The sequence below is a fragment of the Hippoglossus stenolepis genome, chromosome 3 (genome assembly GCF_022539355.2).
Source record: "Hippoglossus stenolepis isolate QCI-W04-F060 chromosome 3, HSTE1.2, whole genome shotgun sequence".
Lineage (NCBI taxonomy): Eukaryota > Metazoa > Chordata > Actinopteri > Pleuronectiformes > Pleuronectidae > Hippoglossus > Hippoglossus stenolepis.
The window spans coordinates 2271975-2326150 of NC_061485.1; the positions used below are offsets into that span (position 1 = coordinate 2271975).

The following is a 54176-nucleotide window of genomic DNA, read 5'->3' on the forward strand; positions in this document are numbered from 1 at the left end:
GGTACTAGATGTCAATCATAATGTGGTGTCACACCTGGTGTTAACATCCGCCTGCTGATCACACAGCACATGAAGTAACTCGAGTGTTGGTTTCATTCCAGAGCTTATGAGGCTCATTTAAACATCATGAAAACTAACATTGTAATGCCCAGTCCCAGGAGACGCCACAGTCAGACTCAGTGTTAAAGTGAACATCTGATTCAGGATCCCACAATCGGCCCATTATTAACTAAATACATGATCCTAAGTTTGTCATCGACATCATAATATCACAATAAAACATGAACTGTGAACCTGTCTGCGTTCATGGGTATGAACTGGACTTTGAACTGGGTGGTTTCATGTGTGAACTGGTCTAACACGGAGGAGGAGCCTGAGAACAGGAAGTGTCAGACTCCATTTCACCTGGATGAGCAGAAGGAAGAAAAGTGAGCAGGTGAGTGAACACAACTTTCTGAAAGTTTTACTGTCACACTCTCACACCTCGCTGTTAACATCCGTCTGCTGATCACACCACTCTAAGTTTGTCAGTTCTTGCCACCTGGTGACAGACGTGGTTTCATGTGATCGATCCCCAGAGACAGATGTGAACAGCAGCTGTGGAACAAAAGAGCTCAAAGGACTAATTAACAGAGTTAACTCACAGTTTCACTTTTATCTTCATCACATCTGTTCATCAAGTGTTTAATAACAGAACGTGCTTCTCACAATCATAATGCTACAGCAGTGGTCACTAACCAGTGGAGAGTCTTCACTGTGGATCCCAGCAAAGCTCTGACTCACTGGCTGAGGTGTGAGGAACATCGACCTGCAGAGCCAGGCACACACACACACACACACACACACACACACACACATATAACTTTATACTGGTTTTGTGTGAGTTTTAAAGTGAATATAAAGTTGAAGAGCTTGTGTTTGACCTTCATTTGGGCACAGCTATAGAACTGGGGTGGAGATACAGAGTGCTGCTTCAAGTTGCTACTGATGTGCTCTCAGTGTTACTGTCTATAAAGTTCTGTAATTCATTTCCAGCTTCCTTATGACGTGAATACATACGAGATGTTGAGTTTCCTCTTAGTGGCAGGGGGGGTTGAAGGACACATGAACTTTTACAAGCTTGTATTGATTCACTTTAATGTAGCGATTGGTCTGAGGTAGATTAGGAAATGATCAAGTTGCAAAAATGCTTTTTATTCAACGCTTGTTTATGGCTATGCAGGTTTATTGCGGATTACAATGACATAAAACCAATATTATATGAAATTAGTATCCAAATAATGGAGGCTTCCTGAGGTCACCTGTAGAGAGAGCGAGAGAGAGAGAGAGAGAGAGAGAGACTCCCTTCCTGAGGTTTCTGATGATCACTGTATTTCCTTGTATATAAGAAGACCTGTGTACTCAAATAAATACTCAGTACTACAAACTATGAAGCCCCAAGGATCTATTTCACAATAAAAACATTTAAAAATTGAAGTCGCATAGAAACGCTGGAGTGCTTTTATTTTGGAAATGGGTAGGCTACAGGAAGTGTTGGCAACATTTGTGTTTGCAGACGCTTTCAACAGATAAACATTGAAACTGGTGAGAAAGATCATTTCACTGTGTTCTGCTGTAAACTGAGCGCAGGGACGAGAAGGAAATAGACCAGACCTGGAACATCTAGAAGAGCAGCGTGGCCTGAACCACAACTGAGCCGCAGCTGTCCGGTGTAACATGGACGAGGACATTTCAGAGCAAGTTGGACCCTCACACACAAAGTAAGAGACCTGCTCCAAACATGTGAACCTCCAAACTGAACTCCTCGAGAATGAACCAGTGAATGATGTGTTCTGAATAAAAACATGTTTGTGTTTGCAGAGGTCAGGACTACACAGACTGAGAGCAGAGTCTCCAGGGTCCAGCTGTGTGTCTCTGAAGAGTGACTGGTCCATGGATCCTCCTCTAAACTTCAGTAATGAAACCTGGACCCTCACACACAGAGTAAGAGACTGTTTCTACTGTGACCTGCTCTGAAGAGGATTTAGTTTCCTCTAGTGTGGCTCCTGCATTAGGACACAGCTTCATTGAAGTTGGTAACTAATCTCAGAATCACTCAAAGAGCCCAGACCTCCACCAAGAACCAACACGCTCCTTATGAAACCACTTGAGATTCACTAGAGACCTACTCTTGATTTGGATCTGCACCAAATTCCACACACTGGTAAACATCAGTCCTCTGAGCATGTTTCAGAAAGAGGACCTGATCTGTCTACAGACCACAACCTTCCACTCTCAAGTTTACTGGTAATCTCTCGTTTTTTATAATCCCACTAACGAACCAACCAACACACAACATACTGGGTGAAAATAAAACTCCTTGACAGAAGTAATGATAACCTGTGACTGTGACATGAGTTATCAGGAAATGTCTTCTACAGAGAGAGGAGGAGGACAGCGTTTCTGAGGAGGAGCAGTCGCCCTGCTGTGCTTCGTGTCAGGACGCCCTAGCTGATCCAGTCTCCACCGGCCGTGGACACTGGCCCTGCAGACAGTGCATCACCTCATACTGGACCAGTCTGGTTCTTCAGGAGACTCCTCCTGTCCCCAGTGTGGACAAAGATCCAGAACAGGAGCTGGAGCCTGGGACAGCAGGTCAGAGCAGCACTGGTGCATATGTGTCTGCTGATGTCTTCTACTTCTGACAACAGCACATGTGGTTTTATTTTTGTTCCTTCATACAGCATCAACATTTAACATCGTTATAAAAGGGACAAAGCAGTGCTTTTATTTCGTAGTTTTTCTTGTATCTGATGAAACAATCAGCAGATTCTCAGATTCTCTGTCTCTGACATTGTTTCTGTCTTCAGCAGATCGTGGTCTGCAGAGGTTTAGATGAACATAAGCCTGTGTGAGGAGTGAGAGATGTGAACATGTGACTGAAGGAACTGATGACACAGGAAGTAGAAACCTCTCAACAGGATCTACACTGAGCTCTACATCACAGAGGACAGAGTGAAGAGGTTAATACTCACATGAGGTGGGAGGCTTGAGACGGCTTTCCAAGACGAAGATCCTCCACACGCTCCCATCAAGTGCCACGACATCTTAAAGCTCAACTGACCAGCAGAGCAGCATCAGAGCCGTCCTGACCAACGGCGCGCTGGTGTTGGAAAACCTTCTCGGTGCAGAAGTTCACTTGACTGGGCAGAGGCTTTAGAAACCAAGATGTGGGTCTGCTGACTGTGCTTTCTGCTCAGGAGCTGAACCTGTGAAGGACCAGCAGCACAGTCTTCTCACGCTGCCCGTGTTTTCATCTCAGCTACAGAAGCTCACGCAGAGACGCTGTCTGTAAACCTTTGTCTATCTTTTTTTGACGGCCTGAGGAAGCAGACTTCCTCTGACTTCAACCACAGGGAGCTTGAAGTTCACAAGCCAGCATGAGGCCATCAGTCAACGTGCTGCTGACAAACCCTCATCCGGGGAAGATTCTCTCGGCTCTCAGCCTGGATAACTCCAGACCTGCAAGCGCCAATCAGATCCCTCCCTGCACGTGCTGACAGGGTCACAGAAGTACGAGGCTTCACTGACGCCCAGAAGGAGGAGTACTGTGAGAGATTCAGTGATGAAGAGCTGTGCAGCAGAATCATCTCACACATCAAGACGCTCCAGGAGCCTCCCACATCATGTGTCAAATCTCAGTTTCACATCAGTGCTATGCCCTGGAGCACATATACACTACAGACCAGTTGTAGAGGACAGAGCTGCTCCAAGACTCTGACTCAATCTGTACTATACTTCTGCTGGTTCAGACAAAGAGGAAATAACAAGTACGGTTTGCACAAGGAGATTTGCTCCACAGCAGCTGGGACGGATAGCTTTCTTGACAGGGACGCTTCTTCTGAAGCTGGGAGGCTGGCGTTAAACATCTGGAGGAAGGAAACATCATATTCTACCAAGAAGACTGATGTGTGTGGTCTTAGTGTCCTAGAGGCCTCCCGTGTACTCAGGAGTTTGTACTGAGATCTTCAGAGAGAGTGGGTGTGGATCTTCCAGAAATTGAAGTCACTGCTTTGTTCATCTGAGTGTTCAGGAGTTTTGGCTGCAGCCCATATGTGTTCCCGGCTGTTACACCCGGTAGGAACAGAAAAGAATCAACAACTTCTGGGAACATATGGGGACACAGACAGTACCTTCTCCCTGGATGACCTCTCAAGAGAACCATGGAGAAATCCCTCACCAGTACAAATGGTCACCTGGACCCGTTTGTTCGCCTCCTCCACGGCTCCTGGCCCGAGTCCACCAGAGAGTCTTAGGAGGCCTGTTGGGTCGGACAGGAACAATCCAGATCATCCAGAGAGTCTTAGGAGACCTGCTGGGTCAGACAAGGAACAATCCAGAGATCATCCAGAGAGTCATCAACAACCTGGAAGAAGATGAAGAGGATGACATTTCTCCTGACAGGAAGTATCAACATCTTCCACTGTCTGACTGAGATGAACGACCACCCAGTTCATCAGCAGATGCAACAGTTCCCGACGCCAGAGGAACAAATCAGCGAAATCCCCTGAGATCCACTGCTCAGCCTCTGGCCTACATGCCGCAGTGGATGGCCAGAGAGAGGTTTCGGATGAGTTGACCTGAAGAAGTTCAACACATCAGACCAGGCCGATGAGACTGATCCCAGCCGTGAGAACTTGAGGAAGGCTCGGTGAGTCCAGACACACTGAACAGACACATGCTCAATCAGTGGAGATGAGTCGTCTTTCACCCACTAGTGTTAAATGATTCCCATTGTTTGGGGTATGGTGTTGAAAATAATACCTCATAGTGCAGCCTGTGTGTGTGTGTGTGTGTGTGTGTGTGTGTGTGTGTGTGTGTGTGTGTGTGTGTGTGTGTGTGTGTGTGTGTGTGTGTGTGTGTGTGTGTGTGTGTGTGTGTGTGTGTGTGTGTGTGTGTGTGTGTGTGTGTAATCACATACATATGACATATACCTCATTGTTCTCTATGCACAGATGAGAACAACTAGATCAGATGTGAGAGGAAATCCAATGTGCATCATATATATATATAAGATATGAGCAAACAGCTTGTATGACAGTGGAGGAGATGATCAGTGAATAAGTGTTTTGGATGAGAATCACTGACGGTTCCTTTAAACTGAAGAAGCAGGAATATAGTTTATTCTTCTTTCTTGTCAAACTAGAATTCTGCACCCTGCGCTTGTATCGCCACCAATTAACCAGTGCAGTGTCCGTCTCCTCCAGGTTCCTGACATGTTGATTCTCATACACAGGAGGTCACTGTAACCTTGACCTTGACCACTGAAATCTAATCAGTTTCTCTCTTTGAGTCAAAATGTGAAGAAATCCCCAAAGACAGACTTGAGACATCAGGGTTCAGAGCGTTAACATGAATGTGGACTCTGACCTTTGACCTTTGACCACCTGAATCTAATGAGTTCCTCTGTTAGTCTGAAATGTAGCTTTTTGACCAAATCTGAAAGGATTCTCTTGAGGAGTTTTAACAAAAAGGACTTACCAGGTGAGGGCCAATGATCACGTTTTTGTATGAATGTTGTGTTTTCTGATTTACTTCCCTCACAGATTTGATATTTTCTTTAATTACAGACTGGTGGTTGTGGGAATTCTCAGAGACTCAGTGTAGTCGTGGCCTCAGTTTCCAAGTCAGACTCCTCACATCTGAGAGAACTGGAATCTGAGTGGACAACGAGCCGGTAAGGACTCAGGAGTGAAGCTGCTGTGTTCTGACTGAGAGTCCAAACTGTCGACTGAGACTCTGAGGTCCTTAAATCCTTCTTCACTTTTCAGACTTTCTTCTTATTGGGCCACATTTATTTAAATTGTCTCAGTTCTGCTCTGCTCACTGTCCCCAGTCATCTGTCCTCACCCAGCCTGTCAGTCACGTCCACCTCATCAACTCCATCTCACCTGCACTCACCTGCCCTGATCACTAAGAAAGTGTCAGTAAATAACATGGACTGAGGTCACACCGCCTTCCTCCCAGGTTTTCGGGGAATAAAGACACGTCTTATTGAAACACTCTTGGACAGTTGATATATAGAAACAAACAGGAAGTGACTGTCAGCAGCCATCCCGACTTTAAACAGTGTTTGATTACACAAACCTGCTCAGTGACCAACACACAGAGAAGAAGCTGATGAATGAAACAATGGTCCAAACATGTCTGATCTGATATTTATCTTCAGGTCACAGACTGGACTGAGGCTGGGCAGCATGTCAAGAGTCTGTGCTGATGATGACGATCCACAACAACAGGAGCCACATTCAAATATTCATATTTCTTTATCCAGGTTGTGGAGCTGCAGACTGTCAGAGACTGGGGCTGTTCTTCTCTGGCTTCAGCTCTGGAGGTCAAACCCTCTCATCTGACAGAACTGAATATGAGTAACAACGAGCTGCAGGACTCAGGAGTGAAGGAGCTGTGTGGTTTTCACAGAGTCCAACCTGTCCACTGAGACTTGAGGTCAGTTCATCTACTGACTTTTGTGATCTCATACCTTATAAAACACCATTTATACAGAAATTGATCTCATTTAATTCTAATTTAACATAATTCCTCTTCTGGCATAATAAGAATCCATTCATATTCATTAATTTGTGACATTTTTAAATATTCAGCTACTTGTTAAAACACTGAGTTTAGTTCTGGATTTCCTAAACTGATCTGCAGTGACAGAGACCGGTCCAAATAATCTATTTGTACTGAATCAGGACTCGTTTTTAGTCCAACATGTCTACTCTCATATTTATCTTCCATGTTATGAGTCTGTGCTGACATGAATGTGTCTTTTTATTTTCAAGTATTAAGGAACTTCAGTCGAATTTACAGTTAAGTTTTATTCTTTATCCAGGTTGAAGTGCTGCAGACTGTCAGATCAGCTGTTCTTCTCTGCCAGTTTGAGGTCAAACCTCTCATCTGAGAAAACCGGGATCTGAGAGGAAACGACCTGGCTGACCCAGGAGTGAAGGAGCTGCTTGATCTAAAAGCAGAGTTCAGGGGTTGTCGACTGGGAATTTCAGGTCAGTAGATGGTTGGAGCTGGGTCCACGCTGCTTTCATCAGTATTTTACTAAACACAGCCAGTATCACAGATCCAGGCCTGTGCCACGTGCTGGTGATCGGATATCAGTTAACTTCAGGTTTGATGCCAGGTCCACAAGCTCGCCCACTTTTTAACGAGGTAAATCACCATGTAACTTGGATGAACGGCTAACCTGCTCCAGGTTAAGCCGGAGATTTAACCATATTGAAGCCTGCCCACTGACCACAGTGACTCTCCACTGCTGTGTGGTGCACACTCTCCAAAGGGACGGATAAGGAAGTTAAATCAACGCCTGGGTTGGTTCTAAGATCTCTAACTCACCAGAACATCCAATCTCTCCAGACGCTATGTCACCAAAACACCAGAGATGCACTCTTGCTAGTCAGCTTCCCTGAAGATAGGTCCATGTTTTTATTGAGGAGTGATGTCAGAGGTGTTCACTACAGTGTGTCCTCAGAGACAGTGAGACAGTGTGTGTCCTCAGAGACAGTGTGTGTCCTCAGAGACAGTGTGAGACAGTGTGTGTCTCAGAGACAGTGTGTGTCCTCAGAGACAGTGAGACAGTGTGTGTCTCAGAGCTGCAGACAGTGTGGGCCGCTTGTGAGCTGTGTGTGTGTGTCCTCAGGACAGGTCTCAGAGACAGGAGTCAGTGTGTGTCTCAGAGTCAGTGAGGCCGGTGTAGTCTCAGAGACAGTGTGTGTCTCAGAGACAGTGAGACAGTGTGTCTCAGAGTCAGTGAGACAGTGTGTGCTCGCCAGAGTCAGTGTGTGTCCTCAGGGACAGGGGTCCTCAGAGTCAGTGAGCTGTGGTGTGTGTTCAGAGACAGTGTGTGTCCTCAGAGTCAGTGTGTGTCCTCAGATTCAGTGAGAGACAGTGTGTGTCCTCAGAGACAGGTAACTCTCAGAGTCAGTGAGACAGTGTGTGTCTCAGAGAGTCAGTGAGATACTGTGGTGTCTCAGGGACAGGTGGAAGTCCAGAGTCAGTGTGGGTGTCCTCAGGGACAGTGGTTCAGAGTCAGTGAGTCAGTGTGTGTCTCAGAGACAGTGGCCCCAGAGCTGTGTGTCTCAGAGTCAGAGACAGTGTGTCTCAGACAGTGTGTGTCTCAGAGACAGTGAGACAGTGTGTGTCCTCAGAGTCAGTGTGTGTCTCAGAGTCAGTGAGACAGTGTGTGTCGTCAGAGTCAGTGTGTGTCCTCAGGGACAGTGTGTCCTCAGAGTCAGTGAGTCAGTGTGTGTTCTCAGAGACAGTGTGTGTCCTCAGAGTCAGTGTGTGTCCTCAGATTCAGTGAGACAGTGTGTGTCCTCAGAGACAGTGTGTGTCCTCAGAGTCAGTGAGACAGTGTGTGTCCTCAGAGTCAGTGAGACAATGTGTCCTAGGAGGTGTGTGTCCTCAGAGCTGTGCAGGTCCTCAGGGACAGTGTGTGTCTCAGAGTCAGTGAGTCAGTGTGTGTCCTCAGAGACAGTGTGTGTCCTCAGAGTCAGTGTGTGTCCTCAGAGTCAGTGAGACAGTGTGTGTCCTCAGAGACAGTGTGTGTCCTCAGAGACAGTGAGACAGTGTGTGTCCTCAGAGTCAGTGAGACAGTGTGTGTCCTCAGAGTCAGTGAGACAGTGTGTGTCCTCACCATGGTAACCAGGAGCTCTTTATACAGACCAGAACCCTCTGCTGAGGTCCATCTGTCTCATCTGGTCCCAGTTTGTCAGAAGCAGATGTTCATCAACACACAGTGAAACATGTCTTCACCTGTAACAGCAGTAAATCCACTCTCAGGTGTCCACTCTGCACTTTGACATGCAGAGGAAACACACTTAGCTCTTAGCGTGTCTTATTCCAAATACGTGAACATGAAGCGTAGAGGAAGCTGCCCACTCTCTGAACAGGACTGAAGTCCCGCTGCTCTTTTCATTGATGTAACACTGACTCTGCTGCTGATAATGAGACTCTGCAAACACTTGATACTCTTCAAACAGGCTAAGAGGTGGAGATTTATAGCGTGGAGTGTGAAGAGGACAGTGTGTGGACGGAGGCTGAGCTGTGTCCTGAGTGATCCAGGAGGCTGAAGCAGCAGCAGCTTGTGTGTAGTCTCCAATCTACACAACTCCTAATCTGCATGTGTTTGTGAGATAGCTGAGCACCTGGAGAAAACACGGGAGAATACAGACTCCACACAGGAAGACCCCATCTGAACCGGATTCAAACCAGCAACCTTCTTGCCTGATTGCGTTTATTCACATGAAGAACAAGTTATTGAAACACATGCTGGGTGAATATATAAACCTCTATAAAGAGTCACATACAGTGTATTTAAGTTTGTCTTTATTATTGTCCCCCGTTGTCCCTCAGTATGTCTCCATGTGTGTATAACCACATTCTGTGTATATGTTTGTTTATTGTTGGGCCATGGTTTTGTGTGAAACCACACTTCGGCCTACATGTGCCATCAAACCCTGAAGCCGCATGTTCCCCCAGGACTCCGTCTCCCAGGGGCCATTAAAAACCAGAGCAAGGAACTCAGTCTCCCAGCAGGCAACAACTTCACAGAGGGGTGGAAACCCTGTGGACACAGGTTTCAACTCCCATTGGTCACTCTGACCCTAGCTATGACCTGTGAGGTCACTGGGCCAATATAAGCCAGGCCCCAGCTTCTTGCTCGATCTCTCTCTCTCTTGCTAAAAACTCCTCTAAGGAAGAAGGCTGTTGAGCCTCTTCTGCTCCTCTTTTCTTACGATCCTTCCACAGTGGAGGGAAGTACATGTGTTTTCCAGCTCACATCTTCTCTTCTCATCCAACTCTTCTCGAGAGGAGCACAAAGGTGCAGCTTCCAGCTCATCTCACCAAGGAAACCTCCGCCTCCAAGCTCTACCAACGCCCCAGCAGCGACCGGCTGTCCTGCTGGCAAACTTCAGCAACTGAACTGAACTCAACCAAACCAGCAAGACGGCATTAATAAACTGCTAACTGCACAGCAACTCGCTTCCACGGACTGGTAACACAACTGGCTTAATAATTATACTAGGCTAGCAAGACTGCTTATTCGATTCTGTGTGAGGTTTATGTCGATTTGTGTGTTGTGGAGGTTTGGGTACAAGTTATTGAGAAAGTAATGTTAGTCTGTTATGCCTTTCACAGTCTCTTCGTTGCATCCAATCTATAACTTCTGTTTTGGCACACACAGACACACGCATAACTCCTCACCTCATTATCTCCCACAGGTCGTAAACATTCCAATAGGGTGGGGGAAGGGTGTTATCTCTTTGGCCAGCCACCATCTTGAAAGCATCGCTGACTACACAGCATTATTGTTTTTGGTTACTGTATACACATACCTATCTTTGTTTAGCAATTGACCGTTAGTAATTTGTGTTTTTATACTTTATTATATTCATAATAAATGTTTTTCTTTCACAAAATGTTTTTCCATTAATGCGTATAAGTGACTCGCCAACTCACTGTCAAGAACCCTATATCTTTCAGTAACTTAGCTAACTATCTATATGGTAATTTTGGTTATAGTTATTAATTTAATTGTTAATCAGAGTTCCAAATTTGTAGTTAGAACCTTTATGATAATTTAATCAATAAATTGGCCATTCTCACTTCCTTTGAAGGGCAGGCCCCGAGGTAACTTGTGAACCACCTTTAAAGTTATTATTTAATATTAATAATTAAATATTAATATTTAATATTTTTATCTTGATAACCAAATTTATTGAATGCCGAAAGGCACACCATTTTATGGTATCACGTTTGATGCATCATGGCACAACATTATGATCTTAAAGTTCCTGGATTCACGTCACAAATTGATTTAGTTCAACACAAAGTTAAACACATTGAAATCACTTTGAGTTTAAAATCAGAGTTTTGTCTTTGACACAAAAGATCAAAATCCCTGACTAAAAATGGGACGTTACTTCTGCATCAGCTGCAGAGCGGTGGTTGTCACTTTTGACCTACAGGTGGCGCTGTAGTATAACAGCAGCACATCCTGTGTCAAAGCCTTTATATTCAGTCTATGAGTCAAACACATGGATCATTTCCTCGTGACAACTAGATATCGAGAAGAAAAAATGATTCCCAGAGAGAAAAGTCCTGTTTCTACTTGGTTCTGGGTGCTTTAATGCTCACACAAACATCCTTCCACCCGCACTTCACTGGAATCATGACTCTGCTTTTCTTTCCTTGCAAACAAAAACAGGTGGAAACATCTCGCCCTTTGGTGCAGGTAAAAGAACAAAATCACCAGTTTGACATCATGGAAACAACCAGAAGAAAAGTGAATGAGACATTTATGCATGAAGAAGAGTCAAGAAGAGCACAGCATCTTTAAATCTCAGAGGAAACTTTGTACTATATCACAGAAAACAAGGATTTTATACAAACGTTCTGTGCTCTAACACTGCAATGTGATTGCCGTGTGTGTAAAACCATAATAACTAATTAATCTCAAACCAATTGTAAACCAGGTTGTAATTTAAGAAATGAAATGCCAGTGTATTCAGATGCATAAGCTCTGTGTGTTGAAATCTGCGATACTCTGAGTTCCCGTAGCAGGAGGGAAGAAGCGGTGACTACATAATACTCTGTTCCCAATATAGAGATGGATCAAAGGAGCTAAAGAATGGAAAAAGACTGAAGTTTGTTGTCCCAGAATTAAATCTAAATATAAAGGAAAGAACAGCAGATCACAGTATATCCAGTTGAGATGTTGGCACAGTAATGGCATCACAGTGATAGAGCAAAACGAGATGAATCAGCATTGAGACCAGTATGTAGTCATCCCACACAGCAGAGCAGATACACTGTATGAAACACACCAGACACTATTCAGACGAGCATCACACACAAACAGAAGTCCGGTCTGTGGATCCCAGCTCATCACTACACGAGGGCAATGAAATGGACAAAACAATCTTCAAACAGGAGAGAGTCATAGAGGAAGCTTTCAGTGAGGCCCAAGCTAAAGCAGGAATTAGAAGTAATATCATGACTCACTGGAAAAAACCATGAGGGAGGAAAAGGATCAATGATATGAAACAAAAAACAAAAAGTGGGATGAATGAAAACAATGATTAAAACAGCAGAGAGCAAACAGTCATATCAAGGTGAAGATGAGGACTCACAGGATTAAACACAATAATCATTTAATATCATCCATCAGTGTGAATGTGTCTAGGGAAGAAAGTAATATCAGGAATATAAAGAGAAAGAGAAAAGCCACAGAAGCAGCTGAGGGAAATAAAGAACTAAAGAATCTGGTTCAGTATTGAGGAAGGCAATATAAAGTCGAGTTTTGAAGAACTGGATCAATGAGGAGGATTTAAGTTGAAGGGAGCTTATCACCTTCATGTATTTCCGCAGACCAACACTCAGCACAGTAGGGGCGCTAATGCACCTTAGCCTCAGGTGCCACCCTCCATGACAGCAGAAGAAGATCCCGGAGCAGTGGTCCCATACACCTGCAGCACGTGAAGCTCATCACCAGCTGATTGGAGGAACTCAGGGGAGGAGCTACACGTCACTACAGCAATAGCGTTTTAACAGAGACTTTCTATTTGAACCAGTTTCACACATGAAGCGAATTGAACGTGTTTCACACTGACTCACAGATTCCTTCCTGCTCAGAGCCGCTCTCTGAGTCGGTCACTTAGCTCTCTCCTAAGAAGTAGCATCGGCGTTGACTCCATTGGTCCAGAGTGTTGTTGCTTTGTCAGCTCAATAACGGAGCTGTTCTAATTCTTCATATCTTATTAATAACCAGTAACGGCTTCATTGTGTTTGTGTCTATCAGCATGCTAATACATATGTGGGCTGAACCAGTGGTATAAAGTAATTAAAGATGCACTGAGTAAAGTACAGATATCTTACCTGAAAGTGACTCCGTAAAAGTTAAAGTCACTCTGTAAGAAATGACTTGAGCCAAAGCCCTGAAAGTCGCTCATATTAAATGGCTTAAGTATCAAAAGTATCTGGTGTTTGAAATGTAATTAAGTATCAAAAGTACAAGTACAAGTACCAAAATTAAAAATGCAAAGTGCTTTTTATAGTCTGTACAGACAATAAAACCAACCCAAAATGTTCTCTAGGCTTTATCAACTGACTGAAAATTATAACAAAAATATATATACTGTATAATTTTACACATTTTTACCCTTGTGATGCTGAGTCTCGGGCCGTATTGGACGAGTGCATCTGAACTTCTGGGGACAAATAAGCAGGAGAAAGAGGTTAACATTTATAATTTATATTTAGTTTTTTAACCACGTCTTCTTCTATCTCAGCCTCACTGTTTGACTTTCATGAGCCACAATGTGAGGAATTCATCTGCATGGATTTTACACAATATTTTGAAAGGCACATGTGAGAATGCAAATGTAATGAATGTCTGTTGTTGTGATTTTCTGACATTTTCCGCAGCATCCTGGTAAAATGTCAGCGTGAGAATTCAGCGGAAAATGTCATAATTAATATTGTTAATAATAATAACAATTATAAAAAAATAATAAATATAAAATCCTGATGATACATTATAGCAACTTATTTAAGAGGACAGTAAAAATGCTTCTTCATCAATTTGTTATTTGGATAATTTACGCTTTATACGTTTTTTGTGATTTTCTTTAAAGGTTCAGTGTATTGAACACCCCCCCTTCCCTCTCCAAACATGAGAGAGAACCTGTGGTACCTTCTAGTTTTGAATCTCAAAAGCTTTAGTTTGTCCAGTCTGGCTACTGTAAAACATGGCTGCCTCCAGAGAGACTTGCCTGGATGTAAATATGGTATTTAAAACATAAAGGCTCACTCAGGTCAAGAAAACTATAATTGTACAGTTTAGATGAAACTTGTGAAAAACATCATTAGGATTGTGTTATATTCAGTCTCTTTTTCGTCAACAGATCCTTCACCCAAATCTTGGCACACTGACCTTAAATATTCAGTTGAAGATGTTTTCAGAGTTCCAACAATCTGCTCTGCTTTCACATCAGAAACACAGAGTTCTGGTGAAGTAAAGAAGAATAGTGAACATTGAGAAGTTCTATGACAAATGTTCAGAGTCAGTTTCTTCCAGATAAATATGTCAGGAAAAATCTCAGAGCAGAGCTCGTTGTTAGAAAAACAGCTGGAAAAGGTCTGGAACATTCTAACATGTGACGGACGTGAAACTGAAGAACAAACATCTCAGGATGAAGAAGAGGAGCCGCACACGAGAAGACGCAAGACGCCAACTTGGAAACACGGTGGAGGTTCCAGATCTTATGATGAGGGCCGACGCCTTGTGTGGGGATGAGCTGTAAACAACAACATCTGATCTTCCACAGCAGAGCTGACACACAAAACCTGCCCCATGCCCTACAGGGCCCGCCCTCGCCCTGATGTTCCCACATGTTCCTGTTTAAACGAGTCGACCCGACAACCTGCTGCTGCTGCTTCACAACACTAACTACACAACATGTCAGGACGATAGTCTCACATTTGTAGGGAAAACCTGACCCACCTGCAGAATGTCTCCTCCGAGTCATATGACAGCAGTTTTCCCAGTCTGGTGTCTGGGGAACTTCTTCAGCGCGTGACAGGCTCTTCAGCTCCGACATCTGGCTACGGACTGGGGACCCCCGCCAGAGTCCCGTGACCCAGCGGGCACGCCTTCACCATGGTTAATTTCGACTGTGAGGGGAAAAGATTTAACTCAGGTGAGTCTGAGAATAAAGGTGACAAGGAGAAAACGAGACTCACACCTGGAAACTACATTCAAATTTGATTAGATCCTGATTTTTATTTGGATCTGCACCAAAATTGCACCTTACAAATATCAGTCCTCAGTAAGCGTATGTCTTTCTGTTCTTTAGCTGCAGGTATTTGATTTGTTTTTAGTATTGTGGATCATTTTGACTAATCGCAAAGAGCTTTGTAATACTTTTTAAATCGAGGCTCCGACGGACTTCGATCTTTCTTTTAGTCACATGTGCTTTAACTTCATCTGAAATGCAGCAGACAGTCATGCACACTGATTGGATGGACTTACACAGGTAATAAAAGCCAATGTTCACTGGACCTGAGCCCAAAAGACTTTGACTTGAAATTAGATCCTGAGACTGAAATGTGAGTTCACGCCTGAGCTTATAAACGGAACGAGCCAAAACAGAGAGTTCTGCCTCAGAGATGCTTCAATTAAGATTTAGTCTCGCGAACATCAGCCAATGTTTGTAAGTACAGACACACACACACATAACACACACACACACACACACACACACACACACACACACATACACACACACAGCCACAAAGTGGCCTCGACTGCCTCTGGTGGCTGGTTACAGTTTAGGCTATGGACCTTAATTACTCCGAGTTAGCAGCTGGTATTTCGGCTTCATTCCTGGATTGTGGCGAGGAAGTGGAGATGCTATCCATCTTTATTGATTTCAGTTCACGGACGACGATCAACACATCAATACTTTGTTTTTTTCTACATAAAACCGTTTCGTCGCCGACACGAGCTCAACAGATCGAATCCCACGCGGTGCCTGAAGAGGGCGCCACAAGCCTGCGAACGCGATGCGAAGCTGTAAGTTCTCAAATTCAGGGTCACATCTCACGCCACGTCGAATCTTGAAATGAGCCAGTCTGGTATATGGAGGATTTCCTCTTCGTCAGCTAGCTTGTCCGGCCCTACTTCTGTTACTTCAGCAAACAGAACTGCAGTTTGAATGCTCCCTTGTTTGGGTTCTTATCAACGTACACCGTCAGCTGTCTAGTTGAGTTGAAGCCGGAGACTTAAGTTTAAAAGTTATAAACATCAGAGGTTCTGGTCTCATTGATCGCCGCCGCTTTGTTGCTTTGAAACAGTTCAGCTACCGAAGTGCAAAAGGATTGTGGGATAGGTGTCTGCTGTGCAGATTTGAAGGAGCCTTGAAGCGCTGTGAAGGAACCACCTTCAGTCACAGCCTCTGTGCAGCTTCAACTGTTCTTACTGATCAAGTTCAGGAAAACAGAAATGATCCGTCTCCATCTTTCTCCTTCATGTTCTTCTCTCCGTCTCCTGGGTGTAAACATCAGATCTGTGTAGTGCTGTTCAACAGGATTTGAGGAGCCCAAAATCTGAGAGTGGGAGATGTAATGACAGCAGAGTTCAGAGCAAAAGCTTATGAGTACCTGGCCTCAGACAGGTGTTGAACCTAACGGACTTGATGGTGTTTTAACAGAGCAGCCGACTTCACCTCTTCTTCTTCCTGCTGCTGTTTAATCCAGTTTCTCCTTCCTCTCTCATCCGTTAGAGGACGGAGGCCATGTAGTGAGTGAGTCATCGCTCGAGGATGTTGGTTGCTTTGAGGAACTTGTACATGTTAGTTAAGAGAAAAGATAAAGCTCCTGAAGCTCCTGAAACACTCCCTAGTGATCCACACCTTACCTTCCCCACACACTCCCACTTACACATACAATGAATGTTACTTATTTTACTGGATGCATATTTTTGACTCTGCTGTAATATTGCAAATTTCACATTGTGGGACAAATAAGGATTATCTTATCTTATCTTATCTGCCTCGCCTCGCCTCATCTCATCTCATCCATCTCATCTCATCTCATCCAATTCGCTCCAATTTTCAACATTTTCTACAGATTTTCTAATTCATGCATGAGACCTTCTAGTTTCTCTTTTTCCCCATCATGCACTCGCCTCAAAACAAACAGTGTGAGACCATGTGGCCCTCCCTGGTCGATGAAGGAGCCATGCTGAGGCCTCAGGGAGCCGCCTGCTGCCTCACACAGAAATAAAGTTGATCTATAATTCAGGCACGAGAAGCTCAGCGGCTTGAAATCTCAGCGGTGGAGAGAAGAAGAAAACACACTCGATAACAAACTCCCCTTCTCGACACCCGAACATGACGCAACTTCACTCTCCACTCCAGACAAGCAACTGGTTCTCGCCTCGGGTCCAGCTTCCGAGATTTTGGCTTCATGTTTTTTCAGACGAGAGGAAATAAAATATTCATGTGCATTTAGATTTGTATTTACTTAATGTTTGTGTTTGTAGATTAAGATCACAGAAATATTTAAAGGCTCAAAATGAACCCTTCATATTCTGAATTCTTTAGTAGTTTTATTGCAGTTTATTCCAGTTTTCTATTCTGTAAGGTCTTTTTTCCTTAAGGGCTTGTTAATATAATTCATATAATGTTATTTGTTCATATAATTTACAGCCTGATTTATAGAAACATTTTATTCAAAAACTGTATATATTCAGATTTATAATTACTCAAAGTGATGAAAAGAGATACTAGTTTTATTTTGTATTATTTACTCTTTATTTCCTATGTAGGATTAGGTTTGATAGAAGTCAGTTTTTTTTGTTTTGCTGATTGTTGTGTTTGCATGTTGTTGTCCTGTTGACTTATGAAAACTAATAAATATAATGGGAAAAAAAGAGAAAACTATTTGCTTTCTCTGTGATAAAGATCCAGAGCATCGTTAAAAGCTCTGGATAAATAAACACCACTGTTATTATTATAATAATAATAACAATAATAATACAACACATCCAAAATCGCCTCTAAAACCTTTGACTCTGATATATCGTCAAAATCATAAAGGAATTGGCAAAAAATGTGCTTAAATTGAAATTACTTCTATTTTATTGCCCATCTTTAATTATTTTATAACTAATATAATTCCCATTTTACACTCTCGTTGTTGTTCTCTAATCTCTTCACCTCTTTTATTCTGTTCTTCTTTAATGGGAATATTAGTGTTGATAAGTTTGTTTTACCTGCTCATCAGCATCCTCCTCAGATTCAGATTCACCCTATCACAAGTCCAGAGGTTTATCACTTTCACTGATGAAACTGATGCAGAGAACACACATCTTCCTCTTCTTCCCTCTTCTTCCTCCTCTTCTCTCTCCTTCTTCTTCTCCGTCTTATTCCTCCTTTCTTCTTCTTCTTCTTTCTCTTCTTTCTTCTGAATACAACTCTCAGTCCATCTCTGTGTTTGTGTCACATCACTGAGAAAAGAAACAGCTGCAGCTTCCTCCTGTCTCTCTCTCTCTCTCTCTCTCTCTCTCTCTCTCTCTCTCTCTCTCCTTTAACACACTGCATGCGCTGATGGTTGTTTCTGTGACGTGTTATCGCCCAGCGGTTGATTCAAATCTAATAATCTTTATTTAAAGCTGCCTTTACACACACAGTAATAATAAGTTTGAAATGACCTCGAGCTTCTTCTCAGTTTATTAATATTCTGTGTCTCAGCTGAGATTTAAATATTAAATTAAATCCCAGGCCATCAACTCATCAGTTTTTTAAAATGTACTCTCATGTTTCTCTCAACCCACAGAGACACGTCTGGCTGCCAGCTCAGAGTTTTTAGTTTCGCTCAGCTGACACAACATTCAAGTTTCTCTCAACAACTCAACACGGAAATAAAGAATGTCACAAGTCGTGATGGTGCATGAAGCAATAGATGATGTGTTTATTTTACTCATTTATTGGTCCAGATTTCATTTTCTGTTTTATTTGAAGAGGAAAAACAGTAAAGTAACAGAAAATGAGGTGAAATGATTTAAGCGCTGCTCGGTCTCATAAAAGCAAGAAAACACTAACAGCAGTTTTATGTCTTTAATATTTTGAAGAAAGATCTAAACACACTTAACTTATTGGTCTCACATCTGTAAAATGAAGTTTGTTCATTTTATTTGTAATTTTTTTTTATAAAATGAAAATATTTTTAGGAACCAATTTAAAAGAACAACTCTGGATTTGAAAAACTAAAACAATTTACAACTGCCACTCATTCTCACATTCTTGCCAGTCATGCCTTGAGGAGGGCTCCACCAGTGGCCAGACTTTGGTCTTACATCTCAGAGTAGATCTTTCTTCACCTCTTTAATGAAATGTCTTCAAGCTGCAGAACCAGCAGATCAAAGTCATTTATCTTTGTTTGAACATGATGTTGTTAGCAAAGCTTATGAGGCCTGTTTAAACATCATGAAAACTAACATTGTACGGCTCAGTCCCAGAGACGCTCACAGTCAGGACTCAGTGTTAAAGTGAACATCTGGATTCAGATCCTACACCGTCCATTATTAACTAAATACATGATCCTAAGTTTGTCATCGACATCATAACCATCACAATAAAACATGAATGTATGAACTGGACTTTGAACTGGGTGGTTTCACTCCTTATCTTCATCACATCTGTTCATCAAGTGTTTAATAACAGAACGTGTTTTCACAATCATACGTTACAGTCCCCTGAGCTTGTGTGTGTGTGTGTGTGTGTGTGTGTGTGACTGTGTGTGTGTGTGTGTGTGTGTGACTGTGTGTGTGTGTGTGTGTGTGTGTGTGTGTGTGTGTGTGTGTGTGTGTGTGTGATGTGTGTGTGTGTGTGTGTCACTCAGAGTCACATGATTTCCAGTAACTGCCGAGCGGAGGAGGAGACAGTGAAAGTGAAAGTGAAAGTGTTCAGACTTGTTCTCACGACAAGGTGCAGAGGCAGGAGACGTGAAGTCTGAGGCTGGTGAGTGTTCAGCAACATTTATATTATTCATTCATAATATTTTACTGTCACTGACTCTGAGTCAGTTTTTCTACTCGTGGACTTTAGAGAGAAGAAGATTCAGGATGAACTTCTGTCAGTCAATCAACAGTTTGACTCAACGCTGTGATTGGCTGAGTCCAACACATTAAACTTACAACTGTCTCAGGTTACCGTGACAACAGGGACACAGTGTAGGAGCGTTGACTCTGTTATATTTGAAGAAACACTGAGTTTACTACCTGGCTTCATTGTGTGTGTTTGAGCTCACAGTGTTTTTCACTGGATCCCCAGAGACAGATGTGAACAGCAGGTCTGGAACAAAGAGCCTTCAAAGGACTAATTCACAGAGTTAACTCACAGTTTCACTTTTTATCTTCATCACATCTGTTCATCAAGTGTTTAATAACAGAACGTGTTTTCACAATCATACGTTACAGCAGTGGTCACCAACCAGTGGAGAGTCTTCACTGTGGATCCCAGTAAAGCTCTGGACTCACTGGCTGAGGTGTGAGGAACATCGACCTGCAGAGCCAGGTACACACACACACACACACACACACACACACACACACACACACACACACACACCACACACACACACACACATATATATATATACTTTATACTGGTTTTGTGTGAGTTTTAAAGTGAATATAAAGTTGAAGAGCTTGTGTTTGACCTTCATTTGGGCACAAAGCCATAGAACTGGGTGGAGATACAGAGTGCTGCTTCAAGCTGCTGACTGATGTGCTCTCAGTGTTACTGTCTATAAAGTTCTGTAATTCATTTCCAGCCTTTATGACGTGAACATGATACGAGATGTTGAGTTTCCTTCTCTTAGTGGCAGGGGGTTGAAGGACACATGAACTTTTACAAGCTTGTATTGATTCACTTTAATGTAGTTGATTGGTCTGAGTGTAGATTAGGAAATGCTCAAGTTGCAAAAATGCTTTTTTATTCAACGTTTGTTTATGGCTATGCAGGTTTATTGGTGGATTTACAAATGACATAAACCAATATTACATGAAATTAGTATCCAAAAATAATGGAGGCTGAGAGAGAGAGAGAGAGAGAGAGAGAGAGAGAGAGAGAGAGAGAGAGAGAGAGACACTTCCTTCCTGAGGTTTCTGATGTGATCACTGTATTTCCTTGTATATAAGAAGTCCTGTGTACTCAAATAAATACCAGTACTACAAACTATGAAGCCCTGCATCTATTTCACAATAAAAACATTTAAAAATTGAAGTCGACAGAAACGCTGGAGTGCTTTTATTTGGAAATGGGTAGGCTACAGGAAGTGTTGCAAATATTTGTGTTTGTGACGTTTTCAACAGATAAACATTGAAACTGGTGTGAAAGGTCATTTAACTGTGTTCTGCTGTAAACTGAGCGCAGAACGAGAAGGAAATAGACCAGACCTTGAACATCTAGAAGAGCAGCGTGGCCTGAACCACAACTGAGCCGCAGCCGGCCCGGTGTAACATGGACGAGGACATTTCAGAGCAAGTTGGACCCTCACACACAAAGTAAGAGACCTGCTCCAAACATGTGAACCTCCAAACTGAATCCTCAGAGAATGAACCAGTGAATGATGTGTTCTGAATAAAAACATGTTTGTGTTTGCAGAGGTCAGGACCACAGACTGAGAGCAGAGTCTCCAGGGTCCAGCTGTGTGTCTCTGAAGAGTGACATGTCCATGGATCCTCCTCTAAACTTCAGTAATGAACCTGGACCCTCACACACAGAGTAAGAGACTGTTTCTACTGTGACCTGCTCTGAAGAGGATTTAGTTTCCTCTAGTGTGGCCCCTGCATTAGGACACAGCTTCATTGAAGTTGGTGACTAATCTCTCAGAATCACTCAAAGAGCTCAGACCTCCACCAAGAACCAACACGCTCCTTATGAAACCACTTTGAGATTCACTAGAGACTCATTTTGATTTGGATCTGCACCAAATTCCACACACTGGTAAACATCAGTCCTCTGAGCATGTCTGTGAAAGAGGAACCCCCGATCTGGTTCACAGACCACAACCTTCCACCAAGTTTACTGGTAATCTCTCGTTTTTTATAATCCCACTAACGAACCAACCAACACACAAACATACTGGGTGAAAACAAAACCTCCTTGACAGAAGTAATGACAACCTGTGACTGTGACATGTGAGTTATCAGGAAATGTCTTCACAGAGAGAGGAAGAGGAGGCATGTTTCTGAGGAGGAGCAGTCGTCCTGCTGTGCTTCATGTCAGGACGTCCTGAAGGATCCAGTCTCCACTGGCTGTGGACACTGGTTCTGCAGACAGTGCATCACCTCATACTGGGACCAGTCTGGTTCTTCAGGAGACTCCTCCTGTCCCCAGTGTGGACAAAGATCCAGAACAGGAGCTGGAGCTCAGACAGCCGGTCAGAGCAGCACTGTACATGTGTCTGCTGATGTCTTCACTTCTGACAACAGCACATGTTGTTTTATTTTGTTCCTTCATACAGCATCAACATTTAACATCGTTATAAAAGCACAAAGTTAAAAAGCTTTTATTTTCTGTAGTTTTTCTGTATCTGATGAAAACAATCAGCAGATTCTCAGATTCTGTCTCTGACATTGTTTCTTGTCTTTCAGCAGATCGTGGTCTGCAGGAGGTTTTAGATGAACATAAGCTCAGTGTGAGGAGGAGATGTGAACATGTGACTGAAGGAACTGATGAAACAGGAAGTAGAACCCTCCTCAACAGGATCTACACTGAGCTCTACATCACAGAGGGACAGAGTGAAGAGGTTAATACTCAACATGAGGTGAGGCAGCTTGAGACGGCTTCCAAGATGAAGAGCCTCCACGACGCTCCCATCAAGTGCCACGACATCTTTAAAGCCTCAACTGACCAGCAGAGCAGCATCAGAGTCGTCCTGACCAACGGCGTCGCTGGCGTTGGAAAACCTTCTCGGTGCAGAAGTTCACTCTGGACTGGGCCGAGGGTTTAGAAAACCAAGATGTGGGTCTGCTGACTGTGCTTTCGCTCAGGAGCTGAACCTGGTGAAGGACCAGCAGCACAGTCTTCTCACGCTGCTCCGTGTTTTCCATCCAGCGTTACAGAAGCTCACGGCAGAGACGCTGTCTGTAAACCTTTGTTCATCTTTGACGGCCTGGATGAAAGCAGACTTTCTCTGGACTTCAACCACAGGGAGCTTGTGTCTGATGTCACACAGAGGTCATCAGTCAACGTGCTGCTGACAAACCTCATCCGGGGAATCTGCTTCCTCGGCTCGCCTGGATAACCTCCAGACCTGCGGCGGCCAATCAGATCCCTCCTACATGTGTTGACAGGGTCACAGAAGTACGAGGCTTCACTGACGCCCAGAAGGAGGAGTACTTCAGGAGGAGATTCAGTGATGAAGAGCTGTGCAGCAGAATCATCTCACACATCAAGACGTCCAGGAGCCTCCACATCATGTGTCAAATCCCAGTCTTCTGCTGGATCAGTGCTACAGTTCTGGAGCACATGTTGACCACAGACCAGAGAGGAGAGCTGCCCAAGACCCTGACTGACCTGTACTCACACTTCCTGCTGGTTCAGACAAAGAGGAAGAACAACAAGTACGGTGAGGGACATGAGACGACTCCACAGCAGCTGACGGAGGCTGACAGGGACGTTCTTCTGAAGCTGGGGAGGCTGGCGCTTAAACATCTGGAGGAAGGAAACATCATGTTCTACCAAGAAGACCTGGAGCGGTGTGGTCTTAGTGTCACAGAGGCCTCGGTGTACTCTGGAGTTTGTACTGAGATCTTCAGAAGAGAGTGTGTGATCTTCCAGAAATCAGTCTACTGCTTTGTTCATCTGAGCGTTCAGGAGTTTCTGGCTGCAGTCTACATGTTCCACTGTTACACCAAGAGGAACAGAAAAGAACTCAACAACTTCTTGGGGACATATGGGAACACATGGGGTACTTTCTCCCTGGATGACCTCCTGAAGAAAACCATGGAGAAATCCCTCACCAGTACAAATGGTCATCTGGACCTGTTTGTTCGCTTCCTTCACGGCCTCAGTCTGGAGTCCAACCAGAGAGTCTTAGGAGGCCTGCTGGGTCGGACAGGGAACAATCCAAAGATCATCCAGAGAGTCATCAACAACCTGAAGGAGATGCAGAGTGATGACATTTCTCCTGACAGAAGCATCAACATCTTCCACTGTCTGACTGAGATGAACGACCACTCAGTTCATCAGCAGATGCAACAGTTCCTGACGTCAGAGAACAAATCAAAGGAGAAACTCTCTGAGATCCACTGCTCAGCTCTGGCCTACATGCTGCAGATGTCAGAGGAGGTTCTGGATGAGTTGGACCTAAAGGAGTTCAAAACATCAGACCAGGGTCGAGGAGACTGATCCCAGCTGTGAGGAACTGCAGGAAGGCTCTGTGAGTCCAGACATGATCAATAACATGTTCAATCAGTGGAGATGAGTCGTTCTTCAAATACACTCAGTGTTAAATGATTCTCATTGTTTGGGCAGCATGGTGTTGCAGTGGTCAACACTGTTAGTGCAGCCTTTCTGTCTGTGTGTGTGTGTGTGTGTGTGTGTGTGTGTGTGTGTGTGTGTGTGTGTGTGTGTGTGTGTGTGTGTGTACCTGGCTCTGCAGGTCGATGTTCCTCACACTTCAGCCAGTGAGTCCAGAGCTTTACTGGGATCCACAGTGAAGACTCTTGTGTGTGTGTGTGTTCCCACCCTGCGTTTGTACGCCACCACCAACCAGTGCAGTGTCCGTCCCTCCAGGTTCCTGACATGTTGACTTCACAATAATATGAGGTCACTGTAACCTTTGACCTTTGACCACTGAAATCTAATCAGTTTCTCTTTGAGTCAAAATGTGAAGAAATCCCCGAAAGACAGACTTGAGACATCATGTTCAAAAGGCCATGAACATGTTCTGTGACCTTGACCTTTGACCTTTGACCCCCTGAATCTAATGAGTTCCTCTGTTATTCTGAATGAACGCTTGGACCAAATTTGAAAGGATTCTCTTGAGGAGTTTTTAACAAAAAGGGGATTTACCAGGGTGAGGGTCACATGATCACGTTTTGTATGAATGTTGTGTTTTCTGATTTAATTCTCACAGATTTGATATTTTCTTTAATTACAGACTCAGTGGTTGTCGACTCTCAGAGACTCACTGTGAAGTCGTGGTCTCAGCTCTGAAGTCAGACCCTCACATCTGAGAGAACTGGATCTGAGTGACAACGAGCTGCAGGACTCAGGAGTGAAGCTGCTGTGTTCTGGACTGGAGAGTCCAAACTGTCGACTGGAGACTCTGAGGTCCTTAAATCCTTCTTCACTTTTCAGACTTTCTTTCTTATTGGGTCATTATTTATTTAAATTGTCTCAGTTCTGCTCTGCTCACTGTCCCTTGGTCATCTGTCACTCACCCAGCCTGTCAGTCACGTCCACCTCATCAACTCCATTCACCTGCACTCACCTGCTCCTGATCACTAAGAAAGTGTCAGTAAATAACATGTGGACTGAGGCCGAGCACTCGTCCTCCTCAGGTTTTCAGAATAAGACACATTCTTATTGAAACACGTTGGACAGTTGATAAGTATAGAAACAAACAGGAAGTGACTGTCAGGAGCCATCCCTACTTTAAACAGTGTTTAATTACACAAACCTGCTCAGTGACCAACACACAGAGAAGAAGGAGATGAATGAAACAATGGTCCAACATGTCTGATCTGATATTTATCTTCAGGTCACAGACTGGACTGAGGTCAGCAGCATGTTGAGAGTCTGTGTTGACATGATGACGATCCACAACAACAGGAGGACACATTCAAATATTCATATTTCTTTATCCAGGTTGATTCACTGCAGACTGTCAGAGATCAGCTGTTCTTCTCTGGCTTCAGCTCTGAGGTCAAACCCTCTCATCTGAGAGAACTGGATATCATATCTATAAAACCATTTATACACAATTTATCTCATTTAATTCTAATTTAACTTGAATCCATTCATTCATTAATTTGTGACATTTTAAATATTCAGCTACTTGTTAAAACACTGAGTTTAGTTCTGGATTTCCTAAACTGATCTGCAGGACAGAGACCGGGTCCAAATAATCTATTTGTACTGAATCAGGACTCGTTTTTAGTCCAACATGTCTGATTTCATATTTATCTTCCATGTTATGAGTCTGTGTGACATGAATATGTGTCTGTTATTTTCACACATGAACTCAGTTTAATTTACAGTTAAGTTTTATTCTTTATCCAGGTTGAGTCTCTGCAGACTGTCAGAGATCAGCTGTTCTTCTCTGGCTTCAGCTCTGAGGTCAAACCCCTCTCATCTGAGAGAACTGGATCTGAGAGGAAACGACCTGCAGGACTCAGGAGTGAAGGAGCTGCTTGATCTGGAGCAGAGTCCAACCTGTCGACTGGAGACTCTGAGGTCAGTAGATGGTTGGAGTCAGTCCACGCTGCTTTCATCAGTATGTTACTAAACACAGTCAGTATCACAGATCCAGGGTCTGTGCTACCAAGCAGGATTTGTGGTTTTCAGGTTAACTTCAGGTTTAGTTTTTCAGTCCTACGAGCTCGGCCACTTTTAACGAGGTAAATCACCATGGTAACTTCTGATGAACGGCTAACCTGCTCCAGGTTAAGTTGGAGATCAACCCGTATTGAAGCTCCGCCCACTGACCACAGTGACTCTCCACTGTTGTGTGGTGCACTCTCCTTAAAGGACGGATAAGGGAAGTTTAAATCAACGTCTGGTTGGTTCAGTTGATCTCTAACTCACCCAGAACATCTCAATCTCTCCAGACTCATCCTGTCACCAAAACACCAGATGCACTCAGTCAGCTTCCTGAAGATAGGTCCATGTGTTTCTATTGAGTAGTGATGTCAGAGGTTTCCACCACAGTGTGTGTCCTCAGAGACAGTGTGAGTCAGTGTGTGTCCTCAGAGACAGTGAGACAGTGTGTCCTCAGAGACAGTGTGTGTCCTCAGAGACAGTGAGACAGTGTGTGTCCTCAGAGTCAGTGAGACAGTGTGTGTCCTCAGAGTCAGTGAGACAGTGTGTGTCCTCAGAGTCAGTGAGACAGTGTGTGTCCTCACCATGGTAACCAGGAGCTCTTTATACAGAGCAGAACCTCTGCTGAGGTCCATCTGTCTCATCTGGTCCCAGTTTGTCAGAAGCAGATGTTCATCAACACACAGTGAAACATGTCTTCACCTGTAACAGCAGTAAATCCACCTCTCAGGTGTCCACTCTGCACTTTGACATGCAGAGGAAACACACTTAGCTCTTAGCGTGTTCATTCCAACACGTGAACATGAAGCAGAGAGGAAGCTGCTCCACCTCTGAACAGGACTGAAGTCCCTGCTGCTCTTTCTACTGGATGTGCTGCATCACTGACTCACAGCTGATGAAGTGAGTCTCTGGAACACTGATGTCTTCTTCTCTCAACAGATGGAGGTGGTGATCTTTGTGGAGCTGAGTGTGAAGAGGACAGTGTGTGTGGACGGAGGCTGAGCTGTGTCCTGAGGATCCAGAGGCTGAAGCAGCAGCAGCTTGTGTGTAGTCTCCAATCTACACAACCCCTAATCTGCATGTGTTTGTGAGATGAAGCCGGAACACGGGGAGAACATGCAGACTCCACACAGGAAGACCCCATCTGAACAAGATTCAAACCAGCAACCTTCTTGCCCCGATTGTGTTTATTCACATGAAGAATGTGTTTATTGAAATGACACAAGCAGAATATATAAACCCTCTATAAAGAGTCACATACAGTGTATTTAAGTTTGTCTTTATTATTGTCCCCTTTGTCCCTCAGTATGTCTCCATGTGTGTAGAACCACATTCTGTGTATATGTTTGTTTATGATCTTAAAGTTCCTGGATTCACGTCACAAATTGATTTAGTTCCACACAAAGTTAAACACATTGAAATCACTTTGAGTTTAAAATCAGAGTTTTGTCTTTGACACAAAAGATCAAAACTCTGGACTTAAAAATGGGACGTTTTCATTTCTGCATCAGCTGTAGGAGCGGTGGTTGCTTTTCTACTTTTGACCCACAGGTGGCGCTGTAGTATAACAGCAGCACATCCCAGTCAAAGCCTTTATATTCAGTCTATGAGTCAAACACATGGATCATTTCCTCTGTGACCAACCAGATCTAACGAGAAGAAAACATCTCAGAGAGAAAAGTCCTGTTTCTACTTGTCTCTGCTTTAATGCTCAATAAACATCCTTCCACCGACTTCACTGGAATCATGACTCTGCTTTTCTTTCTTCTTGCAAACAAACAGGTGGAAACATCTCGTCCTTGGTGCAGGTAAAAGAACAAAATCACCAGTTTGACATCATGGAAACAACCAGAAGAAAAGTGAATGTCAAACATATAGTATGAAGAAGAGTCGATGAAGAGCACAGCATCTTTAAATCTCAGAGGAAACTTTGTACGATATTTCATAGAAAACAAGGATTTTATACAAACGTCCTTGTGCTCCGCACTGCAATGCATTGCCTTGTGGTGTGTGCACCATAATAACTAATTAACTTTAAACCAGGTTGTAATTTAAGAAATGAAATGCCAGTGTATTCAGATGCATGTATTCCTGTGTGTTGAAATCTGGTGATACTCTGAGTTCCCGTAGCAGGAGGGAAGGTTAAGGACTACACATAATACTCTGTTCCCAATATAGAGATGGATCAAAGGAGCCAAAGAATGGAAAGACTGGGTTTGTTGTCCCAGAATTAAATCTAAATATAAAGGAAAGAACAGCAGATCACAGTATATCCAGTTGAGATGTTGGCAATAGCAATGGCATCACAGTGGACAGAGCAAAACCAGATTAATCAGCATTGGCATCAGTACAGTCATCCCACAGCAGAGCAGATACACTGTATGAAACACACCAGACACTATTCAGACGACATCACACACAAACAGAAGTCCGGTTCGTGTGGATCCCAGCTCACTGAGCATCGAGGGCAATGAAATGGACAAAACAATCTTTCAAACAGGAGAGAGTCATAGAGGAAGCTTTCAGTGAGGCCCAAGCTAAAGCAGGAATTAGAAGCAACATCATGACTGACTGGAAAAACCATGAGGGAGGAAAAGGATCATCGATATGAAACAAAACAAAAAGTGGGATGAATGAAAACAATGATTAAAACAGCAGAGAGCAAACAGTCATATCAAGGTGAAGATGAGGACTCACAGGATTAAACACAACAATCATTTAATATCATCCATCAGTGTGAATGTGGCTCAGGGGAAGAAAGTGTGGAGCATCAGGAATATAAAGAGAAAGAGAAAAGCTACAGAAGCAGCTGAGGAAATGTTAAACCTAAAGAATCTGTTCAGTATTGAGGAAGCGAAATACAAAGTTTGAGTTTTTAAAAGAAACTGGATCAATGAGGAGGATTTAAGTTGAAGGGTTTTTTATTTGTCTTCATGTATTTCCGCAGACCAAACACTCCAGCACAGTAGGGGGCGCTAATGCACCTTGAACCTCAGGTGCCACCCTCCATGACAGCAGAAGAAGATCCCGGAGCAGTGGTCCCACACACCTGCAGCACGTGAAGCTCATCACTCAGCTGATTGGAGGAACTCAGGGGGAGGAGCTGCTACACGTCACTACAGCAAACAGCGTTTTAACAGAGACTTTCATTTGAACCAGTTTCACACATGAAGCGAACTGAACGTGTTTCACACTGACTCACAGATTCCTTCCTGTTCAGAGTCATTTCCTCTGAGTCGGTCACTTAGCTCTTCCTGTTAGCGTTAGCATCGATGTGTTGACTCCATTGGTCCAGAGTGTTGTTGCTTTGTCAGCTCATTAACGCAGCTGCTCTAATTCTTCATATCATTATTAATAACCACACTAACGGCTTCATTGTGTTTGTGTTCAGCAGCGAGCTGCTAAATACACAGTGTGGGGCTGAACCAGTGGTGTATAAAGTACTTGAAAGAAGTACTTGAGTAAAAGTACAGATATCTTACCTGAAAGTGACTCCGGTAAAAGTTAAAGTCACCTGTAAGAAAATGACTTGAGTCAAAGTCTTAAAGTCGCTCATATTAAATGTACTTAGGTATCAAAAGTATCTGGTGTTGAAATGTACTTAAGTATCAAAAGTACAAGTACAAGTACCAAAATTAAAAATGCAAAGTGTTTTTTATAGTCGATACAGACACAAACCAACCCAAAATGTTCTCTTCAGGCTTTACGTCAACTGACTGAAAAATTATAACAAAAATATACATATACTGTATAATTTTACACATTTTTTACCCCAGATGCTGAGTCTCAAATAGTATTGGACGAGTGCATCTGAACTTCTGGGGACAACAAGCAGGAGAAAGAGAAGTTAAACATTTATACCTATATTTAGTTTTTTAACCACGTCTTCTTCTATCTCAGCCTCATCAAGTTTGACTTTCATGAGCCACAATGTGAGGAATTCATCTGGCGGGATTTTACACAATATTTTGAAAGGGGCAATATGTGAGAATGCAAATGTACGAATGTCTGTTGCTGCATTTTCTGACATTTTCCTGCAGCCTCCTGGTAAAATGTCAGCGGGAAAATGTCATACTAAAATTAAGTCATGTAATATTAAGTTACTAACAATAACAATTATAAAAATAATAATAATATAAAATTCTGATGATACATTATAGCAACTTATTTTGAAGAGGACAGTAAAATGCTTCTTCATCAATTTGTTATTTGACACTTTTTACGCTTTATACGTTTTTTGTGATTTTCTTAAAGGTTCAGTGTGTAGCTGAACACCCCCTTCCTCCAAACATGAGAGAGAACCTGTGGTACCTTCAGTTTTCCTTGAATCTCAAAAGCTTTAGTTTGTCCAGTCTGGGCTACTGTAAAAAACATGGCTGCCTCCGTAGAGAGGACCTGCTCCTGATGTAAATATAAAGTATTTAAATATAAAGGCCCATTCTAGGGTCAAGAAAACAATAATTTGTACAGTTTAGATGAAACTTGTGAAAACATCATTAGGATTATGTTATATTCAGTCTCTTTCTGTCAATAGATCCTTTCACCTAAATCTTACACACTGGACCTTTAAATATTCAGTTGAAGATGTTTTCAGAGTTCCGAACAATCTGCTCTGCTTCTTCACACGAGAAACACAGAGTCTCTGGTGAAGTAAAGAAGAATAGTGAACATTGAGAAGTTCATGACAACAAATGTTCAGAGTCAGTTTCTCCAGATAAATATGTCAGAAAATGTGAGAGTGAGTCGATGTTAGAAAACAGCTGGAAAAGGTCTGGAACATTCTAACATGTGACGGACGTGAAACTGGAAGAACAAACATCTCAGGATGAAGAAGAGGAGCCGTACACGTAGAAGACGAAGACGTCCACTTGGAAACACGAGGAGATTCCAGATCTTTTGGTGATGAGGGCCGACGCCGGTGTGGATGAGCTGTAAACAACAACACTGATCTTTCCACAGCAGAGTTTATACGTCATGTCCGGCCTCCTGCTGCTCTACAGGCTCCGCCCCTCGCCTGGATGTTCCCCACATGTTCCTGTTTGAACGAGTCGGACCCGACAACCTGCTGCTGCTGCTTCACAAACACTAACTACACAACATGTCAGGACGATATTATCCCGACATTTGTGTGAAAACCTGACCCACCTGCAGAATGTCCTCCTCCGAGTCACATGACAGCAGTTTTCCCAGTCTGGTGTCTGGGAACTTCTTCAGCGCGGTGGAGCACAGGCTCCTCTTCAGGCCTCCGACATTCACATGGATCAGACCCTCGTCAGAGTCCCGGTGGACCCAGCGGGGCACGCTCTCCTTCACCATGGTTACCGACTGTGGAGGGGAAAAGACGCAACTCAGGTGAGTCTGAGAATAAAGGTGACAAGGAGAAAACGAGACCACACACCTGAAACCACATTCAAATTTACTAGATCCTGATTTTTATTTGGATCTGCACCAAATTGCACTCATAAATATCAGTCCTCAGTGGTTGTGTGTCTTTCCTTGTTCTTTAGCTGCAGGTATTTGATTTGTTTTTAGTATTGTGATCATTTTGACTAATCGCAGCTTTAAATACTTTTTAAATCGAGGCCTGGACGTGACTCTGATCTTTTCTTTTAGTCACATGTGCTTCTTAACTTCATCTGAATGCAGCAGACAGTCACACACTGATTTGATGGACCACACAGTGTAAATAAAAGCTCAATGTTCACTGGACCTGAGCCCAAAAGACTTTGACTTGAAATTAGATCCTGAGACTGAATGTGAGTGAGCCACGTCTGAGCTGAGTAAACGGAACGAGCCAAAACAGAGAGTTCTGCTCAGAGATGCTTCAATTAAGATTTAGTCTCGTTTAACATAAGCCGATGTTTGTAAGTACACACACACACACACACACACACACACACACACACACACACACACACACACACACACACACACACACACACACAGCCAAAGTGTCTCGACCGCCCCCTGGTGGCTGGTTACAGTTTAGGTCATGGACCCTTAATTACTCCGAGTTAGCAGCTGGTATTTTGGCTTCATTCCTGGATTGTGCGAGGAAGTGGAGATGTGTCATCCATCTTTATTGATTTCAGTTCACGGACGACGCATCAACACATCAATACTTTGTTTTTCTCTACATAAAAACTGCTTGTCGCTCGACACGTAGCTCAACAGATTGAATCCCACGTGTGCCTGAAGAGGGCGCCGTTGCTCAGTGAACGTTACGTAAGCTGTGTTCAAATTCAGGGTCACATCCTGCCGGGTCGCCGACAAAGGCCGAACGGAAATGAGCCAGTCTGGTATACGGAGGATTTCCTCTTTCGTCGCCAGCTTGTCCCGCCCTAACTTCTGTTACCTAGCAACAGAACTGCAGTTTGAATGCCCCTTGTTTTGGGTTTTATCACGTACACCGTCAGCTGTTCAGTTGAGTTGAAGCCGGAGACTTAAGTTTAAAAGTATAAACATCAGAGGTTCTGGTCTCATTGATCGCTGTCGCCTTTGTTGCTTTGAAAACAGTTCAGTCACAAAGTGCAAAGGATTGTGGGATAGGTGTCTGCTGCATTTGAAGGAGCCTTGTGTCGCTGTGAAGGAACCGACCTTCAGTCACAGCCTCTGGTGCAGCTTCAATTGTTCTTACTCATCAAGTTCCAGGGAAAACAGAAATGATCTGGCTCCGTCTTTTCTCCTTCATGTTCTTCTCTCCGTCTCCTGGTGTAAACATCAGATCTGTGCAGTGCTGCTCCGACAGGACGGAGGAGCTCCACCCTGAGAGTGAGATGTAATGATGTTATAGTCTGTGAGTGTGCGCTGCAGGAAAGGGCCTCGTCTCAGACAGGTGTTGAACCTAACGTGGACTTGATGGTGTTTTTAACAGAGCAGCCGGACTTCACCTCTTCTCTTCTTCCTGCTGCTGTTTAATCCAGTTTCTCCTTCTCTCTCATCCGTTAGAGGACGGAGGCCGATGTAGTGAGGAGTCATTGCTCCTCGAGGATGTTGGAGCGAAGCTTTGAGGAACACCTCAGTGATCCACACCTTACCCCCCCCCCCACGTTTTGCATAATGCTCTCTGATGTGGTACGTCCCATTATTAGCTTTTATTCCACTCATATTTCGATATTTTTCTTACACTTACACATAATGAATGTTACTTATTATTTTTTACTGATGCATATTTTTGACTCTTGCTGCTGTAACATTGCAAATTTCCACATTGTGGGACAAATAAAGGATTATCTTATCTTATCTTATCTTATCTTATCTCGTCTTATTTCATCTTATCTTATCTTATCTTATTAAGAGACATAGACGCACCTACCACCTTCTTTTTTAACCTGGAGAGATCCGTGGCCCAGGGGAAGCAGATGGTGTGTCTCCGGCTGCCGGGTGGGAACCTAACATCGGAACCAGCCGAGATGAGGAGACACGCGGTGGATTTCTATACCGACCTGTTTGGGGCAGAGGAATGTGACGGGGAAGCTGTTGCCGATTTGCTGCAGGACCTCCCACAGCTGAGTCCAGGTGAACGAGACACCCTGAGCTCCGACATCACTCTGGAGGAGCTGACCACTGCAGTGTCACAGACGGCTGCAGGCAAGGCACCAGGGTTGGACGGATTACCGGCAGATTTTTTACAACATTTCTGGAATATTATGGGACAGGACCTGCTGAATGTATTGAAGGAGTCGTTTGGGAAAGGAAAGGTTCATTCCTGTTTGCCACACTGCAGGCTTTTGGTGTCGGGAAGCACTTTCTGTCCTGGGTGAAATTATTATATAATGATACGTGTTGTGTGGTGAAGGTGGGGGGAGGGCTGAGCAGACCTGTACCAGTCAAAAGAGGGATCAGGCAGGGATGCCCCATCTCAGGCCAGCTGTACAGCGTGGCCATCGAACCTCTCCTGTGTCGGCTCAGGGCTCGGCTGAAAGGCCTGCGTCTGCCTGAGCTGGCTCACAGCCCCCCTATAATAGTATCAGCTTATGCTGATGACGTAAACGTCCTTGTCCAAGGTCAGGGGGACATCCAGGAATTAGAGGGCAGTCTGGCAGTATATGAGAAGGCTACGACAGCAAAAGTGAACTGGGAAAAGAGTGGGGCCTGTGTGATTGGTCAGTGGGACGCAGGGAGAATACCCCGTCTCCCTGGGAACCTGACCTGGGGAATAAGAGGGTTAAAAGTCCTCGGATTGCATCTAGGCAGTGAAGAAATAGAGAGGCAGAACTGGGAGGGAGTGCTGGGGAAGGTGCAAGCAAAGTTGTCTAAATGGAAATGGTTGCTACCCCAGCTGTCCTACAGGGGAAGAACTCTGATAGTCAATAACCTGGTTGCAGCATCCCTGTGGCACAGACTCCAGGTGCTTACTCCTCCACCGGGACTCATGGAACAACTGCAGAGGCTGCTGGTGGACTTCTTTTGGTCAGATCATCACTGGGTGCGGGCGTCCGTTCTGTACCTCCCTGTGGCAGAGGGGGGCCATGGACTAACGGACATCAGCTCCAGGACGGCTGCTTTTAGACTGCAGGCAGCCCAGAGGCTGCTGTACGGCTCCCCACTGTGCTGGTCGGCTGTGGCACGCCTGCTGCTCTGGAGAGCCGGGGGCCTCGGGTATGATAAGCAGCTGTTCCTGATGAACTCTCCTCAGCACAAACTGACTGGACTGAGCTGTTATTATACCTCTGTGATAGATGCCTGGAGGACTCTCAGCTTCATTAGGCCTCCTGACCCCACGCCTGGGATGTGGCTCTTTGAGGAGCCACTGTTCGACAATGGGCTCCTGGCCGACTCGGTCCTAACGTCAACTACAGTTAAGAACAAGTTCAGGGAGGCAGGTATAGTGAAGCTGGGCCACCTGACACGGACGTCACTTGAGAGGCTGGCGGAGGTGACGGGGATAAGATCCACCAGAGTGCTGCGGAGCCTCGTGGACGAGGTGTGGCAGTCACTGCCCCAGCCTCTTCGGACCTTCGCCCAGAGCCAAAGTCAGGCTGACCAGTGGACAAAAGTAAAGGAGTACAGGTTTCCTATCCTGAATGTGAGTCCTGCTGTGGGGGAGTGGAGAGAAGAGAGCGGCCAACTGCTAACCCTCAGGACTCCAGCACTGGGCACTTTCAACACCTCTGGAGGGAAACAGCTGTACTGCAGCTGTGTGAAGGTCCTGAACCACCGCTCTCTTGCAGGAGTCAGGGAGTCGAGATGGACTGAGGTGTTTGACTCAGACTCTTCCCCTAGTGGCAGTTGGCGGGTCCTGTATAAACCTCCTGTGGAGAAACGGATGGCAGACATCCAGTGGAGGATTATACATGGAGCTCTAGCTACAAACAGATACAGAGCTCACCTGGACCCGAGCACTGAGGGGGGGTGTCCTTTCTGCTCACTGCCAGAGACCCTAGAACACTTAGTAGTGTCCTGTCCCCGATTAGCGGGCACTTTTGAACAGCTGCGGGAGTGGGTGGGGGGTTTGGGAGAGGTTTTCTCTGTGCCACTCTTTGTGTTTGGACCCGGGTACACATCAAGGAAAAAACACACAATGGTTTTAATGAATTTTCTCTTTGCGAATGCAAAAATAGCGATTTGGATAAGTCGCAAGAACAAAATGGCTGGGGGAGGCTGGACTGATCCACTGCGCTGTCTGAGGGGTTTGGTGGCAGCTCGGCTGAAGATCGAACATGGAGGGTTTCAGGGCTGTGTGGGGTGTTGGACAGGTCCTGTGCTCACTGGGGGACAGCCAGTCTCTGGTTTTAAATTTTTAGCAGGAAACATTTTAACTCTAGTGTTGGTGTATGATGTGTGTGTGTGTGCATGAAAGGAGTTATCCTTTTCTGTTCACATAGTTGGATAATTAGGTTTTATTTGACAAATGTGTCATAATTAAAGTTATTCAAAAGTCTTCCTCTGAATAAAACTCTCTCAGTCCATCTCTCTGTGTTTGTGTAACATCACTGAGAAAAGAAACAGCTGCAGCTTCCTCCTGCCTCTCTCTCTCTCTCTCTCTCTCTCTCTCTCTCTCTCTCTCTCTCTGTGTGTGTGTGTGTGTGTCTCTCTCTCTCTCTCTCTCTCTCTCTCTCTCTCCTTTAACACACTGCACGTGCTGATGGTTGTTTCTGTGAAGTGTTAGCTCCGCCCAGCGGTTGATTCAAATCTAATAATCTTTATTTAAAGCTGCTCACACACATACAGTAATAATAAGTTTCAAATGACCTCGAGCTTCTTCAGTTTATTGTATTCTATGTCTCAGCTGAGATTTAAATATTAAATTAAATCCCAGAGTGTCATCAACTCATCAGTTTTTAAATGACTCTCTTGTTTCTCTCAACCCACAGAACCGTTCACAAGCAGCTCAGAGTTTTTAGCTTCACTCAGCACAGCACAACATTCAAGTTTCCTCTCAACGAAAAGCAACTCAGCACGAATAAAGAAAGTCACGTTTATTATATGAAGCAATAGATAGATGATGTGTTTATTTACTCATTTATTTTGCCCAGATTTCATTTTCTGTTTTTATTTGAAGAGGAGAAACAGTAAAGTAACACAAATGAGGTGAAATGATGAAGAGCTGCTCGGTCTCATAAAAGAAGAAAACACTAAACAGCAGTTTTTATGTCTTTAATATTTTGAAGAAAGATCTAAACACACTTAACCATTAATCTCACATCTGTAAAATTAAGTTTTGTTCATTTTATTTATTTTTTATAAATCAAAATATTTTTGTGAACCATTTAAAAGAACAACTCTGGATTTGAAAAACTACAATAATTTACAACTGCCACTCATTTCACATTTACAGCATGTCTGTGAGGCCACTCACCCTAGTGGCCACACTTATAGTTTACATCTCAGTGTAGATCTTTCTTCACCTCTTTAATGATATCTTTAGCTGCCAGAACCAGCAGATCAGTCATTTATCTTTTGTTTAACAGTGTACAGTTAAGTTTATGAGGCTCATTTAAACATCATGAAAACTAACATTATGCAGCTCAGTCCCAGGAGCGCTCACAGTAAGGACTCAGTGTTAAAGTGAACATCTGGATTCAGGATCCCACACGCACGTCCATTTATTAACTTCAATACAGTCTAAGTTTTGTCGCCGACGTACTAACCATCACAATAAAGCATGAACTGTGGACAGTTCACATCTTCATGTCAACGAGCGGGATTGGGTGGTTTCATGTGTAGTTGGTTCAACAGGAGGAAGGAGCCTGAGAACAGGAAGTGTCAGACTCCATTTTCACCTGGATGAGCAGAAGGAAGAAATGTGAGCAGGTGAGTGTGAACACAACTTCCTGAAAGTTTTACTGTCACACTCTCACTGTCATTCCTGAGGTCACCTGTCAGGAAAGACAACGTAGAGAGAGAGAGAGAGAGAGAGAGAGAGAGAGAGAGAGAGAGAGAGAGAGAGAGAGAGAGAGACTATTGTCCTTCACCTGACGTTTTACTTTAATGTAACACTTCCTTCCCTGAGGTTTCTGATGTGATCACTGTATTTCCTTGAATATAAAAGTCCTGTGTACTCAAATAAATACCAGTACCCACAAACTGAAGCCCTGCATCTATTTCACAATAATTACATTTAAAAATTAATAGTTGAATCAGTCGACAGAAGCAGCTGGAGTGCTTTTATTTGGAAATGGGTAGGCTACAGGAAGTGTTGCAAATATTTGTGTTTGTGACATTTTCAACAGATAAACATTGAAACTGAGGTGAAAGGTCATTTTCACTGTGTTCTGCTGTAAGCTGAGCGCAAACGAGAAGAAATAGACCAGACCTTGAACATCTAGAGAGCAGCGTGGCCTGAACCACAGCTGAGCCGCGCGGCCCAGTGTAACATGGACGAGGACATTTCAGAGCAAGTTGGACCCTCACACACAAAAGTAAGAGATACCTGCTCCAAACATGTGAACCTCCAAACTGAATCCTCAGAAATGAACCAGTGAATGATGTGTTCTGAATAAAAACATGTTTGTGTTTGCAGAGTCAGGACCACAGACTGAGGCAGAGTCTCCAGGGTCAGCTGTGTGTGTGTCTCTGAAGAGTGACAAGTCCATGGATCCTCCTCTGTTCTTCAGTAATGAACCTGGACCCTCACACACAGAGTAGAGACTGTTTCTACTGTGACCTGCTCTGAAGAGGTTTAGTTTCCTCTAGTGTGGCCCCTGCATTAGGACACAGCTTCATTGAAGTTGGTGACTAATCTCAGAATCACTCAAAAGAGCTCAGACCTCCACCAGAACCAACACGCTCCTTATGAAACCACTTTGAGATTCACTAGAGACTCATTTTGATTTGGATCTGCAAATTCACACACTGGTAAACATCAGTCCTCTGAACATGTCTGAAAGAGGAACCCCCCCGATCTGGTTCACAGACCACAACCTTCCACCAAGTTTACTGGTAATCTCGTTTTAGAATCCCACTAACGAACCAACAACACACAAACATACTGGGTGAAAACAAAACCTCCTTGACAGAAGTAATGACAACCTGTGACTGTGACATGTGAGTTGTAGGAAATGTCTTCACAGAGAGAGAGGAAGGAGGCATGTTTCTGAGGAGGAGCAGTCGTCTGCTGTGCTTCGTGTCAGGGCGTCACAGAAGGAGATCCAGTCTCCACCAGCCATGGACACACAGTTTCTGCAGACAGTGCATCACCTCATGCTGGGACCAGTCTGGTTCTTCAGAACTCCTCCTGTCCCAGTGTGGACAAAGATCCAGAACAGGAGCTGGAGCTCAGACAGCAGATCAGAGCAGCACTGTACAGCATATACTTACAGTGTCTTCACTTCTGACAACTTAGCACATGTGGATTTTATTTTGTTCTTTTCATACAGCATCAACATTTAACATGGTATAAAAGCACAAAGTTAAAAAAGTTTTTATTTTCTGTAGTTTTCTATAACATCAGTGAAAACAATCAGCAGATTCTCAAGGTTATCTGTCTCTGACATTGTTTCTTGTCTTTCCAGGCAGATGCGTGGTCTGCAGGAGTTTTAGATGAACATAAGCTCAGTCTGAGGAGAGATGTGAACATGTGACTGAAGGAAGTGATGAAACAGGAAGTAGAACCCTCCTCAACAGGATCTACACTGAGCTCTACATCACAGAGGACAGAGTGAAGAGGTTAATACTCAGCATGGTGGGGCAGCTTGAGACGGCTTCCAAGAGGAAGAGCCTCCATGACACTCCCATCAAGTGCCACGACATCTTTAAAAAGCCTCAACCATTAACAGGCAGCATCAAGTCGTCTGACCAGCGTGCGCTGGCGTTGGAAAAACCCTTCTCGGTGGGGATTCCTCTGGACTGGGCCGAGGAGTTTAGAAAAACCAGATGTGGGGTCTGCTGACTGTGCTTTCGTTCAGGGGAGCTGAACCTGGTGAAGGACCAGCAGCACAGTCTTCTCAGCACTCCGTGTTTCCATCCAGCGTTACAGAAGCTCACGGCAGAGACGCTCGCTGTCTGTAAACCTTTGTTCATCTTTGGCGGCCTGGATGAAAGCAGACCTTCTCTGGACTTCAACCACAGGGAGCTTGTGTCTGATGTCACACAGAGGTCATCAGTCAACGTGCTGCCCCAGTCAAACCTCATCGGGAGATCTGCTTCCCTCGGCTCTCGTCCTGGATAACCTCCAGACCTGCAGCGGCCAATCAGATCCCTCCTACATGTGTTGACAGGGTCACAGAAATACGAGGCTTTACTGACGCCCAGAAGGAGGAGTACTTCAGGGAGATTCAGTGATGAAGAGCTGCGCAGCAGAATCATCTCACACATCAAAGGCGTCCAGGAGCCTCCACATCATGTGTCAAATCCCAGTCTTCTGCTGGATCAGTGCTACAGTTCTGGGCATATGTTGACCACAGACCAGAGAGGAGCTGCCCAAGACCCTGACTGACCTGTACTCACACTTCCTGCTGGTTCAGACAAGAGGAGAGAACAACAAGTACGGTGAGGACATGAGGCGAGCTCCACAGCAGCTGACGAGGCTGACAGGGGCGTTCTTCTGAAGCTGGGGAGGCTGGCGCTTAAACATCTGGAGGAAGGAAACATCACGTGTTCTACCAAGAAGACCTGGGCGGTGTGGTCTTAGTGTCACAGAGGCCTCGGTGTACTCTGGGTTGCCTGAGGATCTTCAGAAGAGAGTGTGATCTTCCAGAAATCTGATCTACTGCTTTGTTCATCTGAGCGTTCAGGAGTTTCACTGGCTGCAGTCTACATGTTCCACTGTTACACACACACAGAAGAACTCAACAACTTCCTGGGAACATATGGGGACACACACAGTACCTTCTCCTGGACTGACCTCCTGAAGAGAACCATGGAGAAATCCCTCACCAGTACCAATGGTCATCTGGACCTGTTTGTTCGCTTCCTTCACGGCCTCAGTCTGAGTCCAGCAGAGAGTCTTAGGAGGCCTGCTGGGTCGGACAAGGGAACAATCAAATATCATCCGAGTCATCAGCCTGGAAGGAGATGCAGGTGACATTTCTCTGACAGAAGCATCAACATCTTCCACTGTCTGACTGAGATGAGCGACCACACTCAGTTCATCAGCAGATGCAACAGTTCCTGACGTCAGAGAACAAATCAAAGGAGGAACTCTCTGAGATCCACTGCTCAGCTCTGGCCTACATGCTGCAGATGTCAGAGGAGGAGTTCTGGATAGAGTTGGACCTGAAGAGTTCAACACATCAGACCAGGAGTCGATGGAGACTGATCCCAGCTGTGAGGAACTGCAGGAAGGCTCGGTGAGTCCAGACATGATCAATAACATGTTCAATCAGTGGAGATGAGTCGTTCTTCAAATACACTCAGTGTTTCAGTTTTTCTCGATTGCTTAAGCACGATTTTCAAAACAGGGCCCGGTGTTTCAAAACACTACACACAATTAGTACAACCACACACCCAATTAGCAAAACACCTCAGATCCTTTGCAAAATGAAACACTCTTGTAAAAACTATACACTAATTTATCAAAACCATATTTTGTTACCATATGAAACACCCGTTTCATATGACTTAATTCTTTTTGAACCAGTTACACTGCTGTTGCTAACCTAAAACACTTAGCAATTCTACTTCTCAGTGATTAAAGTACTGTAAGTGAAGTACACAGAAAGTGCAAATATACAATAAATTCACCAAACACTACACAAGACCAATGCTGCAGACTGAGTAAATTATAATTTATTTCCTCATATTCCCAAATCAGTCAAAATGTCAACCTGGAGAATCACAACAAAACATGTCCCAGTTTTCATGCGCTACTACAGTCGTGTGCATAAAACTGTAAGCTCAGCAAATATCAGACCAACAGAAGATTCTGTTTCAGTTCCGGTAACAATGACAGATTTCACTGTCTCTGCTAGATTTGGCTGAACTCTTGAATCAGCCTCCCTCAGCGTCAGTCCGTGGTTCGACATGGTCAGCTAGTGTTGCGTGAATTTCCTTTGACCTAAATTTGGTCTTCTTCTTCTTTGAGCACGTTCTCCTCCTGCTTCAGGGTCTTCCTCTTCCTCTTCCTCTTCCTCTCCTCCCTCCTCGGCCTCTGTACGCCCTCTTCCTCTTCCTCCTTCTCCTCCTCCGTGGATTCCCCCTCTCACCCTCACTCTTCTTCTTCTTCTGACTCCTTCCCATTTTGGTTGAAGACAGGTGAACTCTACCTGCTGCATTTGTCATAGAGCTTAAGCAGTTGGTGTGTCTACAGTTTAGTGATCATGTGTTTTGCGCACACTGATGGCTGTGTTGAACCAATTGGCTCATAAGAGTCATTTACAGTCAGTGCTTTGGAATTGCAAGGAAGTGACATCTTGATATATACGTCTGTGTCTAATGTATACAACTGTGTTTAGTGTTTTGCAGATCACTGTGTGTATTGTTTTGCAAAAGGTGTGAGTCTGACATTGTGCTGATAGTGGTGCAGATCTGGGCCCATGTTTTGCTCCTTGAGTGTAAGGTTTTGATAATTGTGTAATACTTTTGATTTTAGTCTTTATGCAATCGAAAAAAACTGTAAATGATTCTCATTGTTTTGGGCAGCATGGTGTTGCAGTGGTCAACACTGTTAGTGCAGCCTTTCTGTGTGTGTGTGTGTGTGTGTGTAATAAAGTTATTATTATTATGTACATATACATTCTCATTGTTCTCATGTACATATGAGAACAACTAGATCAGATGTGGAGAGTGAAATCAATGTGATCACTGTGCTGGAGTTTGAGGGTTTCAGACATACGACCATGTGGGGTGCAAGGGGAGATTATTGTATACTGTATATATATATATATATATATATATATATATATATATATGAGCAAACAGCTAGCACAGTGTGAGCAGACGATCACTGAATCAGTCATTTGGATAGAATCACTGTGAGTTCCTTTAAACTGAAGAAGCAGGAAATATAGTTTATTCTTCTTTCTTGTCAAACTAGAATTCCCACCCCTGCGTTTGTATACCACCACCAACCAGTGCAGTGTCCGTCCCTCCAGGTTCTGACATGTGGACTTCACAATAATGTAAGTCACTGTAACCTTTGACCTTTGACCACTGAAATCTAATCAGTTTCTCTTTGAGTCAAAATGTGAAGAAATCCACTAAAGACAGACTTGAGACATCATGTGTATGAATGTTGTGTTTTCTGATTTAATTCTCACAGATTTGATATTTTCTTTAATTACAGACTCAGTGGTTGTCGACTCTCAGAGACTCACTATGAAGTCGTGGCCTCAGCTCTGAAGTCAGACCCCTCACATCTGAGAGAACTGGATCTGAGTGGGAGCGAGCTGCAGGACTCAGGAGTGAAACTGCTGTGTTCTGGACTGGAGAGTCAAACTGTCGACTGGAGACTCTGAGGTCCTTAAATCCTTGTTCACTTTTCAGACTTTCTTTCCCTGTAGGTCATTATTTATTTAAATTGTCTCAGTTCTGCTCTGCTCACTGTCCCTCAGTGATCATCTGTCCCTCACCCAGCCTGTCAGTCACGTCCACCTCCATCAACTCCATTCACCTGCACTCACCTGCTCCTGATCACTAGAAAGTGTCAGTAAATAACATGTGGACTGAGGCCGAGCGCACAAATCCTCCTCAGGTTTTCAAAATAAGGAATGCGTTCTTATTGAAACACGTTGGACAGTTGATAATTATAGAAACAAACAGGAAGTGACTGTCAGCAGCCATCCCGACTTTAGTGTTTAATTACACAAACCTGCTCAGTGACCAACACACAGAGAAGAAGCTGATGAATGAAACAATGGTCAACATATGCAGTCTGATATTTATCTTCAGGTCACAGACTGGACTGAGGTCAGCAGCATGTTGAGAGTCTGTGTTGACATGATGACGATCCACAACAACAAGGAGGACACATTCAAATATTCATATTTCTTTATCCAGGTTGATTCACTGCAGACTGTCAGAGATCAGCTGTTCTTCTCTGGCTTCAGCTCTGAGGTCAAACCCCTCTCATCTGAGAGAACTGGATCTGAGCTGGCAGCCTGCAGGACTCAGGAGTGAAGGAGCTGTGTAGTTTTCTACAAGTCCAACCTGTCGACTGGAGACTCTGAGGTCAGTTCACTGACTGACTTTTGTAGATCTCATATCTATAAAACAGCATTTATACACAATGTATCTCATTTAATTCTAATTTAACATAATTTCTCTTCATATATAACATGAATCCATTCATTCATTAATTTGTGACATTTTAAATATTCAGCTACTTGTTAAAACACTGAGTTTAGTTCTGGATTTCCTAAACTGATCTGCAGGACAGAGACCGGGTCCAAATAATCTATTTGTACTGAATCAGGACTCGTTTTTAGTCCAACATGTCTGATTTCATATTTATCTTCCATGTTATGAGTCTGTGTGACATGAATATGTGTCTGTTATTTTCTGCATGAACTCAGTTTAATTTACAGTTCAGTTTTATTCTTTATCCAGGTTGAGGGGCTGCAGACTGTCAGAATCAGCTGTTCTTCTCTGGCTTCCAGCTCTGGTCAAACCCCTCTCATCTGAGAGAACTGGATCTGAGAAGAAACAACCTGCAGGACTCAGGAGTGAAGGAGCTGCTTGATCTAAAGCAGAGTTCAGGCTGTCGACTGGAGACTGTGAGGTCAGTAGATGGTTGGAGTCAGATGTAAGAGGTTTCACCACAGTGTGTGTCCTCAGAGACAGTGTGTGTCCTCAGAGACAGTGAGACAGTGTGTGTCCTGAGAGACAGTGAGACAGTGTGTGTCCTCAGAGACAGTGAGTCAGTGTGTGTCCTCGGAGACAGTGAGACAGTGTGTGTCCTCAGAGACAGTGTGTGTCCTCAGAGTCAGTGAGACAGTGTGTGTCCTCAGAGTCAGTGAGACAGTGTGTCCTCAGAGACAGTGTGTGTCCTCAGAGTCAGTGAGTCAGTGTGTCCTCAGATTCAGTTAGACAGTGTGTGTCCTCAGAGTCAGTGAGGCGGTGTGTCCTCAGAGACAGTGTGTCCTCAAGTCAGTGAGGCAGTGTGTGTTCTCAGAGACAGTGAGACAGTGTGTGTCCTCAGAGTCAGTGAGCGGTGTGTGTCCTCAGAGACAGTGTATTGTCCTCGAGACAGTGAGACAGTGTGTCCTCCCAAGTCAGTGAGGGCAGTGTGTCCTCACCATGACGCCAGGAGCTCTTTGCTTCAGAGGCAGAACCTCTGCTGGGGGTCCATCTGTCTCATCTGGTCCCAAGTTTGTCAGAAGCAGATGTTCATCAACACCACGGTGAAACATGCAGCTCTTCACCTGTAACAGCAGAGTAAATCCCTCTCAGGTGTCCACTCTGCACTTTGACATGCAGAGAAGCACACGTAGCTCTTAGCGTGTTCAGAACCAACACGTAGACATGACAGAGAGGAAGCTGCTCACCTCTGAACAGGATCCCTGCTGCTCTTTCTACTGGATGCTGCATCACTGACTCTGGCCCCCCAGTGAGTGAGTCTCTGTAAACACTGATGTCTTCTTCTCTCAACAGATGGTGATCTTTGTGAGGTAGGTGTGAAGAGGACAGTGTGTGTGGACGGAGGCTGAGCTGTGTCCTGAGGATCAAGGCTGAAGCAGCGCAGCTTGTGTATAGTCTCCAATCCTACACAGCCCCTAATCTGCATGTGTTTGTGAGATGAAGCCAGACACCTGGAGAAAACACAGGGAGAACATGCAGACTCCACACAGGAAGACCCCATCACAGGGCAGTTCAAATAAGCAACCTTCTTGCCCCGATTGTGTTTATTCACGCAGAAGAATGTGTTTATTGAAATGACACAAGCAGAATATATAAACCCTCTGTAAGGAGTCACATACAGTGTATTTAGTTTGTCTTTATTATTGTCCCCCTTTATTCCCTCAGTAATAATACTCCAGCATGGCCTTGAACACATTCTGTATATGTTTGTTTATGATCTTAAAGGTTCTGGATTCACGTCACCAAATTGATTTAACTACACAAAGTTAAACACATTGAAATCACTGAGTTTAAAATCAAAGTTTTGTCTTTCAGCACAAAAGATCAAAACTCTGGACTTAAAAATAGGACGTTTTCATTTCTCTGCATCACCTGCAGAGCGGTGGTTTCCTTTTCTACTTTTGACCCCACAGGTGGCGCTGTAGTATAACAGCAGCATCCCAGTCAAAGCCTTTTATATTCAGTCTATGAGTCAAACACATGGATCATTTCTCTGTGACAAACCAGATGTAACGAGAAGAAAAACATCTCAGAGAAAAGTCTGCTACTTATCTCTGCTTTATTACTCCAATAAACATCCTTCCACCGACTTCACTGGAATCATGACTCTGGTTTTCTTTCCTCTTGCAAGCAAACAGGTGGAAAACATCTCGTCCTTGGTGCAGGTAGAACAAAATCACAGTTTTGACATCATGAAACAACCAGAAGAAAAGTGAATGTCATTTTACAGTGAAGAAGAGTGGGTGAAGCACAGCATCTTTAAATCTCAGAGGGAAACTGTTTACGATATTTCATAGAAAACAAGGATTTTATACAAACGTCCTTGTGCTCCGCACTGCAATGCATTGCCTTGTGGTGTGTGCACCATAATAACTAATTAAGTTTAAACCAATTGTAAACCAGGTTGTAATTTAAGAAATGAAATGCCAGTGTATTCAGATGCATGTATTCCTGTGTGTGTGGAAATCTGGTGATACTCTGAGTTCCGTAGCAGGAGGGAAGGTTAAGGACTACACATAATACTCTGTTCCCAATATGAGATGGATCAAGGCCAAAATGGAAAATTGGGTTTGTTGTCCCAGAATTAAATCTAAATATAAAGGAAAGAACAGCAGATCACAGTATATCCAGTTGAGATGTTGGCAATAATAGCATCACAGTGGACAGAAACCAAAACCAGATGAATCAGCATTGGTATCAGTACAGTCATCCCACAGCAGAGCAGATACACTGTATGAAACACACCAGACACTATTCAGACGACATCACACACAAACAGAAGTCCGGTTCGTGTGGATCCCAGCTCACTGAGCATCGAGGGGCAATGAAATGGACAAAACAATCTTTCAAACAGGAGAGAGTCATAGAAGCTTTCAGTGAGGCCCAAGCTAAAGCAGAATTAGAAGCAACATCATGGCTGACTGGAAAAACCATGAGGAGGAAAAGGATCATCGATATGAAACAAAACAAAAAGTGGAATGAATGAAAACAATGATTAAAACAGCAGAGCAAACAGTCATATCAAGGTGAAGATGAGGACTCACGATTAAGCACAACAATCATTTAATATAATATCCAATTGTGAATGTGGCTCAGGGAAGAAAGTGTGGAGCATCAGGAATATAAAGAAAGAGAAAAGCTACAGAAGCAGCTGAGGAAATGTTAAACCTAAAGAATCTGTTCAGTATTGAGGAAGCGAAATATAAAGTTTGAGTTTTTAAAAGAAACTGGATCAATGAGGAGGATTTAAGTTGAAGGGTTTTTTATTTGTCTTCATGTATTTCCGCAGACCAAACACTCCAGCACAGTAGGGGGCGCTAATGCACCTTGAACCTCAGGTGCCACCCTCCATGACAGCAGAAGAAGATCCCGGAGCAGTGGTCCCACACACCTGCAGCACGTGAAGCTCATCACTCAGCTGATTGGAGGAACTCAGGGGGAGGAGCTGCTACACGTCACTACAGCAAACAGCGTTTTAACAGAGACTTTCATTTGAACCAGTTTCACACATGAAGCGAACTGAACGTGTTTCACACTGACTCACAGATTCCTTCCTGTTCAGAGTCATTTCCTCTGAGTCGGTCACTTAGCTCTTCCTGTTAGCGTTAGCATCGATGTGTTGACTCCATTGGTCCAGAGTGTTGTTGCTTTGTCAGCTCATTAACGCAGCTGCTCTAATTCTTCATATCATTATTAATAACCACACTAACGGCTTCATTGTGTTTGTGTTCAGCAGCGAGCTGCTAAATACACAGTGTGGGGCTGAACCAGTGGTGTATAAAGTACTTGAAAGACGTACTTGAGTAAAAGTACAGATATCTTACCTGAAAGTGACTCCGGTAAAAGTTAAAGTCACCTGTAAGAAAATGACTTGAGTCAAAGTCTTAAAGTCGCTCATATTAAATGTACTTAAGTATCAAAAGTATCTGGTTTTGAAATGTACTTAAGTATCAAAAGTACAAGTACAAGTACCAAAATAAAAAATGCAAAGTGCTTTTTATAGTCTGTACAGACACAAACCAACCCAAAATGTTCTCTTCAGGCTTTACGTCAACTGACTGAAAAATTATAACAAAAATATACATATACTGTATAATTTTACACATTTTTTACCCCAGATGCTGAGTCTCAAATAGTATTGGACGAGTGCATCTGAACTTCAGGGACAACAAGCAGGAGAAAGAGAAGTTAAACATTTATACCTATATTTAGTTTTTTAACCACGTCTTCTTCTATCTCAGCCTCATCAAGTTTGACTTTCATGAGCCACAATGTGAGGAATTCATCTGGCGGGATTTTACACAATATTTTGAAAGGGGCAATATGTGAGAATGCAAATGTACGAATGTCTGTTGCTGCATTTTCTGACATTTTTCCTGCAGCCTCCTGGTAAAATGTCAGCGTGAGAATTCAGCGGGAAAATGTCATACTAATATTAAGTTAATAATAATAACAATTAAAAATAATAATATAAAATCCTGATGATACATTATAGCAACTTATTTTGAAGAGGACAGTAAAATGCTTCTTCATCAATTTGTTATTTGACACTTTTTTACGCTTTATACGTTTTTTTTGTGATTTTCGTAAAGGTTCAGTGTGTAGCTGAACACCCCCCTTCCCTCCAAACATGAGAGAGAACCTGTGGTACCTTCAGTTTTCCTTGAATCTCAAAAGCTTTAGTTTGTCCAGTCTGGGCTACTGTAAAAAACATGGCTGCCTCCGTAGAGAGGACCTGCTCCTGATGTAAATATAAAGTATTTAAATATAAAGGCCCATTCTAGGGTCAAGAAAACAATAATTTGTACAGTTTAGATGAAACTTGTGAAAACATCATTAGGATTATGTTATATTCAGTCTCTTTCTGTCAATAGATCCTTTCACCTAAATCTTACACACTGGACCTTTAAATATTCAGTTGAAGATGTTTTCAGAGTTCCGAACAATCTGCTCTGCTTCTTCACACGAGAAACACAGAGTCTCTGGTGAAGTAAAGAAGAATAGTGAACATTGAGAAGTTCATGACAACAAATGTTCAGAGTCAGTTTCTCCAGATAAATATGTCAGAAAATGTGAGAGTGAGTCGATGTTAGAAAACAGCTGGAAAAGGTCTGGAACATTCTAACATGTGACGGACGTGAAACTGGAAGAACAAACATCTCAGGATGAAGAAGAGGAGCCGTACACGTAGAAGACGAAGACGTCAACTTGGAAACACGAGGAGGTTCCAGATCTTTTGGTGATGAGGGCCGACGCCGGTGTGGATGAGCTGTAAACAACAACACTGATCTTTCCACAGCAGAGTTTATACGTCATGTCCGGCCTCCTGCTGCTCTACAGGCTCCGCCCCTCGCCTGGATGTTCCCCACATGTTCCTGTTTGAACGAGTCGGACCCGACAACCTGCTGCTGCTGCTTCACAAACACTAACTACACAACATGTCAGGACGATATTATCCCGACATTTGTGTGAAAACCTGACCCACCTGCAGAATGTCCTCCTCCGAGTCACATGACAGCAGTTTTCCCAGTCTGGTGTCTGGGAACTTCTTCAGCGCGGTGGAGCACAGGCTCCTCTTCAGGCCTCCGACATTCACATGGATCAGACCCTCGTCAGAGTCCCGGTGGACCCAGCGGGGCACGCTCTCCTTCACCATGGTTACCGACTGTGGAGGGGAAAAGACGCAACTCAGGTGAGTCTGAGAATAAAGGTGACAAGGAGAAAACGAGACCACACACCTGAAACCACATTCAAATTTACTAGATCCTGATTTTTATTTGGATCTGCACCAAATTGCACTCATAAATATCAGTCCTCAGTGGTTGTGTGTCTTTCCTTGTTCTTTAGCTGCAGGTATTTGATTTGTTTTTAGTATTGTGATCATTTTGACTAATCGCAGCTTTAAATACTTTTTAAATCGAGGCCTGGACGTGACTCTGATCTTTTCTTTTAGTCACATGTGCTTCTTAACTTCATCTGAATGCAGCAGACAGTCACACACTGATTGGATGGACCACACAGTGTAAATAAAAGCTCAATGTTCACTGGACCTGAGCCCAAAAGACTTTGACTTGAAATTAGATCCTGAGACTGAATGTGAGTGAGTCCACGTCTGAGCTGAGTAAACGGAACGAGCCAAACCAGAGAGTTCTGCTCAGAGATGCTTCAATTAAGATTTAGTCTCGTTTAACATAAGCCAATGTTTGTAAGTACACACACACACACACACACACACACACACACACACACACACACACACACACACACACACACACATTTCACAATGTAAACAACACGAAGACAATTTTACATAAAACTGTGGGATCATTTTTATCAGTGACTAAATAAAGATGGACAATGTGACTGCTCCCAAAAGTGAAGCCAAAGTGTCTCGACCGCCCCCTGGTGGCTGGTTACAGTTTAGGTCATGGACCCTTAATTACTCCGAGTTAGCAGCTGGTATTTTGGCTTCATTCCTGGATTGTGCGAGGAAGTGGAGATGTGTCATCCATCTTTATTGATTTCAGTTCATGGACGACGCATCAACACATCAATACTTTGTTTTTTTCTCTACATAAAAACTGCTTCGTCGCTCGGACACGTAGCTCAACAGATTGAATCCCACGTGTGCCTGAAGAGGGCGCCGTTGCTCAGTGAACGTTACGTAAGCTGTGTTCAAATTCAGGGGTCACATCCTTCGTCGGCCACGTCGATCGCAAAGGCCGAACGGAAATGAGCCAGTCTGGTATACGGAGGATTTCCTCTTTCGTCGCCAGCTTGTCCGGCCCTTACTTCTGTTACCTAGCAACAGAACTGCAGTTTGAATGCCCCTTGTTTTGGGTTTTATCACGTACACCGTCAGCTGCTCAGTTGAGTTGAAGCCGGAGACTTAAGTTTAAAAGTATAAACATCAGAGGTTCTGGTCTCATTGATCGCCGTCGCCTTTGTTGCTTTGAAAAACAGTTCAGTCACCGAAGTGCAAAGGATTGTGGGATAGGTGTCTGCTGCATTTGAAGGAGCCTTGTGTCGCTGTGAAGGAACCGACCTTCAGTCACAGCCTCTGGTGCAGCTTCAACTGTTCTTACTGATCAAGTTCCAGGGAAAACAGAAATGATCTGGCTCCGTCTTTTCTCCTTCATGTTCTTCTCTCCGTCTCCTGGTGTAAACATCAGATCTGTGCAGTGCTGCTCCGACAGGACGGAGGAGCTCCACCCTGAGAGTGAGATGTAATGATGTTATAGTCTGTGAGTGTGCGCTGCAGGAAAGGGCCTCGTCTCAGACAGGTGTTGAACCTAACGTGGACTTGATGGTGTTTTTAACAGAGCAGCCGGACTTCACCTCTTCTCTTCTTCCTGCTGCTGTTTAATCCAGTTTCTCCTTCTCTCTCATCCGTTAGAGGACGGAGGCCGATGTAGTGAGGAGTCATCGCTCCTCGAGGATGTTGGAGCGAAGCTTTGAGGAACTTGTACATGTTAGTTAAGTGAAAAAGATAAAGCTCCTGAAGCTCCTGAAACACCTCAGTGATCCACACCTTACCCCCACCCCACCCCCACTTTGATAATGCTGACACTTACACATAATGAATGTTACTTATTATTTCTTACTGATGCATATTTTTGACTCTTGCTGCTGTAATATTGCAAATTTCCACATTGTGGGACAAATAAAGGATTATCTTATCTTATCTTATCTTATCTTATCTTGTCTACCGTATCTTATCTTATCTCATCTCATCTCATCTCATCTCATCTCATCAAATTTTTCAACATTTTCACAGATTTTCTAATTCATGCATGAGTGACCTTCTGGTTTCCTCTTTTTTCCCATCATGCACTGCCCCCAAACAAACAGTGAGACCATGTGGCCCCTCCCCCTGGTCGATGAAGGAGCCATGCTGAGGCCTCAGGGAGCCGCCTGCTGCTCACACAGAAATAAAGTTGATCTATAATTCAGCACGAGGAAGCTCAGCGGCTTGAAATCTCAGCGGTGGAGAGAAGAAGAAAAACACACCTTCGATAACAAACTCCCTTCGACACCCGAACATGACGCAACTTCACTTCACTCCAGACAAAAGAAATCTGTTCTCGCTCGGGTCCAGTTTGAGATTTTGGCTTCATGTTTTCTTTCAGACGAGAGGAAATAAAATATTCAAAGTGCACATTTAGATTTGTATTTGATTAACGTTTGTGTTTGTAGATTAAAATCACAGTATAAATATTTAAAGGCTTAAAAATAAATTTTTTCTTCATATTCTGAATCTTTAGTAGTTTTATTGCAGTTTTATTCCTGTTTTTATTCTGAAGGTCTTTTTCCTTAAGGGTTTGTTAATATAATTCATATAATGTTATTTGTTCATATAATTTACAGCCTGATTTATAGAACATTTTATTCATAAAAACTGTATATTCAGATTTATAATTACTTCAAAGTGATGAAAAAGAGATACTAGTTTTATTTTGTATTTAGTTTTATTTCATGTAGATTAGGTTTGATAGAAGTCAGTTTTTTGTTTTGCTGATTGTTGTGTTTGCATGTTGTTGTCCTGTTGACTTATGAAAACCAACAAATATAATGAAAAAAAGAGAAAACTATTTGCTTTCTCTGTGAGTTAAAGATCCAGAGCATCGTTAAAAGCTCTGGATAAATAAAACACCACTGTTATTATTATTATAATAATAATAATAATAATAACACATCCAAAATCGTCTCTAAAAACCTTTGACTCTGATATATCGTCAAAATCATAAAGGAATTGGCAAAAAACAATGTTTAAATTGAAATTACTTCTATTTTATTGCCTATTCTTTTTTAATTCTTTTATAATCAATATAATTCTATTTTACACTCTTACATGTTCTCTAATCTCGTCACCTCTTTTATTCTGTTCTTCTTTTCTGGACTCCGTGCAGCAGGATGGTGTTGCGGGCCTTTCTGGCCGAGGCCCGGTAAGATCCGGAAACCGTCCGGGCGGCGCGGAGGACTTTGAGGTAGGTGATGATCAACGTCAGGAAGACGAAGGAAAACATAAGAACCTGACGGAGAGAAAATCACTTTAATCTGTAATGTGTGAATTCATTTCTCTGTTGTGACCTTGTGTGTGATGGAGTTTGTAAAATGTTGTGCAGGAGATTTCCACAATAAAGTTGAACTCAAGTATCAACCCAACGAGACGTCACAGGTTGGTTGGTGAGCTGCTGCTCTGAAGCCTCACTTTGACTTTTTTTGTGGAATCATCTCCCACTTTCAGTTCGGGAGGCAGACACCATCTGTACGTTTAAGAGTAGGCTTCCTTTTTGATAAAGCTTATAGTTACAGCCGGTCCAGGTTTGTCTTAGACCTGCTCTTAGTTATGCTGCTTTAGGTCTAGAAGGTCGGGGGACACATGACACACGGAGCTTCTCTTTCCAGCTTCTCCTTCCTCTTCTCAATCGTTATCACATCAAAGTAATTCATATCCCATCACTACATGTTACTGACTGGACTTCTTCCCCGGAGTCCCTTTGCCTTATCGTTCGCAGATCCAGGGCCGCAGCTGTGGCCACATCATGGATTAGGATCTGTGGATCGAGAATCAGAGATCGTAATGGTGGATCCAGTATGACGGATTCTGTATCGTGCTGGCTGATCGTGATAATAAAGGCGGATCCTTTATCGTGTTGGCATCAGATAATGATGGTGGACCACGACCGAGCTGATGATGGATCCTAATGGCGGCAGTGGACAATGACTGTGGACTATAGTGGCATCCGATCTTGATGGTGGATCATGATCTTGCTGGCTGCTGACCACAGACTATGATTGCAGCAGGACTGCTCGATACATAGTATTTCTCCTCAGACACTTGACCATTAATGACATTAATCCACCAATTCACTGACCTTCAGTTATGCTTCAAAATGTTTACCCTTATCAATGCTGCTAAACATTTTATCTTGGTGATGTTCTCCTTTACACTTGACATCCATTGCACTTCTGTCCGTCCTGGGAGAGGGATCCTCACATGTGTCTCTCTCTGAGGTTTCTACCTTCTTTACCCTGTTAAAAGGGTTTTTGATGAGGGTGCCTTCAGATGTTCAGAAGGTTCAGTTCAGTGAGGTGAGAGGCAACCGGAAGAAGAAAATCCAGTAAACGGACCTGACGCTGCTGCTCTGTAGATCATTTCCAGTGGATCTGGGGATTGTCACTTTTTGTTGTTTTCAGGGTGTGTGGAAGGTTTGAATCTTAATCTGCTGTGGTGAGAGCACAGCTGCGCATCGCTCATATCCACCAGCACCTAAAGATCTTTCAACCAAAGACATCTACGCCAAAGACCCCACAGAGATTACTTCACCACATTTTTACGTGTGTCTACTGTGCTTTTCTGGAGCAGTTTGTGAAATACCTTTT

At 43.7% G+C, this 54176-nt stretch overlaps 2 long non-coding RNA genes and 1 pseudogene across 6 annotated transcripts; all 3 read left to right on the forward strand.

Moving 5' to 3' along the window:
• The first annotated feature begins 19550 nt into the window (after positions 1–19550).
• LOC118121406 lies at positions 19551–21379 on the forward strand. Of its 5 annotated transcripts, none has more exons than XR_007032595.1 (5): positions 19555–19577; positions 19890–19908; positions 20036–20132; positions 20933–21124; positions 21225–21379. It is a non-coding gene; the product is annotated as an uncharacterized LOC118121406 (long non-coding RNA). The 5 variants fall into 5 exon arrangements; XR_007032594.1 differs by having other exon boundaries at positions 20994–21124; XR_007032596.1 differs by having other exon boundaries at positions 19556–19577; positions 19890–19946; positions 20994–21124.
• Positions 21380–22389: 1010 nt separating this feature from the next.
• LOC124851562 lies at positions 22390–27201 on the forward strand (annotated as a pseudogene).
• A 21959-nt stretch (positions 27202–49160) lies between these two features.
• Positions 49161–51946, forward strand: LOC124851566. The gene is made up of 2 exons (XR_007032600.1): positions 49161–49482; positions 51642–51946. It is a non-coding gene; the product is annotated as an uncharacterized LOC124851566 (long non-coding RNA).
• The last annotated feature ends 2230 nt before the right edge of the window (positions 51947–54176 follow it).